This window comes from Dermacentor variabilis, chromosome 1 (genome assembly GCF_050947875.1).
Source record: "Dermacentor variabilis isolate Ectoservices chromosome 1, ASM5094787v1, whole genome shotgun sequence".
Classification (NCBI taxonomy): Eukaryota; Metazoa; Arthropoda; class Arachnida; order Ixodida; family Ixodidae; genus Dermacentor; species Dermacentor variabilis.
Genome location: NC_134568.1, coordinates 202,659,450 through 202,731,538, shown reverse-complemented (window position 1 = coordinate 202,731,538; position 72,089 = coordinate 202,659,450). Strand labels below are relative to the sequence as shown.

Here is a 72,089-nt window from a genome sequence, read left to right as displayed (position 1 = left end):
GTTGTGTTTAGAACAAATTTTGTCGCTACAATTTTATGAAGAAAGAGCTTAATAGAAACACTAATGCATTTTCGTGCAGTTTCTGAAAATAATGAGGAGAATTGAAAGCCTTTTCAAGCGTATAGCAAGCTACCAAAATTGCCAATATTCTCCGAAACCAGGAAAAGCGTGGATGTCTTGAAGTGTTGTAATCGTGAAGTGGACCCTAAACTTATATATAGGATTACGCGTACCAAGGCAGCCCTTGGACTATGCAAGTCATCGCAGCAACGAGGGGGGCGGATTAATTTTTGGCCACTAGCGCCTTTCCACTACGCCTCCACAGGAAGGAAATCGTAGCTGGAAATCAAACCCGCCACCTCGTGCTCAGAAACGGGACACTATAGTTACTGAGCTACCGCGACGAGTTCAGCGTAAGCTTTGTTTGTTTGTTTGTTTTTGTTGAAACTTGACAGTAAATAAAGGCAAGTACAGAGGAAATAACAGCGTGCTACCGATCATATTCGAACACTCGACATCCCTAGCTGCCAATAGCACCAACGTACGAAATCGTCAAACTTCATCACGACGTCAAACAGTAAGGCCAGGAAATTATTTTCCAATGGCTACCTGGCCATTGCGGGATCAGTGGAAATGATCAAGCAGACAAAGCTGCTCAAGAGTCGCATCAAGAACAACATAGCGTTCTCATTCCTCTTTCCAGGACTGACGCTGCAAGGCAGCTTCGTCACCTGGCACGCAAGCTCTCTTTACCAGAGTGGAACACCCCAAAATAAGGCGCACCAGGTTGCACGAACTGAACCCTTCGCTCCAACTCCGACCTCCACCCGGGCTTTACCGACGTGAGGCAACGCTTCTATACCGGCTGTGATTGGGAGTGGCTTTCACGAAGGCGTGCACTACTTTGATTGGAATGACCGACAGTTAAAATTAAATTATGGGGTTTTACGTGCCAAAACCACTTTCTGATTATGAGGCACGCCGTAGTGGAGGACTCCGGAAATTTCGACCACCTGGGGTTCTTTAACGTGCACCTAAATCTAAGCACACAGGTGTTTTCGCATTTCGCCCCCATCGAAATTGGAATGACCGACAGTGCTGCATGCAACGTCTGCGGCGTGGAAGAGAACATCGAACATTTATTGTGCCATTGTCATCGATTTCAGTGGGAAAGACAAACATTATCAATCGCATTGCGACGACTGGGCGAACGGCCGTTGTCTGTGCAGGTGCTACATGAAGACCGTCCCCATCGCTCGTCGGTCCACAAAGCTGTGAAGGCACTTTTGTCTTTCTTGAGGGCGACTGGCCTTTGACTCGCTCAGGCCCTCCACACGCGTGCGCGAGCTGACCGCGGCTCCCCTCCCCTCCATCTCTCTATCTTATCTTTCTATTCCGTCTTTCTCGTACCCTAGAGTATAAGGTAGGCAACCAGGCGCATTTCTGGTTAACATCCCTGCCTTCTCTCTTTATTTCCTCCTCCTCCTTCGGTCGGACTTCGGACTTGCCGATTAATTTGCTCTCGTCCACATGGGCGCTGCAGATCGCTGGGAGCTCGGCCGGGCTGATGTAATGACCTTATCGGGTGCGAAATGCACAAGCGCCTGTGTCTCAGGCATTGGGGGCACGCGAAAGATCCCCTGGTGGCCAAATTAATCCGGAGTCCCCCACTACGGCCTGTCTTGGTGCCTGTTTTTGGCATGTAAAACACCAGGATTCATTCAATGATTATCTCAATCTCTGTCCTTTTCGCGATTCGTCAGTCGTCCGTGAGGCGCTCCGGCTACGTTTCTATCAGAATCAGCCAATCGTGATCTGCGGATGATAAGAGAGAGATAAAATCGCGGTGAGAAGCAAGTGGCGTTTGGGCGTTTAGGTCATGCGGCTTCTGTGTCGTATTATAAAATGCAAATATTCACCGCCAGCGGCAGCCAGAAAACGCCCCTCGAATGCCATGCACAACAGAACCCAACACGCAGAGAAAACACGAACCATGGCGTGTCGTACGCCTTGACAAATTCGTGTGATCCATTATGCACATGAGCAAGGCCTCTTCGACTATGTCGGAAAAATTTCCTTTCATCCGTGAACAATAGGAAAAACACGTTCGCAACAACTTTTTTCCTTACGATGACTAAAGCCCTTGCAGAACTACGATGCCTTTGGTGGTCGTGAGAAAATGGCTTACACGCTCACACGCCGCTCTTAACGCAGCCTTCGTCAACACTGGCTCCACGTAGTGTCTGGTGAGCCACTTTCATCATCGACAATTGAAAAAGAAAGAATACAGAACTTGTTACGGCTGTTCGCACGCCAGTTTCTTTGTCACATTGCCTCACAGAATGCGCTCTAAACATAACAGCTCTGTGAAAACGCATGCACGTGAAACGTCGTTGTCTGTTCATAATGTTACTGCGCCTTTCTGTTGCAATAGTGAGCTGTCTGCATAGCGTAATCATGTTATCAATTAAGCTTTTTTTCACGTCAGAATGTCTCAATGAATGGAGGAATGAAAAAATAAAAGCCTTATTTTTCATGCTTAATGCCGGTGTGGGTCCGCCCCCCAGTTCAGGGGACCGCTAAAATTCCGGAAAATGTATAATCTGAGTGTGTATAGCTATTGACATAATTTATTACTTAGGTACCCAGGGCCTAGACAATACCGAAGGTAACGTAACTGACAAGAAGGTTAGTTAGTAATGTTTCATTATCAGTACGGCAACGCAAAACAAGGGAATGACTCAGCCTGTTGTCTTCATTGTCCCCGTCTTGTCTTGCGCTAATGTGCTCATATGAATTACAAGGTAGTGGCTTCTAAAATATACAAGTACAAAATAAAAGTAATTATGCGTGCTTATTTCTTTGTTTGTTGGTTTGGTTGGTTGTTTGTTTATGTACTTCTTTGTTTATTTGTTTGTTTGTTTGTTTGTTTGTTTGTTTGTTTGTTTGTTTGTTTGTTAAGTTGATCCTGACGTGTGAAACGATTGTATGCAATTGTTCAACTTTATGAAGGAAAGATGTCAACCAGAGCAAGTGCACTCCAGTCAGCAATAAAGGGCTAACATCGCCGAGGACAGCCGCTTGCGTGCGCAGCTTTACTTGCACACGTTTTCTTTCCAAGGGAGAGAAATGACGCTCGACGTTCAATATGGGCGTTGGCACTGGCGCCTAGCCACTAACCTTCAGAAAGTGACCGGAGTTTCCAGCGCTCGAAACTGTCGTTTACTTAATCTCCAGGCATGAGCTAACTAAGCCCGCAGAATTAAGAAAATAGCGCGTAACCCAAAGATGTCGACCAGCTTCCGCACAACTGGAGAAGACTAGAGGGAAAACATCGACTGCGGAACGTCGCTGCTGCAGGAAAATGCGTGCCACGCTAAAGGCGCCAGGCCCCGAGTTGGCGTGCCGTGCTGCGCGCCAGCAGGACACAGCGCCGTTGTTGTTACTGTTGTCAGCCTCAATGCCTCGGCATACCTGTGCGCGCGGTCGCAGGCACTAATTTTTTTACTGCCTCTCCTTCTTCGGCAACTATTGCGCAGTCTGGAGCAATCCCAGAATGAACAAAGACGAGTGTAGCAGTAAAAAATCTAAATAAAGTAACACAATTCTTTTTACGCAGTGCTTAGCCGAATGTGCTCACTTGATTTTTTTACGCGCGAACGCGGGCAGTTGCACTGCCGTATTTTTGGAGTACAGAGAGTCACCGTGAGCTCAAACAGCAGCGCATACGCAATCATTCACTTGGCGCACACGGCTGCCACGTGTTGGGTGGGTAAACGCATAAAAAAAGCCGATATGGTTGCAGGAAGTAAAGGGTTGGGGCTGGAAATGAACGAGACAAGAAAGCAGAATATGCTGACACGCCCTGCACCCTGCACGCAAAGAGTAACGCGAAGGAATAAGGCCAACGTGAGCGGGCTAAGTGGAGCTTCCGTCCGTCAAGGCGCGGCTAACTAGTAGCCGTATCATTTTTCAGCAGCCGGCTCCCACCGCGCAATAGCCTGCTACAAAGTAGCATTTTCCCATCATGGAAGAATGCAGCAAATTTAGTGGAATATACTGCAACAAATACATTGTGTGTGTGCATGTGTATGTGTGTATGTGTGTATGTATGTATGTATGTATGTATGTATGTATGTATGTATGTATGTATGTATGTATGTATGTATGTATGTATGTATGTATGTATGTATGTATGTATGTATGTATGTATGTATGTATGTATGTATGTATGTATGTATCATTTTATTTTGTGTTCTTCAGCGCTTTATAGAACGTAATCCGCGTAAGATTAGTCTCATTCTCGCGATTACGATAGCTAATGCGAAAAAGTGATTTTATTTTCTTTGTTCAGGAAGAAGGAAGCAAGTTTCTTTCTAAAATATCAACCTGGCAGACTAATTATACGCACTCATTCGTCGTGCAAAAAAACCTGTACCACGATAAAAGACAGAAGGGCTCAGAAAATGACAATACTAACAACAAGGGGTTTTACTGCAGTAGCAGTCACGGCCAAAAATGGCATGTTTCAGTGTTTGCAGCGTTACTCTTCCTCCTCCTGCTGCTGCTGCTGCTGCACGTGAGACATGCAAGGCACGTATTTCCTAATAGTGCGCGGCGTATAACCTGCTTCTCAACCATATCACCGTTCTCTATCTGCTCCACTTTGCCAATCTTTTATTGTTCTTGCCTCCAGGAGGTACACACGTAACCACGTTTGTTGACGTGAGTGAAAAGCAATTATTCGTGCGCGCTCGATGGAAAGTAATGGTCGCAGTGCTTGCGTGCATGTTCTTCCTTGCAAATTCTTTACATTACCAGATAATAAAAATATCATCTCTAAAATTAAATAAACGGAGCGGTGTGCCACGCTTGTGTTCGGCATCGTTCGTCCATTCTCCAAAACAATTAGATTTAGGGCTAATCTGAATTGGTGCAGAATGTTTCGGACAGAAAAGCTGGAATGTGTGTCATATTATAATTTACCATAGCCCAGAGATATTCATAGGCAATTAGTACATCTCGCGGCAATGAAATAAATTCAGCCGAGGTATTTCCTCAGATAAACGCAAAAACAGCGCGGAAGAAATATGCGTGCGTCGTATTATTTTTGCTTTTACCACAATATACAGCTTCGATCGTTTTCACCTAAACACAGGTGAAAACAACCGCTGCGTTGCGCTACACCAAGCCATCAGACGGTTGCGGAAATAAATCGAACTCAAAGGAGACATTCCACCCCGGGGTCATGCCAGTAGTACGTGTAAAGGTACAGGCGAACAAACCAGCTCCTGCTAGTTGCGCTCCGCGATCGCGTCGCTTTGCCTTCCTCCAGCCTACTAGTCCATGTGGCTGCACGGCTTCGTCATCTCTTACAAGTGCGTGTCACCCGCTTTACTCGGACTACCCTCTTTCTTGGAGTCCGAGCTGGTGGGAGAATGAAAGATCGAAACCCGTCAGCAGCGAGAAACGCGAGTACCGTTGAACTTTGTATGTCTGGGGCCAGTGCAAAGAAAGCGACTAACTTATGTGACTTAACATTCCAGGGCAATACATGGGCTACAGAGAAGGACTTCCGATTAACTTTGACCATCGCCAGTTCTTCTTACAACTTCAACATAAATCGAAGTACGCGAACCTCTTGTTCCGTACCTCCCTCATCGGAATGCGGCTGCACCAGCCGAGAACCCGACCAGCGACATCCTACTCACCTGTCGAACGCAGTAGACCTCTTGCATAATGCCGACAACCCTGTGCTCCATATTGAGTTCCCGCACCATCATGAAGGGTAGACGTGCAGGCGAACGCAGGACGCGCATAGGAAGTTTCTGGGCCGCTCAGGTTCTGCTACAGTACTCATCGCGTTTTTCGCCATGTTCTGACTTAACATAGTCTGTTCGCCTCATACTGCATGGCCCTGCGAACGCAAGCTTGGTTCCCTGCAACGAGATAGGCGGAATATCTTGGCATATGCTACAGCGCTTTTTCTTTTCGTTCATTCATTTTTATTTCGGTATTATGGTGCATGTATAGCATGCACAAAAATGCTGGGGGTACAGACTAAGAGCCACAGAAGGCTTGACGGAGTCTCTACCCGATAATCGTTATAAGATCGCACCGCGAAGGCGTCGTTGACTGCTACAAAACGAAAGCGGCGACAAGAAGAGGCCTTCACTGCAGCAGCTAAAACTTTGCCCTGTCTTACGTCATTGCTGATTCCATCAAAGTAAGTTACACGCAAAAGATAAAGCAAACAAATTGTAGCATGCTGTGATATCCTATGTGTCAGTGCAGCGACCCAGCGCGATCATCTAGAACGGCTGAAGTGACCTTGCAAGCTCTAGAATGTATGTATTACAAGAGCGAAGTTGGACCCAATCACACGATTGGGTCAACTTTTCGCGCACACCACTTCCCAGCATGAGCGAAGGTGGCCCTTCAATGTCAAAGGGCAGTTACGAGCAAAAAACTTTGCGCATTTAGGACTAGGTCCCCTGCCTTGAATAAATTAGACGAACATTGCTTTGAGTTCAAGGTCAACCGCACCTGAGGTTTCACAATAGCCGACCGGGCTCGGAGGCGTGCTGACGAAGCAGCTCAACTGACTTCATGTCTTCGGGGTGTTACGCATGCAGCAACGTCAAATCTGAAAAGGAGGGCCTGGCGTTCTCCCGTGCTTGGACGTTTTGAGAAAAATAATAGTAGGGGTGTGCCAAAATTCAACACTTTGGAATATTGTTCTATTCAGTTCGGTCCTCGAAAGGAATATTCACTCTTTGATTCGGTCATCGAGTGGAATAGTCACGAACTATTCTAAAGTTCGAATATTTTTCGAATAGTTTTTGAATAATTCACGTCTTTGGCTGTACACGATTAGACACGAAAGTGAAGCAAAAATAACTTTAATCTCATCCGCAGTGGACATAACGGACTAGAGCATGCTGCGTCGCCTCCGAGAGCCTCCGACGGTCACAGGTTAAGCACGATCACTAGCAATAAAATGCTGGTTTTGACATGACATTCGGCAGTACGTATTGTTTGATACTATATATTGATAGCTGCGACGCCTGTCTCCTTTCGTTAGATAAAATATGAGTACGTTTCACTGCAATATCATCATCATAATTAGCCTATTTTTCTGTCCACTGCAGAACGAAGGACTCTCCCGACAATCCCCAATTACCCCTGTCTTACGCTAGCTGATTGCAAGTTGTGCCTGCAAATTTCCCAATTTCATCACGCCCCCAAATTCTTTGTCGTCCTCGACTGCGCTTCCTTTCCCTGGCACCCATTCTGTAACTCTAATATAAAGCTGGTTATCTGTCCTACGCATTACACGACCTGCCCAGCTCAATTGCTTTCTTGTAACGTAAACTAGATATCGGCTACCCCCATTTGCTTTCTATTCCACACTGTTGTCTTCTTGCCTCTTAGTGTCATGCCTAACATTTTCCATTCCGTGGCTTGTTGTGCGGTCTTTAACTTCTTCAAGAAGTACTTTTTTGCAGCTTAATTGGTTCACACAGAATTCTGTAGTGTATTGGGCGAAATGTACACCGCAAGGTGCAGGAAAAACAGGGAGACATAAGAGGAAAAGGGCGCAGTTTTTTTTTTCTTCTGAACTTCTTCTCCACCTTCTCTGTTAGACTAAGTTTCTGCCCCTCATATGTTAGTACCATTAAATTGTGTAGTTTTCCTTTCGAGGGTAGCGGTAAGCTACCGATAATGATTTGGTAATGCCTGCCGTATACGCTCCAACCAGATTTGCGCCTAAAAAATTACATCTAATTACTTGTATTCTATTAAATTCATTAGTAATATTGTAATTTAACATTGAATTTGTTTACGCGGTCACGTACACCGTAATATGATTACTTTTTTTCGGTAGCCAATTACTTCTAACCACATACTTTATTGACGACACAAGCTGTAACAGGCGATGCAGCTTTGAGAACCGCAATCCGGCGGGAACTGCCGTACAACGCCCAAGATCGTGCCACGCAGCAGCTTCACGGATGCTCAGACAGGGAAACCCGGAAGCTCAGTATTTATTTTCTCATTTTAACACTCCGCCAGATGTTGGCCGACGAATTGAACCGGTGCTGGTATATCTTAATTAGCGACGACCACTTCCGACATGAATGCCAGGAAATGAAATACGGCCCTTTTTCTTTTATTTTTACTTTTCATTGGACCAAATCGAAGCGTCTTTTTCAAATATCAGCAGCAACGAAGCACGGCGTTTCATATAGGGCCCAGATGATCAGTAACCATATACGTTAGCAAGATCACTATATAGAGAGAGAAAGACAAACGGGATGGGAAACGTAGGGAGGTTAACCGGAAGATATTCTTATTTGCTGCCTTCCATAAGGGAAACTGAAAGGCGGAAAGAATAGTGGAGAGTAAAAGCAAAGGCACGGAAAAAATAGAGTAGGTTGAGAACATCCGTGAGAGTTATAGTCTCTCTCTGATGGGTCACTCGAACGCAATAATGTCCGTAGGACCCTAACCGACTTGTGGTGACACGACTGTATAGGCCAGAGTTCCAGGTCTGTCTGCTGCGAAAGCGGCCGGTCATTAAGACGGGCCAAAGCGGTCGCGAGTGACTGCCTGTGTGCACTGTCTCGGGGGCAACGGCAAAGAACATGTTCAATAGTTTTCTCGCGGCCGCAATAGTCACATGCAGCACTGTCTTCCCTTTTGATGCGGAAAGCAAATTATTTTGTAAAAGCGACGCCAAGCCACAGTGGGTAAAGTACCGTTGTTTCGGGTCGGGATACTCCAGGTGGAGGACGAAGTCGAAGACGGGGGTCCAGTCGATGCAGACGTGCGCGCTGGAAACTAAGTGTGTATACTACAACGATTGTGTGGCATCATTTGCAAGCACTTGCAGCTTCGCTGCTGCAACTGTTGACAACGGGATTGGTTGCTGCACGTTGTTTTCATGAGCAGATCGAGCCGCTTCATCGGCATATTCGTTGCCCATTGCGCCATAGTGACTAGGGAGTCACTGAATTGTGACGTCGTGTCCTTGCTAGACGAGGCAATGTAGGAGCTCTCGGATTTCTAGAATTAGTTGTTCGTAGGGTCCACGGCGTAAGGCGGAAAACAAGCAATTTAGAGCTGCCTTGGAGTGACTGAAAACACTCCATTTTTGAGGTGGTTCCTCATGAATTATGCTAAGTACGCTACGAAGAACAGCCAGCTTCGCGGTTGTCAATGCTGTCTGGCGTGATGTCTCGCAGTTCAAGGTGGTGACTTTCTCAGGAAAAATTACTCATCCTACAGAACCGTCCGCGGTGGTTGAACCATCTGTATACCGTATGAGCGTTGTATTTTTCGTACAGCAAGAGCAGCGAAAGTTGCTTGACAGCTGGTGATGAGAGTTGTGCCTTCGTTAGAATTTCTGGTACTGTACGTCAAACCTGTGACTTAGCCAAGCACCAAGGGGGAAACAAAAGTCTCGCTGCAGCTATGCAATCTGATGGAAGGTATACACAATAAGACAGCATCGTCTGACAAAAAGAGGGGCGATGTCGGTGTTCTGGCAATAAGGCTAGATAGTGGAAATGGGTGCGAGCAAGGTTCCTGAGGCGTGCCTTGAGCCCTTCCATAATAATGTGAATCTTGGCTTGGTAGTGAAGCGCAAATGAAATGGTTTGTCTTGTTCATGTACGTCGCCGTAACCTTAGACAAACCCTAAGCCCCTGGGCCTGGGCCCTTTGGATTGTACAGATGTTAGTTTTGCAAGTATTAGTCAGCACTACCAAGTTGTACTTCATACACCCGAGAAACAGCTTCCAATGCAGTTGCATCATCACATGTACTTAAGTACCTCAGGTTTTTCCTCCAAGAAGCTTGAAAAGGTGAAGGATGGCTGTCAGGGGCTTTTTTAGGTAGGTCACATGGGGACTCCAGCGGAGGTTACTGTCGCTGATTACCCCCTAAAAGTCTGTGCGCGCTGACATAAGACCTATTTTGTCTATCGATGGAGATGGCGTACGAAGTCATTGGTTTCCGGCTAAACGCGACAAATGCACATATTTCTGGGGAAATCCTTAGGGTACGTCATTATCAACGTCGAAGATGTTTTGAGCCTTGCACGCAGCTGAGGACCCCTCACACCAGATGTGCGGATGCAGAAGTCATCGGCATAGATTGACAACTTCACCGTACTTGGTAGGCGTTGTACGAGACCAATAAGCACAAGGCTGCAGAGTGTGGGGCTCAAGACCACCCTGCGGAAATCCACGATGTGTGTAGTGTTGAGTAGTTGGGCCATCTTCGGTATTCACAAAGAAAGCCCGCATAAGCAAATAACTGCGTCTCCAACGATAGAGTCGAATGCAGATCTTAGTCATTTCCAGAGCCTCAAATATAGCCTCATGAAGAACATTGCCATATGCCCCTTTGTTATCGAGGAACATAACGACAGATAATCGCTTATACTTCTTTTGATGTTCAACGTATGTAACTAAATCGATGACGCTGTTAATGGAGCATCGGGGACATTGAAAGCCAGCCATGGCGTCTAGGTAAACTTCGAAGCGTTCCCGATACCATTCAAGTCTGGCGAGGATCATTCGTTCCATCACCTTCCCAATGCAACTAGTCATCGCGATTGGGCGGTACGAAGTAATCTCTAGAGAAGACTTGCCAGGCTTGAAGAGTGGTAGCAGGTGGCTGGTCTTCTATTCTCGAGGAACATTTCCATCCAGCCAGGGCTCATTGAAGATGTGCAACAGTCCACATTGCACCTGTTCATGGAGGTGGCACAATATACGGTAAACTTTAACATCTGGGCCAGGTGATGACGACTAGTTACATAAGGCAAGTGCCGCGTCGAGCTTCTGAGCGGTGAACGGCAGATCCAAGCGTGACTCTCGTGTCTCTCGAACGTAGTTAAATGTAAGGGGACTTGTGCCCGTTGGCTGGCCTGCATTCATCGCACAGGAATCTTCCACTACATCGAGGTCTTGTCGACGTTGGAAGAGAGCTAGGGCCTTGAATGGGATGAGTTTTTCGGGAACAGAACGTAGGCCTCTCACAGTTCTCCATATTTGAGATAGTGGTTTACGGGGGTCAACGGACTAACAATATTTTGTCCATCGCTCGGATCCCAGTTTATCTATGCGACTTTGTATCTTCTTATGAGTGCGCCGGTTTGTCCTTAGATCGTGAATGTACTTCGTGCATCGGTATCTTCGTTAAGCGCGACCACGAATCGCACAAAGTCGCTCCGACTCCAGGTCGAACAGCGAGTACTTCGGTGAGCACATGAGCCTGCGCACAGAGGTCTGCGCCGCTTCCTTAATAGCTTCTTGCAGTCCAAACGAGAGACCTTTCTGACAAGCGTCCTCCACTAGGTTTTTAAATACAACCCAATCAATTCTTCGTAGTGTGTAAGGCGGATGGGTGTTAGACATCCCGTTGATATTAAGTTAAGTGGGGATGCGATCGCTCCCATGTGTCTCAATGTCCTAAAACCACTTAACACGTGTGGTAAAACGGCGTCCAGGCAGCCGCGGTACACTGAGCCTCGGAGAAATGTAGGACTAGCGTCATTCAACAGCAACATGCGATGAATGAAACAAAATGAAGCCAGTCTTCATCTCGCTCCGTTGACTTTTGAGGTTCTTCACATGGTGTGATGGGTGTTGAAGTCCCCGGTCATAATCCAATGACCAGGATATGCTTTTTATGTCTTCTAGTATTTTGATGTCACACGGGTTTGGTGGAGATAGGTACGCACCTACGAGTCTAAAGGATTGCTCTCTGCTTTTAGCGGTGAGGCAGACATTCTGATTGTTGTCATGAGGTTCCACAGGCTGGATGACGTAAACTCACAGCGAATAAAGACGACAACCTTCCTACTTTCGCTGTTGCTTGAGGACGTAATTAACTCGCAGCCAGATAGTCTCATTGGATATAATAATTTTGGTTCGCAGATAACGATGATTGGAAATTGGTCGTCATGTACAAAGTGGCGAAAACGAGCAATGCGAGATCTTAGACCTCTGGCGTTCCAGTGAATAATCGATGCTTCTCTGACCTCCTTACGAAATGACTGGTGATTGTCAGCCGTGGTTCACTCGAGGGTTTCTAGGACTGGGCTCAGCGAATCCAGCAGTTGTAGTCCCCTTCGAGCGGATGGAGTTTCGATTCTGATAAACATTATACTGATGACATCCATTATGGACTGTAGCATCGGAATGATTCGGCGTTCTAGTGTTGGCCCATCATCAACTGAAGTTTGCTTCGATGGAGGCATCAAGCGTGTAGGCTCCTGGGAAGGCTGGGGGCTCGGGAGCGGTGGCCAGTCTCCTACAGGGGAAGGATTTTTCATTTGAGGCCTCCTTGTGATCTCGGGTCTGCTTGTACTTGAAGCCGATCTCGCTTGCACAATCCGTACATGAACTGCACCCTGCGTTTTACGCTTCCGTCGATGACAACGTCAAAGCCGGAACAATACAGAAGCTTCGCTATGAGATGAGCTGTCTTTAACCATTCGTTTCAGAAAAGCAAATTGTTTTTTTTTGGTTTTGAGGAAGTCTTTAGATGATGTGGCCTCATGAGAGCCATTACAGTTGCCGCACCCAATATTTGTTGGGCCGCAGACGTCTGCAGTGTGCGACTCCACGCACCGGGGGAACACTGTAGATTTTGCACAGGCGGACTTGACATGTCCGATACTGAAACACTAGTGGCACTGAAGCGACTTGGGGACAAACGGTCGAACGACAAGTTGGAAGGGAACGACTTTGACATGCGAAGGGACGGAGACGCCCTTCAACATTATCTTTACGCAGCAGCTGTTTCCGAGGCGGCATACATCCGTTATGACCACTCCTTCATACGCCAGTTTAATCAGAATGGGCAGGTCTGAGCTCGTAACTGACACGTCGATGCCGTAGATTAAGCCAGCGGTGAAGGTTCCTTCTATTGGTATAACAGGTCGCACTTCGATATTTACCATTTCTGTCATCGGAACTTGTCTAGCGCATTTCCATGGGTCGTGTTGAAAGCAAGACATTCTTTCGCGTGTTTAGTCAGGCCTCCTACTTTCATTTGGCGTTATTCCCTCAATAAAAACGGAGAGAGCTTGCCTGTTTAATCATCGAAGGCTGATGGGATAATCCATACTTGTGAAGAGGGTGGTGTGTGACCAGCACTCGCGTTTTGCCTAACGTGTTCTTGTACTCCCAGCTGATTACGTCTTGACGAGTCGCCTTTTGGCCTTTCGGTTCCTCACCGACACAAAGCTATCAAACGATGAGTCATTGCCTGTGACTTAGTAAACCTCAGTGTCTTCGCTGGTGCTGGACCAAATGCCTCGCTTCCTGGAGGAGCTTGTCAAAGTAAACCTCTGGCCTGGCGGGATGGCAGGCTCCGCGTCCATGGTCCAGAGCATGAGCCGAGGAGTCTTCACTGCTGCTGGACTAGGTGCTCTGAGTCACTGGAGAGCTTGCCATAGCCTTGGCCTTGTGGGCCTACTGGAATCTCCGCGTCCACAGCCAGAAATCGTGGAAAGTTTGACGAATTACAGCAAGAGTTCAGTATACGTTACAACACCACCGTATGCCCAAGCGGGCACTTCGAAGGAGCTTTCACTGTCGCCGCTGATGCCTTCAGAATGAAAACTAGTGAGTATGGCTGACTAAATTTTTGAAAGGCAATTGTTAGTAAATATAAGGAATGTGTGAACAGCAGCAGAGGACGCAATGAAAGTGCAAAGACGGCTAGTTGTATTTACTGTATCTATGCAGTGTTAATAAAGGTTTGGAGGAAAGTAACGTAAAAATAATCAATTATTTTGAGTAATTCCTTAGTTACTTTCGTAGGGCAGTAATTGGTGACTGTTATCAATTACATATTAGAATGAAGTAATTTTGTAATTGCAATTGGTTAGGTTTTTTTCCGCAATGTGCACAAGTCTGGCTCCGACTCATTTTTATTCTTCTTTAAGCATCGTTTTCATGGTCAGAGTCTCCTGTGAGTAATTGACCTAAATGAATGTACTCATGCGCGGATTCTAGAGGCTGACTGCCGATCACGAATCCTTGTGCTCTTGTCAGACTATTGAACATTGCCTTTGTATTCTGCATATTAATCTTCAACCCCACTCTTATGCTCCTTCTGTTAAGGTGCTCAATCATTTGTTGTAACTCGTCCCCATGTAGCGCTGCTGACAGCACAATGTAATCTGCGAGCCGCAGGCTGCTGAGATATTCGTCATTGATCCTTACTCATAATCCTTCCCAGCCTAAATGCTTGAATACTTCTAAGCTTGCAGTGGGGATTGCAATGGAGACATTATGTCTCCTTAAATGATACCTTTCCCGATAGGTATTTTTCCGCTTTCCTTGTGAAGAATTAAGATAGGTGAGGAGTCTTTATAGATATTTGCTAAGATAATCACATATGCTTTCTGTACTCCTTTATTACGAAATGGCTTCATGGTTGCTGGTATCTCTACTGAACCAAATGACTTTTCACAATCTATTAAATCTATATACAGAGGTTGTTTGTGCTCCACAGATTTCCTAATTACCTTGTTGTGGGCATATAGATGTGATCCATTGTAGAATACCCTTTCTGAAAGCCAGTCTGTTCACTTGGTTGATTGAAGTCAGGTGTTGCCCTGATTGTATTATAAATTACCTTAGTAAATATTTTATACAATATTGAAAGAAAGCTAATGGGCCTATAATTATTCAGTTCTTTAACGTCTCTCTTCTTAAGGATTAGTATAGTGTTGGCATTCTTCCAAATATCTCGTGCACTTGAAGTTGTTAGGCATTGCGTTTAAGGGGTTGCCAGGTTTTCAGGTATAATTTCCTTTCCATCTTTGGTCAAATTGACTCTTATTCCATCTTCGCCGGTCATTTTTCTCCGGTAAGCCCTTCTTACTTTATCGCTAGTTACACATAGAGCTTCTGCATCCTCTTCGTCACTGCTGATGTCACTACTTACAATCAAGGTTGCGTGGCTTCTCTAGGTACTGCACAGATCAGTATAGAAGTCCTCTCCTGCCTTTACTGTATCATCGAATTGCTGATGACATTGCCTTGCTTATCTTTCACTTCATACATCTTGCGCTTTCCTATATTCCAAGTTTCCTTTTCATTGATTTCACATACTGTCCCCAATTTTTACTGCTCCTTCAATCTTTTCGACGTTATAATTTGTAATATCACTTATTGTGTATCAGCTTTGATAGTGCGGCGAATTTTGACTGATCTTTCATACACTTTCATACTTTGTCGTTTCTTTATTAGGTCATTTGTTACTTGGGAGAGTTTATCTACGGGCTGCCTTGGTGCCTGAACTCCTACTTCAATTGGTGCTTTCTGAAATCACTGTAACATATCTGATACAATATTTGCACTATCTGCTGCGTCCATTAGAACAACAGAAAAAGTGCACGCATTACCGATTCAGTCGTGCAAGTATATAGCGATATTATTTAGCTAACAAGGCTGTCTTTCTAATGTATACGTGATATTCAAGACCACGTATGTTCCTAAGAGACCTGATTTTGCGAACAAACTGCTTGTTTGTTCTTAACGCTACTTTTATGATTTTAATAAAATATGCATTATAATGTATAGTGTCATGATAGAAACATTCTGTTGTGAATACCAGTTTGCAAACATACTTTGATAGGCACGGCGCTAAACAGGGACACAACCCCAGACCTAACCTTTACCAAGAATATGGAAAAGGCGACGTGGCACAACACACTGGAAGATTTGGGTAGTGACCATCGCATATTGGAGTTACACGTCAGACAAGGACCGAATAGAGCCAAGAAATGACAGATCAGATTAGTAGGCTGGGAACTATTTCGTAGAACACGAGAGACGACACAGCAACCATCAATCGCAGACATAGAACAACGGTCTAAGGATCTCAGTGATGACGTGAAAGCTGCCACAAAAATAGAACCATCTGAATCTAACTTGGATAAATGCGACAGCAGACTTCTCCACATGTGGGAAGCTAAGCAGTCGCTTCAGAATAGACTTGGCGGTCAGAAGCATAAGAGAAAGTTAAGAAAGTGCATAGCGCTCCTCAACAAAAAAAAATAGAAGAACATGCTAAGCAATTGACCAAACAACAATGGGACGAGATATGTAGTTCCATGGACGGACAATTAAGCACCGGCAAAACCTGGCGCATGCTCAGGTTGCTGCTTGACCATGACAATAACAAGAAAAATCACATACAAGCCATTAATAAGTTAATACACGCTTATGAAGGCACAGAAGAGGAATTTCTCAATGAATTACAGCAGAAATACTTAACACAGGAACCCCCTTGCAACTATCCTAGCTACAACGGGAATACAAACGCAAAATCAGACGAGGAACTCACGGAGGCAGAAATCCGCGCGACCCTACAAAAGTTAAACACCAAATCCGCCCCAGGCCCGGACGGTATAACCAACAAGACTCTCAGGAACCTCGATGATGAATCGATAGCCAAACTAACAGAATACATAAACGAGTGTTGGGTAAAGGGAGAAGTGCCAGCTCAATGGAAGAAAGCGACGATAACGCTCATTCCAAAACCTGGTAAGAAGCTTGAGATTGACAACCTCAGACCGATCTCCCTAACATACTGCGTCGGAAAATTAATGGAACATGTAATTTTAAACAGTGTAGATAACTTCTTAGAGGATTATAACATATACCCAGATACAATGATAGGATTTCGCAAAAACCTTTCGACACAAAATGCGATGCTTCAACTTAAGCATCAGATAATCGATTATAAAACGCGCTCTACAAGGGCCATCTTGGACCTTGATCTTAAAAAGGCTTTCGATAATGCCAACCACGCAACCATATTGGAAAACATCGAACGAATAGGACTAGGGCAACGGACGTATAACTACATCAAGAGCTTCCTATCAGATAGGAAAGCAGTCATCTACGTCGGAGGGCTCAAGTCGCCCGAGATCGACATAGGGGTGGCCGGCACGCCACAAGGCGCTGTCATCTCGCCCATGCTATTTAATCTTGTCTTGATGGAACTCCCCGAAAAATTAAATCACATAGAGTCCCTGAATCACACAATCTACGCGGACGATATTACTATCTGGACCTGTGATGACAGCGACGGATCAATAGAACAACGACTCCAGACTGCAATTAACACAGTAGAGGAGGGAGAGAGAGAGAGATGCAAATGAGAGGAAGGCAGGGAGATTAACCAGACTTAAAACGTCCGGTTTGCTACCCTGCACTAGGGGAAGGGAAAGGGGAAGTAAAGACGGAAAGAAGAGCGTGACAAAAATAAAAGCGAAAAAATATGAGAAGGGACGAAATGAGGTCATTATAGTCTTTCTAATAGGCCACTGTCACGTAGAAAAGTCAACAGAGCCTTGACCGACTTTTGCTGCGACGACAGTTCACGTCGGCATTCCAAAACTGACTGTTCTGAAAGTGGCGTGTCGTGAAGGCGTGCCAACACGGTCGCTAGTGACAGCCGGTGCGCGCTGTATCGAGCACAGTGGCAAAGCACGTGCTCGATAGTTTCTTCGCCGCCGCAGTGTCTCCAAGCCGCGCTGTCGTCCATACCGACTCGGAAGGCGAAGGATCTTGTGCAGGCGACACCAAGCCGCAGTCGGCAAAGTACTGCTGTTTCGAGTCGAGAGAGTCCAGGTGGGGGTCGAAGTCGAAGGGATGGGTCCAGTCGGTGTAGACGTGTATGCTTTAAGCTGGGTGTGTTCCATAAAGTTTTGATGGCTTCATTTGCGAGCACACGAATTTTTGTTGCAGCGTCTGTTCTTGAGAATGGAATGGAGTCTTGCAAGAACTCCTCGTGTGCAGATCGTGTTGCTGCGTCGGCATGTTCATTGCCCATTATGCCACAGTGGCTTGGAATCCACTGCAACGTGATGTCGTGTCCTTGCTCGACGAGGTGGTGAAGCAGCAGTGTGATTTCTATAACTAGTTGTTCGTGGGGTCCGCGGCGTAAGGCAGAAACCAAACAATGAAGAGCAGCCTTGGAGTCAGTGAACACGCTCCATTTCTTGGGTAGTTCTTCAGAAATTACACGAAGTGCACAACGAATAGCAGCAAGCTCCGCGGCAGTCGATGTAGTCTGGTGAGACAGTCGAATTTTTATGGTGGAAGGTTTTGCAGGAAAGATCACCGATCCTGCAGACCCATTCACCGTGGTTGAAGCGTCAGTATAAAGATGATGATGCTCGTTGTACGTCTCGTACAGCAAGAGCAGTGAAAGCTGCTTGAGTGCTGGAGACGAGAGTTGGGCTTTTGTTCGTATTCCTGGTACCATTAGTCGAACATTTGCTTGAGCCAAGCACCATGGTGGAAACGGAACTTTCGCTGGAGCTGTATAACCTGATGGAAGGTATGCACGATAAGGCAGGACTGTTTCACAAAAGGAAGCACGTGGACGATCCTCTGGCAGTGAGGCTAGATGATGGGCAGGGGCTCGAGCAAGGTGTCTTACGTGTGCTCTGAGCGCTTCCATGACTATATGGGTCTTGGCTGGGAAATCCTGTGCAATGGAAATTGTTTCAGCCGTTGACGAACACTGCGGCAATCCAAGACACACTCTAAGTGCCTGTGCCTGGACGCTTTCGAGTGTACGGATATTACTTCTGCAGGTGTTGGTCAGCACAGGCAAGCTGTATCGCAAATACCCAAGAAAGAGCGTCCTGTACAGTTGCATCATTGCATGTACTGACGTACCCCAGACATTTCCTTCAAGAAACTTAAACACATTAGAGATATCCGTCAGGCGCTTCTTTAGGTAGGCCACATGAGGACTCCAGCAGAGGTCACGATCAATTATTACGCCTAAGAATCGGTGTGTCCTGACATAAGGTATGCTTTGACCGTCGATAGAGACATCGTATGATCTCATTGGCTTTTGGCTAAACGCGACCAATGCGCATTTTTCTGGCGAGATCTTGAGGCCTTGTTCATTTAAGTACGCCGATGTTGACGTGGCAGCTTTTTGAAGCCTGGCGCGTACTTGCGGCCGTGTCACACCAGATGCCCAGACGCAGATGTCATCGGCATACATTGACATTTTAACTGTGTTCGGAAGTCGTTCCACGAGACCAATGAGTACAAGGTTGAAAAGTGTGGGACTCAAGACACCGCCTTGTGGAACTCCATGGTGCGTATAGTATTGCGAGGTTGGGCCAGCTTCCGTGTTAAGAAAGAGAGACAGCCTATGTAAATAACTGCGAGTCCAACGATATAATGGACCGCCTAGGCCCACCGATTCCAATGCTTCAAGTATGGCGTCATGGAGAACGTTGTCGTAGGCTCCCTTTATGTCTAAGAACATTGCGACAGATAACCTCTTACACGTCTTTTGGTGTTGAACATAGGTTACCAGATCGATAACGTTGTCGATAGAACATCGGTGACGTCGAAAACCAGCCATGGCGTGCGGGTAGATTTCGTAATGTTCAAGGTACCACTCAAGTCTGGCGAGAATCATTCGCTCTATTACCTTCCCAACGCAACTTGCCAGCGCAATTGGTCGGTATGAAGTAATCCCTAAGGGAGACTTGCCAGGCTTAAGAAGCGGTACCAGGCGGCTGATCTTCCAATCTTGGGGAACTTTGCCCTCCTGCCAGGACTCGTCATAGATATTAAGGAGTGCTCTTCGTGCCCGTTCACCAAGGTGACATAGCATGCGGTGAGATATGCCATCCGGACCAGGCGACGACGACCGATTACATAGGGCGAGCGCCGCGTCAAGCTCTTAAGTCGTGAAAAGCAGATCCATGCGTGAATCTCGTGAATCTGGAATACGGTTCAATGTAAGCGAACCTTTACGAGTTGGTTGGCCCGCAATCATAGCACAGAAATCTTCCGCCACATCAATGTCTTGTCGGCGCTGGAATAGTGCTAGGGCCTTAAACGGGAAATGCTGTTCCGGAACAGAACGTAGACCTCGCACAGTTCTCCATATTTGAGATAGCGGTTTGCGGGGATCTAGCGACGCACAAAATTTCGACCACCTCGGAGCCTCTAGTTTGTCCATGCGGCGTTGTATCTTCTTTTGCATTCGCCTGGCTGTTCTTAGATCCTGAATTGACTTAGTGCGTCGATATCTTATTTCGGCACGACGGCGAATCGCACGAAGCCGCTCCAATTCCAGGTCGAATTCAGAATACCTTGGAGAACACGTGAGTGTGCGCGTGACTGTCTGTGCCGTTTCCTTGATAGCTTGTTGAAGTCCACAAGAGATGCCTTTGTGACAAGCGTCCTCAATGTGGGATTTAAAGACAGTCCAATCTATTCTTCGTATCGTGGTGGACGTATACGTGTTAGACATTCCCTTGATCTTGAGGTAAGTGGGGATGTGCTCACTTCCGCGCGTTTCAATGTCCAAAAACCACTTAACATGTGCGGCGAGGCGGTGGGACACGAAAGTCAAATCGAGGCAGCTGCTGTACGTTATTCCTCGCAGAAATGTTGGACTCGCGTCATTCAGCAGGTAGAGACCATTGTTGGAAACTAATGAAGCTAGTCGTCTTCCCGTCGCGTTAACCTTAGAGCTTCCCCAAATGGTATGGTGTGCGTTGAAGTCCCCGGTGATAATCCATGGACCAGGATGTGTTTTTAAGATGTCTTCGAGCCTTTTGGTGTCAAATCGTCTTGATGGAGACAGATACACCCCCAAGAGTGCAAAGGTGACTTTCTTATTTTTAACAGTCATGCACACATACTGATTGTCGTCATGAGGTTGCACCGGTTGGACGACGTAAGTAAGTTCACGGCGAATAAACACGACGACCTTGCTACTTTTGATGTCGCTTGATGAGATTATTGTCTCGTAGCCGGATAGTCTTATTGGATGGGATAATCTTGGTTCACAGATGACAATGATTGGAAATCGGTTAGTGAGAACAAATTGAAGAAAATCGGCGATGCGAGATCTTAGACCTCTCGCGTTCCACTGAAGGATCGACGCTTCTCTGACCTCCTTACGAAATGAATGGTGATTGTCAGTCATGGCTTCACTCAAGGCTTGTTAGGACGGGGCTCAGCGCGTCGAGCACTTGTAGTCCACTTCGAGCAGATGGAGTGTCAATGCTTGTCAGCATGGCCCTGATGACATTGACAAGTAGAGGAACACCTCATAGGAACACATGCTCTGCAGAGAAATCTGAACTTCTTTTGTACCACCCCACACTTAGGGGCAGGCCTCCCAAAAGATACGACAGAAACAAGGCTCATGAGGAAATCAAGCTACACACCAAAAACGGGCGGAATATCCCAATAGTCAACCAGCTCAAGGTGCTGGGTCTAGTAATCGAGAACAAAGGCAGAAATCGGGAAACCATAAAGAAGTTAGACACAAAAGTAACAAACACCATGAGATTAATTAAACGAATTACTAACAAGCACCACGGTATGAAGGAAGAAAGTATCATACGGCTGATACAATCATTCGTAATCAGTCAGATCACATACATAGCAGCCTTCCACAATTTGTTTGCAGCTGAAAAGACTAAAGTTAACAACCTGATAAAAAAGGCATACAAACTAGCACTAGGGATTCCCAGCAGTGCGAGCACGGATCTCTTGCTAAAGTTCGGACTCCACAACACACTGGACGAACTCATAGAAGCACAACAATCTCAAGCAGAACGACTAATGAAAACCAAAACGGGACGGCATATACTAAGCAAACTAGGAATGAATTACCACAGTCTATACGGGGCAAAGAGGATGATAACGAGAGAAATTCATGACAAACTCCTAGTACCAAATATACCCAAGAACATGCATCCAGGTTACAACGACGGCAGACGCAAGAGTAGAGCAGAGAAAATTACCCGAAGCTTTGGGTCAGACGACAGAGCTATCTGCGTAGACGCGGCTGAATACCCACACAGAAATGGCTACGTAGCAGTAATCGTAGATCCGACCCAAAAACCCCTTACAAGCGTATCAGTTAATGCCAAACATTCCGAGACAGCAGAGGAGGTAGCCATTGCACTAGCATTGGTCTCAACGAATGCTCAGTACATCAATAGCGATTCTCAAGCGGCCATTAGAAATTATGCAAAAGGTAGGATCTCTCCTGAGGCATGGCACATCATCAGAGTCAATGAAGCAAAATTCTCCAATACAGAAAAGAACGGCAGGCAATTACTCTGGTTCCCAGCGCATACGACTCCAGACATTCCCGCAGTCAACCTCAATGAGGTAGCACACCGCGAAGCTCGAGGTCTTACTCGCCGAGCTGAGCAAAGAGTGACTTCCATCGGTCAGGAGAACGCGGAGGAGGAAATCTGGAGAGAAAAAGATAGATTAACAAGATTTAGCGATATTACCAAATTCTATCAATATCGGAGGCGAGTATTACCACCGCCTCACACTAAGCTGAACAGAGCTGAGTCCGTTACTTGGAGGCGACTACAAACAAAAACTTATACAAGTCCCGTGCAACTAAAAACTTTCTACCCCGATATATACGAAAGCGATATGTGCAAGCTATGCAAGTCTGTTAGAGCCACCCTTCAACACATGTTGTGGGGATGTGAAATATACCAAAATAAAATGGCAGTCTCCCCAGAAAATATACGGGCGCGGTGGTCGGCCGTGCTGCTCAGCTCAGAACTCCAAGACCAACTTTGGGCCGTCCAGCGAGTCAAGGAAGCCGCACGGGAGCAGCAGCTCCCAGTGGCCATCTAGGCGGCCCCAGGCCCGGGCCTCCCAATCGCCGGATTCCAAATAAAGTTATCACATCATTTGATTCTATTTGCTTCTGGCATTATTCTATTCGTATTTCATTCGACGCGCACCCGCCGTAGTTGCTCAGTGGCTATGGTGTTGGGCTGCTCAGCACGAGGTCGCGGGATCGAATCCCAGCCATGGCGGCCGCGTTTCGATGGGGAGGAAAACACCCGTGTACTTAGATTCAGGTGCACGTTAAGGAACCCCAGGTGGTCGAAATTTCCGGAGTCCTCCACTACGGCGTGCCTCATAATCAGAAAGTGGTTTTGGCACATAAAACCCCATAATTTTTTTATTCAACGCGCTTCTGGCACTATTCGATTCCTATTCGATTCGGTCAAAAAACTACTATTCGCACACCCCTAAAACAATTTACCCCATCATTGATCAATCCCCCAGGATGGGCATGTACCGCTCTATCAAAAGAGGTATAGAAGTCTTAAGTTTGTTTAGTTGTGTCTCAAAACTGGTACTAGTCCTAGAATTTATGATAAATGGGCCCGAATTCATCGCTGCTGTCTGTCGATTCCGTAAAGACGCCCTAAACAATGAACTGTACGCCTGTCCTGTCCGTGTCTTCCTTTGGTGGTCCTGCGAATGGCGCTTTCTGTCTTCATAAAGCAATTGAAAAAAAAATAGACGTCGACTTTTCCTATAGAATTTCGATTTCTTGTGGGGGTAATGGCCTCCAGATATGCCACATGATGAGACGGAGTAGTGCTTTCTCTTAGAAGAAAAAGAGAAAGGAAAATTTTGGCCAAATTTATCTTCGATGACGAGCCATGTATGTGAATAGCCGAAACACGTCATCTAATACCCATGTTGTGCCACCGGGCTGCTCTCTCCCGCTGCCCCCTGAATACGCTGCGCCATCTAGCGGCGTTCTGGCGAAATCCGGGCGTGGCCTCCGAGACGCATAGGTGGACCTATGCGCGCTGAATAAATACCTCCCTACTGTAGACGTTCGTGGCGCCGCGCGCTCCTGCGTGGGGCAGCTGTGCTGCAGGAACCGGTGTGGCGCGAATTCGATTCCGGAGAAATTTTATTCTTATCTTTTCACTGAAAAGCGCTGTGACCGAGATTAGGACCATATTTTTGTACGGTACTACCTTCGCGATCAGACCACATATTTAGATAGCACCACCTCCGCGATCGGCCCGCATCTTTAGACTACATCAGCTTCGGGATCGGTCCATATTTCTGTTTGAATAGTTAGGTAGCCGGAAAGAAAACTGGCCGTACAATGATAAGAATGGTATTCACATTTTAAAAAAAGGGAGGCTGCCCTACAACGCAACTTTTGGTGATATATTGGGAGGGGGGTCGTACTACCAGGTGAGGTTAAGGAAAGCTTGTTGCAAGTTATTCAATCTAGCTCAGAACATTTCGCCATAAATTTAGCTGAGAAACATCTAGTATCGAACTCTCGTAAAGTAGTTGATGTCTCATGTAGGCACCACACAGGGCTCAAAGTAGGCGTGACGGGTGCTACTGTGTCCCACCTTGAGGTTCCCTCATTGAATTCCCCCCGGCAGACCCAAAAGTGAACCCTTCTGCGATGGTGAGGTAACTTGGCCATCACTTTTGCGTAGTCCATCATCACTTTGAAGTCAATTAGGCTGTTATTTGCAAAGTCTTTAGCGCGCAAGAAAGATTCGCTAAAACGATAGCCAGTCTCTCATAATAGCGAATGACGACGACATGAGTCCCGCCGATCAGAAACAGCACTTACAAAAGAAGCGGTCGGCGAATTCTGCCGCTGGAACCCTACGTTAGTGATCTTATTTTCACAAAATCGACAAGTCAGAACATAAACACAGCGTTCCAGGCTTTATAGGCTGGTGTATTTGTTTGTGGCCGCCAAAGATTGCTTTCTAACCACACAAATATCGCCCTACTACGTACACGTTGTAACGTATGCTTCCAGTTCGAACTGTATATGAGGTTGGAAAACATTTCTCCTTGTGATTATAGCCAACGTCATAGCGGCACCCAAAAGGTTCGAGTAAAAGTGCAATCAAATTGAAGACACGGATTACTACTACCTTGAAAAGATAAAGTTCCAATACGGAATATAGAGAATTAGGGCATGACACAGAGATCTCAAAGCGTCTTCATAGTTACCTAAAACCTTGTCCAAAAGGTCACCAGTAAGAGCTTTTTCTTTCTCTTCTCGCACGTTTCCAGCGCAAGTCATGCACGAGACCAGAACCCAATCAAAGCAGCAACGCCGAACGAACAACCGAGTGAAACCGGCTTCGGAGAGCAGGTAACTGAATGGCGGCGTGTACGGCATGGACACTTGTAACGCGTGTGTGTGAGCCCTAAGACACGAAATGCAGCATTCCAGGGAAATAGCCGCCAGCCTAGGGAGACTCTATTGGGAGGCCGAACGACTGCCAATATGGGAGAGTTTGGCCGAGACTTATAAAACCAGGCGGTCCGTAGCCGCTCGAAGTCAGTTGCAAGAGCTCCTAGACGTTGGAAACATGCTCAGTCAGGTAACCATGCTTCTGAAGCGCTATAGTTCGATTTACTCGGAGATTTGTATCACTGCACAAATGGTCGTGACTGCAACGTCTAGCTCTTTTTGTGATATATTTGGGGTATTTAACCGTCTTCCTATATCTTTATGTTAGTGTGCACGAGGTCGCTAAAGAAGATCCTAAGTCTTTTGCCAAAAGTGACGCCCTCTCCTGTCTGCTCAGACGTTTTGTCCTTTTCATCAGAGGGACAAGGCACGGTGGTTATAGAATCCAAGCAGCACATTGGGGGGGGCCGTGCTTCTTTCAGTTGTGCTACTTTGTTTTTACAGAGAACACCATGTTTTGCTAATGAGTGTTGTTTTTGTGTGATGCTCGTGAACGTGTGAATAGTCTATGCGGTTATTCCATAATTATCAGTAGTTAATCGGCGACAGAGCCAAAGTGGTGCGCTGTTAATTAATTTTGATCCGGGGTCAGCGTAGCTTTTTATCGTTTACTCTTTTATTGTAAACGATCCCATCTGCTATATGCGTCAAGCTCAATTTCCAGTCCATTTTTGTAAACACCCAGAACATGTACCCGCCAGGTGAGTTTAGTGTAACCGCTAGTCTAATGTCCATACGGTCGCCAGTTGCAGTCATAAGTCAGGAGTCAAACACTGTTTAAACGGTAAAAGCTTATTACGTTTGACGTGAAGTTCTCGTCAGCAAAGCTTCACGTGCGCTGCCCTGGTTTAATGTTAAGTAAGCGCGGACACTTGCAATATGACAAACCCCCTTCAAAAATTTGAAATGCGGCATGGTGCGACGAATGCAGATGAGAATGCAAAAGAAAAAAAAATGCTGAGCAAGCTTTTGTCGCCTGACAAATGCAACATTTTTGGGCTGCTGATGACTGTTAAGATGAAATTGGCTAGAAACTAATTGCGATCAAAACTGCAGCTCATTACTTACAGTGCATATCTTTTCTTTACGCTGCTCGTTGAACGACTTATGTGATTTCGGTTTCCATACAAGCTACCATGACCTGCGCGCATAATTCGTTCGTTCACGCAATGACGTTGCGTCGCAGAGTTGCATATACGTATACAGGGCGTTTCCCGTATCTTTAGCCATAGAATAAAAATATGTAAATGCCACTTATCTAGACCAAACCAAGGTAATATTGTTTGCCGTCGCTTGGAGATACTTAGATTATTTTTGCGTTCCGCCTAATTACATAATTAGTCCTAATTAATTCATCAACCTCTCAATTATTATAGCTAGATGAAAAGTGTCAATGAGAAAATTGTAGAGCAACATGAAAAATTCCCGATACAGCTCTCTGTTCCTCAATACGTACTACATAATAGTGTATTGCCGAGCGTGAAACAAGCCGCGAATACACGCAAAAATGCCGCGCGACTTGCTGCTCAATGCATTTTGCGTTTATTCGCAGGCTTCTTTCACGCTTGGAAAAACCCTTTTAAGTAGCACGTATTGAGCAAAAGAAAGCTGTATCGGGCGTTTTTCGTGTTGGTCTACAATTTCCTCATTGACACTTCTTTTTCTAGGTATAATAATTGAGAAGTTGACTAATTAATTGTGACTCAGTCTGAGTATCTCCAAGCGACGACAAACAACATTACCTTGGCTCTGTCCAGCTACGTAGCATTTGCATATTTGTAAAGCTTGGCTCAAGTTAAGCGAAACACTCTGTATAGACGTGTGCTCTGCGAATCATCGCGAGTGATCGAATTCAATATTTGACCGACGTCGCGTTTATTTGTGAAAACGGAAGCACTCATCGGCATGGAGGCACAGTTTCCGCCTTGTAATTATGGGTCTTCCGTGCTGTAGATCGTGGCGCTCCTCGTTTCGTAAACACCTTTAAACAGTCCACACGCGTGTCTGCCGGCGCGCTCCGGCGGAAAGTGATTGTGCTTGCATGGTGACAAACCTTGGTGATGGTGCTTATTTTTGGGGCTTCCAGGTAGTCGTCTTCCTAGGCGTCACAGCCGTCGCTTTTGGGGGCTACGCTGGAGGACACCATGGCGGATCGAGCAGAACATACAGAAAACAAGATGTAAGTGCGGCGACCATGGCAGCGCTTCATGTTACGGTAGATGAGTCGAAAATTTCGCTCACATAAACGTCTTATTGGCGCTTATATCGTTTCTGATATTTGCATGATATTTGATACTGCGTGATAATTGTCGACGTGAAGGCACATTTCCTGTGTGCTACATCTGTACACATTTAGGCTACACTTCCAAATTAGTAAATATTCCAGTTTCTTGCATACGCAAACCACGGGCGCTATAAAAATTCAATACCTTTTTTAGTCCAATCTCCTGACGTCAAATTTGCGTAACCGCCGAAGCAAGCACCGGGCGGTCACCTGCAGGTTGTCTGAAGAGACCATTCAAACGCACTCCTCGTTCATAGGCGGTCACTTTTGTTTGCTTCAAAAACGAATAACATTGCCTACGCTGAGCGACTTGTCTTATTTAATTGGCTGACAACAGGCGAGGAGCACGCTCAAGTGGAGAGGGATTCTATGGGGCCGAGCCACTGCACTGAAAATCGATAACCGGATGAAGAGGGTGGTGCCGGCGTCTTCGATTGGTCCATTTTCCTTCACTTAGATTGCAGTGGCTGGTCGAAAATTGCGGCGGCATGCAACGCAAGCTTAAGAATGACGCTAGAACTATGCTCAGCAAAGAAGAGTTGGCAGAACGAGGTCGTAAACGGGCCGAAAGTGCTCGAAAATGTTACACGGCCACGCAGAATGTTTTATTACACGCAAATAAGCCCAAGCTCTTCGACAGGTGCGAGTAGCCAGTGCCTGAGCGATTGGCAGCAGCCATCTATTATTCCTTACGGATCGGGACGGCCTGCGGCTATTCAAGAGAAAATTCAGTTTTGTTCGGCATATTAATGCATCTTTAACTCGTACACGTCACATTGATGCGGTAAGTTTTTTCGGTTTTGTGACGTCGCGTGACAGATAGGTGAAGGGATTGAAGCCCGAAAACTTTTGACCAATAGCCGAGGGCTAATGGCGAAAGGGCGTTGCATCAGAAATAATTTTTCGTTTGCTCGGTCAACTCATGCGTAATCAGTGTGTACACGTCATATCAGATGAGGAGCTATCGCGGTTTTCGTGACGTCGCGTGGCAGACAGGTGAAGGGGGGGGGGGATCCAAAAAAGTTGTTGACCAATCGCGGAGGGCTGATTTCAGAATTGGAATAGAAAAGATTGGAATGGGGGGGGGGGGGTACGTTATAGCGCCCGACAAGCGTGAGTGTTTTGCTTATTTAGGAAAGTTAAACAAAAAGAAAACAATCTGACAGACTGGTGCGCTTGAAGGCCCGTGCATAAGGCTTTTTGACAAGCAGCAGCAGTAAGGCTAGCTGTTCGAGCACTGAATAATTTAGTTTTAGAGGTTGTTTTATAGCCTGGAAGCCATTAAGTTTCGTGTATTCGGCATTTATTTCGTTGACGTTGATGGCTGGCTTCGCAGTGAGTTGTTGAGAACAGTCGTCAGCTTTTGCACCTTCTCGTCCACTCTATCGAAATATTAAGCACTGACACAAAACAGACGCCCGGTGGAACAGGAGCGCTTGGCACGTTTTTTGTTTCGTCCCTGTTCTCTGCGTCTATCTTGCACAAGTATTATTTTTAAGAATAATGTCCAATGAGAAGACTTTCATCTTTGTATCCTTGGCGCATATTTGCCTTTAAAATCTTTCCCACCAGGACTACGGGCACTACCGGTTCGGCTACGACATCGTCAACGGCTACGGCGCCGTCAACGGCCGCCACGAAGCAGGGCACGCGTACGGCCCCGTGCACGGTTCCTACTACCTCGGCGACATCGACGGCCGCCATCGGCAGGTGCACTACGTGGCCGACAAGCTCGGGTTCCGCGCCGTCGTCAAGACCAACGAGCCTGGAACTAAGACCAGCCTCCCCGCCGCTGCGCCCTACTTGAGTGCCCACGGCAAAAGTGTTCCGGCCTACGGGCACGGTGGATACGGTGGATACGGATACGGCGGTCACGGCTACGGCGGTTATGGATATGGTGGCTATGGATACGGCGGACACGGTTACTACGGATAAGCCCGTTACCTGGAAAACATCGCAATCGCAAGCGAAGAACTTGCACCTTTTCAACAATTCCCTGCATGCTACTGTCCCTACTTTGGAAAGTTTATGTGCCACGCAAAGTAAAATAAACGGTTTTAATAGCGAGTTTGTGTTGAAATTGCAAGAATACAAACTCCTATGCGTGTGGCGAGATAGAGGCCAGTGTTGTGCCGTGTAAACAGTTTGCGGTGAGCATAGCGAACGTTTTTATTGTTATTGTTAATCACGTAAATAATGCAAGCATCACAAACAGAAAAAGTGGGCTAGCAGTTGCCTCCTAAAAGGGTCACCAGGCCCACCAGCTTGCAGCGGAAGAAAAAGAGATACAGAGAACAAGGGGATAGGAAGAAATAAAGAGCGAGGAATAAACAAGCACTCCCCACAGTCACACGCAGAGAACCAGCGTTACAGACGAGAGCCTAGATTCGTGGTTGACAAGAATTCCAGCACTAGTTATGCGAGCCTTATACCTAGTTGAGGACCAACCTTTCGGAAACAAGATATTATTAAGCACAGTTCGTGCAAGATGTAGCTGTTGAAAGGGGCAATAAAGAGAAAAATGGTTTCTTGTGTATTAGTAAACCACCCTTCCACAAGGCCACAGACACCACTCTCGCCGCGATAAAACGCTTGGTAGGCCAGAAAAAAGGTAAAAACGAAAGACGGATGGCAAATCCGCCTTAAAGTTCACGCCCCACCCCACCATGACGTCATGGATTTTAACGGTATCTATTAGGGTCGAGGTAATTATACAGCGGTAAAGGTCAACTACATTGTGTTCTAAAAGAGCCAAAAAGGCTGAATGTGGCAAGTTTCTGGATTTTTTACTCAGTTAACGCTGCCAAAATGAGATAAATTACTTTGAAATCCGTGACGTCACACTGAAGTGCCGGTGTGCGGGTTTTGTAAGCTTAATTTAAAAAAATATGAAACTTTGACCTTCATTTTCTCTTCTAATGACCATGCTGTCATTGAAAAATTACCGACAAGAGACTATTCAAGCCCATTTTAACCAGTCTTGGCTGATTTGTTGTTTCGCTTTAGTTCCCTTGAAACTTGCTCGGCAGCACACCATGGCATCTGCGGAAAGTTGAACATTTTAACACCAAGTGCTCAAGCATTTCTTTAGAGTGTCCGAAAGCAATTGAGCAGCCACAATTCCCTAACCAAATTGCATGGGGATTTTACGCCGCTTAAAATACGTGCATAAAGAATGAAACGCGTAAATGGAACTAACAAAGGTAAGCACATTTGACTCAATACGACCTTGAGCGTCGAATGCCGTTGACTCGAGGTGGCTTGGGATTTATCTTTGCGCCACAACTTTGACGTCATTAGATTGTTTTTCAGTATTCGCAATAAGTCTGGCCAAAGAACAAGAAAAAGGGCCCCACATCAACCTGTTGTTTGGCCGCTATCTTTCCCATGATGCCACAGTACTAGCGGATTTTAAAAAAAGGTGTTCTAAGGTTACGTTTCAATAAGTTTTGACCTCGTTCGTCAGAACTTATTAACGTATACTTTTGACCTCTTACGTCAAAACTTGCGCTAGTTAGGACAGCTGCGCGTTGAAATTTGCAACTCGATGTAGTATAACGGAATACTGTTTTCATTTACGCAAATAAAGGCGTTTTTACTATTACAACAAAATAGAAAAGATGCCGTTGCTTTCATTCAGAAAATTCAGTTTACTTCTGCGACCTAAACATTACATCAACTGCATCGCGTCCACCAGTCTTGCAGTACATCCAGTATCTTGGGGCTAAATAAAAATAAACTGATACCAATACCTCGGCCCGCACCATACAAACAGCATGCTGTTTAAGTATGCAACACGGATCAGCGATTTAGCAATGTCACTATGTGTAATGCGAGGGCTAAAAAAATGCGCATATAAGAATGCTGAAAACTAGAACAGCCGCTCAAGTTGTTTTCACTTCACTGCGCCCAGACAAGCGTCGCACACCCCGCTGCTGAGAACGCCACGGTCCACTGCACCACTCGCCGACTGCTCGTAACGCTGGAGCGCGCGGCGCCCGCACTGCCCCCCCCCCCCCCTCCTTCCACGGTCGTTCTTGTCACCGCTTGGGCCGCGAAAGAATCGACGCGCACTGTGCGTAAACCTTGCATCATTATGTGGAAGCAGCAGATAGTGCTCTTAATCGGGGCTGTACTGGAGCGCACCGTTCTTCTCATATAACAAGGATATGGCGTCAACAGCTATTTCGTGGTATGTCCAATACGAAATAATAAACCGCCGCTCGCACAACAGACGCCAGTTTTCAGAAACTCTGGAGGCTCATGCCTCCTACCGAGAAGCTCGGACAGAGGCCTTAGTTCCTTTGGGACGAATAACTGTTATTTCTCTCTGGGTTCGTGACTGACAAAAAGTCGCGTTTTCATAGTTAGTCCAGTGTGAATTGCAATAACTTCTTGCAGCGAATAGCACTCGCTATGCTCGGAAAGGCAGCATTAGCGCTACACGTTTGCCACATTTGACTAACGACCATTTATCTCGCTGGCCATGCCATGCCTTGTGGCATGTTATCCTAACCACTTTTGTGACGGGAAATTGTGATGAAACGTGGCGGCCTGTCGCAGCAACATACGACACATGGTGCACTTGAAGGCGGCTCTTGTTTTGGTCCTAACGTTATCTAACATGTAATTCAGCAAAGTGCGATGTTGAGCAAGTTCGTTCATGCTTGCAAAGGAATACCAGCGCAAGGATAACTAAGCGGAAAGAGAGAACAGCCTATCGATGAAAAATGGAACAGGGTCGCACTTGCCCTTCCATTGTGCTTCGTGCGGCTGGGTGCCGCAGTTTGGAGACAGGAGTCTACTATATATAATAGCCGTGATTCTTCATCAGCCTATTTTTATGTACACTGCAGGACGAAGGCTTCTCGTTGCCATCTCTAATTACCTCTGTCCAGCGCCAGCTGATTCCAACTTGCGGCTGTGAATTTCCTAATTTCATAACCCACCGAGTTTTCTGCCGCCCTCGACTGCGCTTCCCTTCTCTTGGCACACATTCTGTAACTATAATCATCTATCAGTTATTCATCCTCCGCATTACATGGCCTGCCCAGCTCCATCTTTTTTCTCTTGATGTCAAGTAGAATATCGGCTATCCCCGTTTGCTGTCTGAACCACGTCGCTCTATTCCTGTCTCTTAACGTTACGCCTAACATTCTTCGCTCCATCGCTCTTTGCGCGGTCCTTAACTTGTCCTCCAGCTTCTGTGTCAACCTCCAAGTTTCTGACTCATGTGTTCACACCGGTTGAATGCAATGATTGTGCAACTTTCTTTTAAATGATACTGGTAAGCTTCTAGTCAGGATCTGACAATGTCTGCCGTATGCGCTCCAACCAATTTTTATTCTTCTGTAAATTTTGTTCTTATGATCAGGGTCCCCTATAAGTATTTGACCTATATAAACGTACTCCTTCACAGACTCTTGAGGCTGACTGGCGATCCTGAACTCTTGTTCCCTTGCCAGACTATTGATCATTATCTGTGTCTTCTGCGTATTAATCTTCAACCCCACTTTAAAATTTTCTCTGTTAAGGTCCTCAATCATTTGTTGTAGTTCATCCCCAGTGCTGCTGAACAGAACAATGTCATCCGCAAACCGAAGGTTGCCGACATATTTGCCGTTGATCCTTACTACTAAGCCTTCCTAGTTTAACAGCTTAAATACTTCTTCCAAGCACGCAGTGAATAGCATTGGAGAGATAGTGTCTCCTTGCCCTGACCCCTCTCTTTATAGGTAACTTTCTAATTTACTTGTGGAGAACCAAGGTAGCTGTGGAATCTTTGTAGATATTTCCCAAGATATTCACGTATGCCTCCTGTATTGCTTGATTACGTAATGCGTCTATGACTGCTGGTATCCCGACTGAATCAAATGCTTTTTCATAATCTATGAATGCCATATACAGAAGTTGATTGTACTCTGCAGATTTCTCGATTATCTAATTGATGACATCCGTTATAGAGTACCCCTTCCTGAAGCCAGTCTGTTCTCTTGGTTAATTGAAATCAAGGGTTGCCCTTATTCTATTGGAAATTATCTTGGTGAATATAATACCGAAAGTAAGCTGATGGCCCTGCATTTTTTTTTCAATTCTTTAATGTCTCCCTTTTTGTGTATTAGTATAATGTTGGCATTCTCTCAGTTCTCTGGAACACTTCAAGTCGTCAGGCATTGCGCATAAAGGGCCGATAGTCTTTCAAGCATATCCCCATCTTTGATTAACTCGACTGTTATTCCATCTTCTCCTGCCGCTCTTCCTGGATTCATGTCTTGCAAGGCCCTTCAGACTCCATTGCTAGTTATAGGAGGAGTTTCTGTTTCTAATGGAGGTATCCTGACTCCTCTGGGTATTGTACAGGTGAGTATAGAATTCTTCCGCTCCTTTTACTATACTTTCTAAATTGATGATATTACCCTGCTTATCTTGCTGTAAATACATTTTGGCTTGCCTTATGCCAAGTTTGCTTCTCACTGATTTCATGCTGCATCCATATTTTGCAGCTTCCTCAGCCTTTCTCACGTTGTAATATTGAATATCCCTTACTTTATTATTATTGATGAGTTTCGACAGCTCCGCGAATTCCATCTGATCTCTTGAGTTGGACACTTTCATGCTTTGTCGCTACTTTATTAGGTTCTTTGTTACTTGGGAGAGCTTGCCTACTGGTTGTCTTGGTGTCTTACCTCCCACTTCAATTGCTGCTTCCGAAGCCAGCCTAGATGCGGTTCCATTCATTAATTCTGTCACCTCCATCTTTCTTTTCTAAAGCTGCATATTTGTTTGCCTTAATTGGTCTTAATTCCTCTGCTTTAATTGGCCTGCTTTCACGTAACTGCGTCTAGGTTGGCCTGTTTCTCCTTGACTAATTTTACACTTTCATTCTTCATATTGTGGGAAACTATAGTCCTCACTAACCTATGAGCACTGCACTTTACCCCCCCCCCCCTCCTAACGCTTCTACATCGCGCAGTATGCTGAGATCGGCAGAGAGTATGAAATCTATTTCATTTCCTGTTTCTGCATTAGGGCTTTTCCAGGTCCACTTTCTATTGCTAGGCTTCCTGAAGAAGATATTCATTATTCAGAGTCTAATCCTTGCCGCGAATTCTGCTAGCGTCTTTACTCTAGTGCTGCTAGAATCGATACCATAGTTGCGAATTGCTTACTCACCTGCCTGCTTTCCCCCCACTTTTGCATTGAAGTGGACCATGACTCCAGTATACTGAGTTTGCACTTTTTTCATCGCTAATTGAAGATCTTCATAAAACTGTTCTATTTCTTCATCATCGTGACTGGAGGTCGGAACGTAGGCTTGTGCTACCTTTATCCTATACCTCCTAATCAATTTTATTACGACTACTGCTACCCTCTCATTAATGCTGTAGAATTCGTCGATGTTGCCCTCTCTGCCTTGTGGATTAACAATCCTACCGCGTGTTGTCTCTTATCTGGAAGTTCTCTGTAGCAGAGGATGCGGCCGTTAGTCAGCACTGTATAAGCCTCCCGAGTTCTAACCTCGCTAAGGCCAATAATATCCCAGACAGTACCTGATAATTTCTCAAAGAGACCCGCTAAGCTGACTTCACTCGACAGGGTTCGTGTGTTGAACGTTGACAGGTTCAGTTTAACAGCCGCCTGTCCGGGTCCAGAGATTCTTAGAACCCTCTGCCGGGTAGCAGGTCTGACCTGGGACGCGGCGCTTCCGCACCTGTGTCCCATTTGTGGGTATATGACAGGTGGTGGAGCGGAGCAGCAATTGAACATTGGGCTTCTAATCTGAAGGTCGCAAGTTATCTTCCAGACACTACATCTCCAAGCTTGTAGTGGCGCCTGACACCAGTAAAAAATGTAGAGAGCAAGTGGGGCTGTACTAGTCCAGGTGCAATAAACCCACTTGGGTCCGGTGCTCCGCAGCCTCAGGGGACTGAGGGCCATGGGTTAATTGTAGGCGTCATAATGGAGGTAGGGGGCAAAAACTGCACAATGGAGCCCAATTCCTGTTCTGGTCACGGAGTGTCCTTGTTGAAACTTAGCGGGCCGTCCTAATTTGGTTACACCTGGACTAGTATAGCCCCACTTGCTGTCGGCATTTTTTTTTTTTTGACGGTGTCAGGCGCCACTCCAAGCTTGCAGAAATAGTGTCTGGAGGAGAACTTACGGCCTTCATATTAGAAGCGCGATGTTCTATGTCACGTAGTTACAAATGGAACACTTGCTACACATAGCTATAATGAAAAGAAAAAGGATTTGAACTTGTGACTACATATCAACCAAGCATCCGAGATAGCTCGATCTGATAACCCTATAGGCGGCGAGGTCGCATTAAGACGCATAAGATCAGCCCAGAGGATCCTTTATGCTTAAAAAATCATTTAAATTATCCGCGATAGGTAGGACGATATTATTAATTAGGCTCAGAAGCGAGTGCCAATCCACTGTCTCTCAGAAGAGAGAAAAAAATGCCAAAAACATTATAAATGGTTCTAAGAACGCGGTTCTGAACCGCACGCGTGCAGACGACTGTGAAGGTGGCCAGGCACAGATAGTTTCGACAAGGTTGGCATTTGCACCTTAGACTTCTGTCAACCAAAGGACCAGGCAGTATTCTGTAAAGGCTGCTCAACAATAGACCATATTCACACTATCAATCAGGTGATAGAGAAATGTGAGGAATATAACCAACCCTTATATACAGCTTTCATTGATTACGAGAAAGCGTTTGATTCAGTCGAAACCTCTGCAGTCATGGATACATTACGAAATCAGGGTGTAGACTAGCCGTATGTGAAAATACTCAAAGATATCTATAGCGGTTCCACAGCCACCGTAGTTCTTCATAAAGAAAGCAACAAAATCCCAATAAAGAAAGGCGTCAGGCAGGGAGATACGATCTCTCCAATGCTATTCACAGCGTGTGTACAGGTGGTATTCAGAGACCTGGATTGGGAAGAATTTGGGATAAGAGTTAATGGAGAATACCTTAGTAACTTGCGATTCGCTGATGATATTGCCTTGCTTAATAACTCAGGGGACCAACTGCAATGCATGCTCACTGACCTGGAGAGACAAAGCCGAAGGGTGGGTCTAAAAATTAATGTGCAGAAAACTAAAGTAATGTTTAACAGTCTCGGAAGAGAACAGCAGTTTACGATAGGTAGCGAGGCACTGGAAGTGGTAAGGGAATACATCTACTTAGGGCAGGTAGTGACGGCGGATCCGGATCATGAGACGGAAATAATCAGAAGAATAAGAATGGGCTGGGATGCGTTTGACAGGCATTCTCAGATCATGAACAGCAGGTTGCGATTATCCTCAAGATAAAAGTGTATAATAGCTGTGTCTTACCAGTACCCACGTACGGGGCAGAAACCTGGAGGCTTACGAAAAGGGTTCTACTTAAATTGAGGACGACGCAACGAGCTATGGAAAGAAGAATGATGGGTGTAACGTCAACGGACAACAAAAGAGCAGATTGGGTGAGGGAACAAACGCGAGTTAATGACATCTTAGTTGAAATCAAGAAAAAGAAATGGCGGCATGGGCAGGACATGTAATGAGGAGGGAAGATAACCGATGGTCATTAAGGGTTACGGACTGGATTCCAACGGAAGGGAAGCGTAGCAGGGGGCGGCAGAAAGTTAAGTGGGCGAATGAGGTCAAGAAGTTTGCAGGGACGACATGGCCACAATTTATACATGACCGGGGTACTTGGAGAAGTATGGGAGAGGTCTTTGCCCTGCAGTGGGCGTAACTATGATGATGATGATGATGATGATGACGGCGACGACGACGACGATGATGATCATGATGATGATGATGATGATGATGACATTTGTAGCAGAAAACCCCCCTCATCATCATCATCAGCGTAGTTACGCCCACTGCAGGGCAAAGGCCTCTCCCATACTTCTCCAACTACCCCGGTCATGTACTAATTGTGGCCATGTTGTCCCTGCAAACGTCTTAATTTCATCCGACCACCTAACTTTCTGCCGCCCCCTGCTACGGTTCCCTTCCCTTGGAATCCAGTCCGTAACCCTTAATGACCATCGGTTATCTTCCCTCCTCATTACATGTCCTGCCCATGCCCATTTCTTTTTCTTGATTTCAACTAAGATGTCGTTTACCCGCGTTTGTTGCCTCACCCAATCTGCTCTTTTCTTATCCCTTAACGTTACACCCATCATTCTTCTTTCCATAGCTCGTTGCGTCGTCCTCAATTTCAGCAGAACCCTTTTCGTAAGCCTCCAGGTTTCTGCCCCATATGTGAGTACTGGTAACACACAGCTGTTATACACTTTCCTTTTAAGGGATAGTGGCAACCTGCTGGTCATGATTTGAGAATGCCTGCCAAACGCACCCCAGCCCATTCTTATTCTTCTGGTTATTTCAGTCTCATGATCCGGATCCGTGGTCACTACCTGCCCTAAGTAGATGTATTCCCTTACCACTTCCAGTGCTTCGCTACCTATCGTAAACTGCTGTTCTCTTCCGCTAAGAAAACCCCCCTAAAAGCGCTCAAATGCAAACAGACAAATTTCTTAAGAGGAAGCTTTAGCTCGGGCCCAACTCCGACGTGGCCTATTCAAATACATGTAAAACGCAAAAACGTTTTTCTGAGATAACCCCTGGACAGATTTTAATCAAATTTCTTGAATTTGAGAGAAAAAGTTATGTTCTAGTGACTGTTGGAAGCGGAATTTCGATTTAGGGCGTGGATTTTGTTAAAAAGATTTTCAAATATTCGACCATTTGAGAAAAATAGAAGCACGAAGTTTACAAATTCATAGCTCAGCATCAAGAAGAGATATCGCAGTTCTGTAAACGGCATCCATGAGATAATTCAAAGCGGACAAATTCAGTATGTCAACCATGTGTAACATATCAATTTTGTCCGCTTTAGATGTACTATTAGATGCAATTCACAGAATTGTATTACCCTCTTTCGTTGTTGAGTTACAGAGTTGTAAATGTGATAGTTTCGTTTTTTTTTTGAAAATTATCAATTTTTGCCAATATTTAATATAACATTGACGGCCTACCTCAAAAATTCGAAAGCAACAGTCACTAGATTTTAAGTTTTTCTTTTAAATGCAACAAACGTCGTCAAATTTGGTGCAGTGGTTGCCGAGAAAAACGAATTCTCCTTTTACATGTATTTAGATAGGAGCACTCGAGCTAAAGCTTCTTCTTAATTGACATTCTTAATGCCAGACAAAGATTATTCCTCTGCGCTCAGTACCGTGGTAGCTAGACAAACTAGTTGACCAGTTTAAAATTTACCAGACGAGGAAAAAAAAGGAATCGAACATAGCGGAACGGGGGTGGTATTCTGTAAGAGTCCACCTAGTGGACGTCCATTTCGGCCGCTGCTGATTGGATGCAGCTGTACGAGCGAGGAGGAGACGAACGGCCCTAGCCAATCAGGAACAGCCGAAATGGACAGTCCACTAGGTGGACTCTTACAGAATACCTCCCCGGGGCTTCGCGCTCACTCGAGGAGCACGAGCCAGGCACGCACAGGGGCACACCTAGCAGCTTACAGTCGCATCCTGCTGCAACAGGCACCGAAGAAGCTTTTTTCAGCTGGCGAGATGTGCCCGACCAGCGCGCCACACGTGGCCGTTGGAACGTGAATTGCTGGAAGCTTCGTATATAAAGAAATATGGTGTTTCTATCAGTGTCCCCGTCTCACTGCACAATAACGAATACCAATGTTTAGATTCTCCATGATGATTTTTATTCCTGGAGATATGTCTTATCGGTCCACACGGAGATAGCATTGTTTTTTTACATGTTTAGTGCACTTGATGAGTTTGCGCATGTCAATCCTGTTTGAATAACTTATGGGTGCTTCAATTTAACAAATTCAGTTGCCAATTGGTGCTTTTTCTCTCCCTTCTTCTTTCCGCTTAGATTTCCTTGCGCCACAACCACATTTAATGTTATCTGACATCTATCAGACATGCATTGTCGAGCAGAATTGCGCTGGTGACATCTGCGTACGACAGGTTGTGCAAGTTCCCAGGCAGTCGTGCCACTCTTGATAGGTTCATCGTAACTATAACGGCAGCAGGCTGCCGGGCTGAATATTGCTCTCATTTTGTGGGGAACGAGCCGCATGTGCTGGAAGGCTACATGAGATTGCGGAATTCCAATACACAGTTGAGGAATATGCACACACATGTCACAAACACACGGACATAATAAGTCTAAAAAATAATTGGAAACTATCAAAAAGAAGTAACACAAGGAAAAGCGACCCATAAGCATAACCATATGCACCCGCGTTAAGTAAGAGTTCATGCACACTGTGCAATAAAATCACCACTAGACATATAATACATGAATGTCATTTTTCAGATTGTCCTGGCATCAAAGACGTGATTCAATATAGTTCATAAAAGTCTTCAGTTCAAATCATATTAATCAGATTGCTGTCTACAAGAAAATCCCTTAGGGCTGTCAAGGCACATTTCTGTTATGTAGGGCACCACCATGGACCAAGTATTTTCGTAATGAAAAAGAGAGAGAGAGAGAGATAAGTCATAAGGGAAAGGCAGGGAGGTTAACCAGGCTGAGCCTGGTAGCCTACCCTGCACTGGAAAATCGGGAAAGGGGATTGAAAGAGGAGAAGGCGGTCATACAGGCTGATGCATTTCAAGAAGCGCACCAGCGCCTTTGTCGCCTTGCACATAGCAGACGCACGAAGCCACGGGCCCAAGACCTCCTCCTCTGTGAAAGGACGGTCGTCTAAGTGCCCCAAAGCTGTTCGAAAGGCACTCCTATCGTCTTCGTATGTAGGGCAGTCACACAGAAGATGTTTGGTCGTTTCTTCGACACCACATCGGTTGCAATTGGGACTGTCCGCCATTCCAATTAGGAATGAGCAGGCGTTTTTGAAAGAAACTCCTACTGGCAAGCGGCCCAGTAGCGTTTCTTCCCATCGGTTATACCCAGTAAAATTTGCAACGTCATATGCGGGTCAATAACATATAGGCGCTGGTTGGTGAACTCCGGTGTGTTCCATTTCCTTACAGTAATAACATGGGCAAGACCGCTGAACTGCCGCGCTGCATCCGTTCTCGACAATGGTATCGGGGTGCTTTCACACACATCATAAGCCTCACGGGCAGCTTTGTTGGCACTTTCATTGCCAGTAATTTTGCAGTGCCCGGATAGCCACTAAAATACAATGTCGTGGCCTCCGTCCACCACTTAATGGTAGAGTAATCGTACCTCTGCTACCAATTGTTCTTGAGGGCTGTAACGCAGAGCTGATTTGGCGGTTGTTACTGCACATATAACACTGCTCTACGGAGAGCGGAAAGTTCGGATCCTGTCGATGTTGCGACATGGCTGATCTTGAACTTCTTGCAGATTGACATCGACGGAAAGACTACAGCACCAGTAGAGCTGGTGGTGTCTCCGGCAGCCACAAGTGCGGCTTTCCATTCCAGGAGTTGGAAAGAAGTCCGACTTGCCCACTTGTGCCCTGAATCAAGCTGCTATACATCTACTGCATGATTCATACTCCAATCGAGTTCACGTTTATACAGATGGCTCTCCGTAATAAAATATTCACGTCTGTCCAAGTAGCTCAACTGTACAAAAATGGACTCCCTGTTGATCATATTGTAGGCAGTATATGAGCAAGTGCTCCACAGAAGTGTCTGGAGTGTCACAGTATGTAGGTGCAGTTGTAGGTTGTCTTCTTTCTTATTCGATGCAAAAAGCGAGGCTTATAGGTCACGTCTGGTCATAAACGGTGCAGAAGGGTATCTAATGTATGGTCAATATTTATGTTCCCAGAAAATCGTAGGGTAGCGTCGACTCGATACCGCATTGACGTCTCAACTATGCGTACTCTGCTGTATGACGACAAGTCAAGTCGCTAACCTAACCTGGCCACAAGAGGTCTGCGAGATGTCCGCACAGACATTTAGACTAAAGACTCGCCGTGTTCCAGCAGCCGAACACCATAGCCACTAAGCAACCATAGGAGGGTATGGCGAAAGTGTCACAAGAAAATCGTAGTGCCGCGCAAAACAAGCTCTGCAGCGACGACCGCTGCGAGATGGCGCCAGAACAGCGCGCCGTCGTCTGTTCACCGATGGCATGCAGCGAGCGCGTTCACTGATACCACATATGGAAACAAAGCGCTGCGTGAGCGGCGGCTGCTGTTAATCGGTCGCTGTTAATGCGCCGACTGCTGTGAATCGTGCCCACGCGTCATCCACGTGCTGCCTCTCGCGATCTCCCGATTAGCGAGGCAGTCGCGACACACTGCGCTCCGTTTCCAATGTGCCGCACGAAACATTGTCCGCGCCAGTCAATAGAGAGCTTTAGAATAGGGGCCCCAAACGTTTTGGGGCCCCAAAGAAATAGCGTCGAAGCCACTGCGCATGCGCGAGACGCGAACTGCGTTTGGGTTTTGCGTTGGGAACGCTATTTCACCGATTTAGCGGGAGCCCAAATAGCGGCCGCAAAAGCTTTGCGTCAGCAAACATGGCGGCACCCATCGAAGCCACGGCTCTAACCTAGCACCAAACTGGGTTCGATTCGTGCTAATGCGTGAAGTTCGCAAGCTAGGAGAAGTAACTGCGGTTATCGCTTTCTCTCAACTAGCGTGTGTTATGAAGATTGATTCATTAGACGCCGCTGCTTCCGAATTCGATTGTGGATTTTATGGCTCGTAGGCCTAACACGGCTAAGCTTGGCTGGTAAAGGCACGTAAAGTTGGTTTGCTCGAAACTAAGCGCAACTAATTGTTTGCTGCTTACAGAATAACCTCTAAATTGTAATTCAACGTGAATACACGGAAGTCAAAATTACTATTCCTATCTTAAAATGGTATAGTTGATTTAATTATTTGTAATAGCTTTTCTTTGACGCCGTAGTGGCGCTGTCAGCGCAAGACGCTATCCGCAAACGCAAAACCCTATTCTAAAACTCTTCACTCCTGCGTGCCCCAACGATAACACCCGCAAAGCTCTTTGGGGCCCCAAACTATTGGGGCCCATATTCTAAAACTCTGTAATATATCGCGAAAGGAAAACCCGTATAGAGCTGCGCTCAAATTTTGCATTAGGGAGTATCACTATCGTCGAATAATTTTCCTTTTACTTTCCCTGCTTGTTGCTCAAATAACTGTGTGCCTTCACTTTCCCCACTACGGGCGAATGGCGAAAAAGCCAGTGGTTGTACAATGGTTGACTAGGGCATTGCCCGTCGAATAATGTAATAATGGAAAGTGAAAAATTATAAAAAAGTAAATATTTGAAATTATATTTAACAGATAATTATAAATCATGCGATATTAAAGAAATAAATGTTTGTTTAGATAAAAAATATCGTTACTTCACCTTATTGGTAGTGTACGCAACATCCTCTCGGTATGATATAGTACTGCATGTTGTGGTGTACGAAATGTATGCACAGACTTCCGCACTTTCAGACTCCCCAATTTTAAGTAGACACGATTTATTGAGTTTGTATGTATAGCTTCATAAAACCTTATGCTTGCTTTTGTTTGCACAAAGCATTATTAAATTTTTCGAAAATGTTTCATTGACATAGTCTTGCTGTACCGTGTTCACTTTCGCTTATCCCTACCTCTCCCGCTTCGTTTCTCTCTCTCATGTTAAGGTTACTTTGTGGTAAGTGTGATAACTTGCGATAAGCTGTGTAAACCAGTTAGATCTTGTTTCAGTCATTATAAAGGCAACAGCCAAGCAACGAGCTATCCTAATTGTCAACAGCGTGGCATTTGAAATGACCTTAAAATGTAAAGTTCCTGTACGTCTTTTTTAAAATTTAGTGTGCTTGCGTAGTAGCATAAACTTTATCCCTCTAAGGGCTTTTGGGCGGTGGGTGGGTCGATCAGTCAGCGCTCCACTATACTCTGCGACTCTCTAGGATTGATCGATAGGAGCTCTCTGGCTCTCTAGTAAATTAATGTCATAGTCGTGGGTGATGAAGCAGTTGCTGCGTCGAAGATTTCTCTTTTTTCGGGCTCGATGAGGCGTTCTGAACCGCGGCCGCAGTGTCCCCATTTAGACGAGGATAGAATGCAAAGCTGCTCGTGTACTGTACTTTAGGTTCACGGTAAAGAACCTCGGGTAGTAAAAATTAATCCGGAACACTCCAATACGACGGTGTCATAATAAAATCAGCTGCGCAGTTTGAGAGGCTGAACCTAACGAGATAAAATTGATTTTCGTCACTGCAAGCGTCGCTCACTGCACGCCTATGAACTTGTGCGAACGCCCACAATAAAACCATAATTGCTGAATTACAGAAACTACAAATTATTTTTTTTGCTTGAGCAGCGTTCTAAATGTAAATACAGAAGCTTCTTTTTTTTCAAAAAAATTTTTGTTTATGTGGGACGACTAGCATTATGGATATATTGACTGTTGTAATTGTAGGAAGCTCTGTTAACTTGACACGAGTTAACAATATGAGGAGCTCTCTGTCGCATATTTAAGTTGATTCTGCATAAAAGAATGTACGCGCACATTAGTTCATATCAAAATATTTTTGAGGTTATGCTATAGCGTCTTCAATGCGGCGTTGTCCAATTTTTATTATACATGGGTGTTTTTTCCTATTCTTTTAACATGGTGTACGGCATGAAAACTAGCGCTTCGTTGGTTTGGGATTTCCATGCGATAAGGTAAATTTGGATCTCGTAGCGAGCGCACAAGAGTTTCCGGTAGTTTCGTTTAACCAAAGCTAAAAAGTAAAAAAAAAAAGCCATTATCCTGAGTATGTACTCATATAGGAATCATATGACCAACTGACATACTAGGCACTGTTTTACTTGACCGAAATCTCGGTTAATCTCGATTCCAATGTAAACAGAGGAACTACTGTCTCCCGCTGTTCAGAACCCAATGCGGAACCCTCATTAAGAAAAACTGACTCGCCATCCCGCCCCTGCAAAAGTGGATATCCAGCGAAGCTGCTGACAAACCAACACTACAACTGTTGGGGAAGCTATGCTATGCATTAATGATGGTTCGGATACTTGTTTCGAGCTTGTTTTTTATTGAAACGTACACTTCTGTACGTTGTATGCGTGACTCCAATAAATGCATGCACTGTTCTTTTCACTTTGCTGTGTGCTCATGGCCTGTGCTTTACGAAGGGAATGAGCCATTGCATTATTGCTTGCTTAGGGGGATAGAAGCCATCGCTGACAATGATAATTTTTGTACACAGACGGACACGAAAAATGCCGACCACCGAGAGGCCAACAGCTTCACTGTAAAACTATATCGATACCAGTACCACAGGATATTTTTTGCATGCCACGCCGAATTATTTCTCGTTCACTTGAAGTACTTGACCTCTGTTATGGCAGCAAGCGTCACCGCATTGTTTTGTTTTCTGTATAATAAAAAAACAAAATTATCCGCTTAATTGGTATTTAAATGTCATTGGAGTCTGTTTGCATAATAAAGTTACGTTTTTACTTCGACGTAACTCGCACTTTACGGGACTGACTATTTCGACTTGCCCGTAAAGAGTACCCGCGTGAGCCTTGAAGGATTACCCTTCGACAATGCTGGGATGCTCGCTGATGAATATTGATACCGCCAAAGCCTGTCGTACAACGTCGAACCACGCTTTTCACATATTCACAGATGTGCCGCGTAAACATCGCGATCAGCAGAGACCACTTACGCGGTGCTTGGACCGACTGGCCACACTGCTCTAGTCAGTCGGGAACCAAACATCGCCTACTGCGCCGAAACGACGGAATTTACAGGAGCCCTGAATCTAGATCATGATGGCCATAGGGCCATTCATGTCTACGCAGAGTGCATTTACTCACCGCGTTGACGAAGTAGTGTAGGTTACACAGCTGTCTACATCCTCCTGTACTGAGGAGAATTCGCACAAGATTTATTTATTTATTTATTTATTTATTTATTTATTTATTTATTTATTTATTTATTTATTTATTTATTTATTCATTTATACTGCAGCGTCAATGTGGCTATCGCAGGAGTGGGATGAACACTAAACATTGTCCATCGTTTAGCTTGGGTTTCGTAGAATGAGCTTACCGACTCTGCTGAGGCTGATCTTGTCGTCCATGGTATCTTGCTCCTTCTGAAATCTCCCATTATTTTGTTCGTTCCCGTTTCCTTAGGATTATGAAACAGCAGTGGTACGACGAACACTCTAGTACTGACCTATATAATTAATTCCAGAATTCATACTACTGCAAATAAATTTCCTCCAGCCACGCAGGCATGAGGAGACGCTGTAGAGTCAAGGTTTCATAGAAAAGCACAATAAAATTCGTCCTCGCTTTCCGACATCATCTCTCAGTTTTCTTGTAAGTATTTACAGGAAAAGAATGCGCATGGATCTATATACCGAAGAAAATCCGCTGAGTCTTTTACCTGGAGGTTTCTGTCCGGTCTATGTAGAACATACATTAGCCCCGTGCGATAAGAGTGATCGCAAGGTTCACTGGCACCCTCAGGGAAGGCCGGGCTAAAGCTGGCCCTCAACCTTGCAAGTAAAAGGTGGAACGAAGGTCGAATTTACTGCTCACGGTTGCGCAAATGGAGTGGTGCTTTGTAACGATTTTGCTCGCGTGTTTCTTTTGCGTTAAATATTTTCGGAGAAAGAATGCTGAAAAAAAAAGAGGGCAAAAAGACGGCACGAAGGCAGCATGTGACCGAGGCGCGCAGTGAGCACGTGGCACAAAGTCCACCAAAGCGCGAACGAAACTCTGGTGGGTAATAAGGCCGCACCCCGGTCGCAAATTGCCCGCAAAACACGCTGGAAAGGCGAAGCGAACCTATTCCACTCCATACTTCGTTGTTCAGCGACATAACCTGTCTCCCGGTTATGGTCGCTCAAATTTGACTCAACGATGCCGCGCGTCATGCAAAGGTGGCGCGGAGCTGGCGATTCTGGGGCGAAAAAGCTAGCGCCCGCCCCCGCCCCTGCTTATGTCTAAGGTCATTGGAAACAAAGAAAAAAGGATGTCCGCAGAGTTACCGGCCGTGTTGCCCAAGTATATAAGGCCAGCGCGAGCAAACAGCGTGTCACTTGGGAATAACAGCACCTACGAAGAGACATGATCGCAAAGGTAAGCCCGTTGTCCTTCTGTGATTTGCAGAGACAATGCGCTGTTGCGCTTTGTGAAGGAGAGACAATCGCGTAGTCTAGATTCCTGTTTATGGTGCTTTGAACGTTTACAGGATTAAGGGATTTCATTTGCTCGTTATCACGATGGAAGCCTTTAGCCACTGTATCCAAACACGAAACGCATGCGCGGAGTAAAGACAGTGTAGATAGCTTGGCTGTTGGTGCCAATATAGAGCCGAAGATCCGAGGATAGCACCATCACAGTGCTTACTTCTAGCCCGTGTGTTGAAGCATTCAAAAAGCTTGAAGCACTGTAATGGCACTGACAGATAGAACTAAATTCTGGCGCTACTTCAAAATTGAATCGAGCGACATCATATCGGTTCTTCTCCATAGTAGCATCTTGGTAATTTTTCAAGTTTTCAAAAAAAAATGCAACACCTTTGCTGAAGGCTCTGCTGTTGTTCCCCTCTATGACCTCAACGACTCAATGGAACTGAAGCGAAGCCTAAGCGGGTGAAGCTCGCTTTCTTAGAGTGATAAGTGAATCTGATTATTATGGTATCACACAGTGCTTTGTGGTTTATTTCACATGCGTCGTGCTCAGTATGAAGAATGAAGTTGTTGAGCGTTTAAAACGTTTTTTCAACCATCCGTGACGAGCACTAATGTTTGTTGACCACGAACAGAAGGTAAAAATCTGAAACATAATTTGAGGGGGTTTTTTTTCTTTACCAATTTAATGGGAAATGAAACGCAAAAGTGTGCGCATATTCTGCAAGATATGCGCACAAATCACGATCGTGTTAGTACTCACAAACGCATAAGAGAAATCGTGAGTTAATTCCAGTGCCCTGACTCTTGTACCTCGGTCATACTGAGGCTAATATATGATATCCAGGCACTAGACTGACGAAATACTCAAGCTGTGGTGTATCTTCAAGCAGTGGTGTGCCGTGCATAATCTCGGAAGCAGTTGAGCGAAGATATCAGAAAGTAGCGATACAATCGCAAACAACATGCTGGCTAAGACAGAAAATTAAAGAACAAAATTGGTGGAATTTAGCCGTCATAGTGTCCTGGTTACGTGTCTGCGCGAGTAAAACGGAAAGAAGGTTTGCGAACTTCTTTGGGAAGTACATTCAACAAATAACCACATGAAGCCAACAGACAATGAACTAAAGAAAGTCTGTTGGCTTCATGCGATCGTCGCTTCAAAAATATATTTCATCGGGCCTCTCGGTTTCCCTCATTCGTTCAGAACGTAAGGCATACCAGCAAATCCTACGAGCGCTGCTGTACTTGCCCTACTGAATTAAACTATGGACCAAAGATATAGAATCTGGTGGTTCTTGAAAAATAGATCTATTTTAAACGACCGTCCAGTTATGTAGCTAAACTTTCCGCATCTACGATTTTTTTTTTCGTAGTCGACAATGCCAACTATTTTCAACCGCGTAAGAATAATCTGCATGCCTGTTCTCAGTGCGACGCTTTCAGAGACGGGGCCGTCAGTCTCAGACCTATGGATGCAAAAGCATCGGTAAGACATGCTGTAGGGAAAATTTATTACCGCGACGGCTGGTCAGCTCGAAGAACAATGACTAGACATGCTGTCATCACATGCTTTCGCAATATCAGATATCATAAAGCCAGCTTATGTAGCCCCTGTTTTGTTGGCATACATTTAACGAACATGGCGTTGTTAAGAACGAAATATAGACTGTGCGGTCAGAAACACTTCAGTGCCTGTTGTAATTCATTCATTCGTTCATTCCTTGATTGATTTAAAACTTCCCAAAGAAACACAATGGTTATCCAGGGTTCCGGCCTAATTACGACCACGAAGGTTTTTTTTTCTTTAATGTGCGTCGAAAGCTTCATACCAGCCCTATCGGAATGCGGCGAGGAAGCCGCGGCGTGGCGCTCAGCAGTGGCCCTCCACAGCCACTGAACCACAGAGACGACGATAGCGTTCGTTTTCCGCTCTGTATCATCAAACGTTTTCCCGAGTTCAGTGTTCTAGTATTAAATAATTTGGGTTGTCCAAAAACAGCAGTCTAAACAGTGAATATACTGGCCAGAAATGTTAAATATTAGCGCGCGCGGTTAACGTGCAAGCAACGCGGCCACGGCTATTTCCCAGAATGAATATTAGTTACATTTCATTGTAGTACGAAAGCGAGGCTTCGTTCAAGCTAAGCGCTAATAGGGCAGAAATAATCGATTTGTAATGGAATATGAATGAAATCCAGAACGGTGGCGTAGTGGCTTTGGTGTTGCGTTGCCAAGCCCGAGGGCGTGGAATCAAATCCTGGCCGCCGCGGCCACATTTCGGTGGGGGCGAAATGGAAACGCGCCTGTGTACTATGCATTGGGTTATACGTTAAAGAACCCCAGTTAGACAAAATTATTTGAGTCCCCCACTACGGTGTGCCTCAGAATCATATCATGGATTTGGTATGTAAAACCGCAGAACCTACTTTAATTAATAAAATCGCTCCATGCCAGGACTGCATTGCAAAGAATAGAACGAGTGTTGCCTGCTTGTGTGTGTACGTGCGAGCCGAAACGAGGGCCCTGAAACGCATAACGTCAGACTTGCATCTTTTTGTCGCTCATATCCTGTCTCAAAGGAGAGTACTCGCTGCTGTGTCACAGCGGCGCGTACTGCGCACAAGCAAAGCCAGTCAGTCATGTGTGACAGATGTGCAAACAATATTTATCTCCCGTATTCGCGATGGCGCGTTGATGGCCTCTCAGTGATGCTTGCACCTTCAATGGATGAGCAATGTGCCGAGACCTGGCAATGCCGAAATCGCTATCCATCAGTCCGCGCTAGTTGACTTAAGAAACAAACATAATTTCCGAAGAACGAACCGCGCATAGAGACGTATTATTGGCATTTTGTCCTCTCTGAAGTGCTACGTCGTTTACAGATGGACCACTGATAATTAGAGACGTTGATGGTTTAACAAATTTAGGTTCTTTTGTTAGCCGACAAACAGTTACATAGCCACATCCCAAGGTTATTTACTGTCTGACCCATTACTGTTGGCTGAGCTATCATCGTCATAAAGCGCGTAATGTGAGGACTGGCTAAATGGGTTGATATTTTGCACCAATACTTCCTGCAGGTGGCAACCATCCTGAGCCTAGCAGCAATGGCTGCAGCCGGAGCCATAGCCCCACACGGAGGTTTTAGTACAACACATCGGAAGCAAGATGTAAGCTCACGTCCACGGCGTCTTTATAAACAATCTCTCGCGACAATACCTAATGGTTAAATAAGTATCATGAACGCAACCCGAGGTACATGTAGTGGTATATGGAAGGTAGGACTTGTGCATGAAATATCTGGGGACTAAGGCGGGAAAGCTTCAGGCCGGGTTTGTATACCGCATTTCCTATGTTCTCTCGCATTTTCTCTACAATTTAAAGAGGTTACTTGAGAAAAAAAGTAGTGCTCATAGCCTATGTAGAGCGGCAGCTCGCAACTGTGCAATACCCACAGAACTATTGTGCCTGCTCTTACCTTCACTGCTATAGTCAACGTTCCCTAATGCGAAATGGGACATGGTGTAAAAAGAGGTATATATCCACATAAGAACGAAAGGCAAGGAGGTTAGCCAAGGTCACTGCCGGTTGTCTGTTCTACACGTGGGGAAAGGGCAAACAAAAGATAAGAAAGGAGAAGGAGAGTGACTTTGCGCACACCTACAGATGAGTGTTCACTTACGTATACAGTTACAAGGGCTCGTCTGGTCTTGTTGCCCCAAGAAGCGCCTTAGCGCATTGGTGGCCTTGTGCATACTAGAGGGTCTGCAGCCAAGGTCCCAATATCTTAGTTCCCGAGGACGGTCTGTCGTCTAAGCGGCTAAGGCTCATGCGCAGAACATGTCGTTCGAAGTCGTAAGTTTGTCAGTGGCACAGAATGCGCTGCGGGGTCTCATGCCGTCCCCAAGAGTGGCATGCGGCGCTGTTGGCTATTTCGATTAGGAATGAGTAATTGTTCGGGAATGCGACGCCCAACCACAACTAGACTCTAAAGTTGTTTCACAACTTTAGAGCCATTTCATATGCCAGGCCAAGTCGAATCAGGGTCGAGTAAATACAATCGCGAGTCAACAAAATCTTGCGAATTCCAGTCCAGAAGTGTAACGTTATATGAGCAAGTGAATAAAGCTTCAGCGCTGCATCGGTTCTCGACGACAGCATTTGTACGCACTAATATCGCTGGTGATCCAAGCGAGCTTCACCTGACCTGTCGTTGCCGGTAATTCCTCAGTGGCCCGGTAGTCACTGAAATATAATGGCATGAGCTTTCTCGAAAGCTTGGTGATACCTGTTTTATACTGCCGACCTCTCTCAGTGCACCAAACTTCTTATTCTAAAAAGATATATCTATGCTTTATTCTAAGAATTCATCCTTTCACTTTAGTGGCCCGCAAAGATTCTCTTCCGCAAGTAACACGCTATTAGAGTAACAATAGCAATTAATATGCTAGTATTGTGGTTTACCGTAAGCTTTTTTCTTTTTCGCCTCTTCTTCGCTAGGTTCGTTCACAGATCGACATCTGCGACGTCAAACTCAAGGTGTAGCTGTGTCAGTAGGCCTCTTAATATGAGAAGTATCTTGGCTGTCCTGAGTGCCGTACGTGCATAGATTTTGAAAACTAGAGTTGCATACAAAATTCACAGCAATCCCAGGTACTCCTGTGCACGCATTGCTTCTTTAGTGGCAATACTGCGATTCTAGGTGAGCGCATGAATGCTTATCACTAAAGTCATAAATCTGTAGGTTGAAGTTCCCACGATTCCAACTTTTGTGCTTCGTTTTGAATACTACAGGAATATAAGAGTGGGTTAAGTTGGATAATTACCGTTTTGATTTCTTCTAATTTCACTCATATATTGCTCAATTGTTTTATTAAAGGAAAGTAATCCTGTCATAGAGCTTAGAGCTAATGGGGTATTTTATACAGCCGAATGACGTTTACGGCCAGTTTGCGTGGGGAGAACTTATTACGAGAATAATTGTAAACACACCGTCTAAAACGAGTGAAAATGTCCTTGCAGCACACATATAATACACACCAAACGTTATGCTTTAAGGCAAGCCTTCATCGCAATAAATAATAATGGTAATAAATCGGCCCACACCTTCGCAAACTGCATGACGCCGCATGATCCGCTCTGAAGGTTATGCAAAGCATTGTTAGCGTGGCGAGGACGCGAGCGACTACTACTGCAGAGAGGCTAACGTGTGACCACGCGCATGTGATCGCAGGACTTCGGGCGCTACAGCTTCGGCTACAACGTGGTGAACGGCCTGGGCGCCAGGAATAGCCGCTACGAGACCGGCGCGGCATATGGACCCGTAGTGGGCAGCTACAGCCTCGCCGACATCGATGGCCGCGCCCGTCGCGTCGATTACGTGGCCGACAAACTCGGCTTCCGCGCCGTGGTGCGCACCAATGAGCCCGGCACCAAGACAAGCCTGCCCGCCGCCGCGCCCTACGTGTCCGCCAAGGGACCCGTAGTGCCTTCGGCTGGATTCGGAGGAGGATACTTCCCGTTTGCTGGTGGCTACGGAGGCTACGGAGGCTATGGCGGCTTCTACGGCTGAGTCGCTTGCCTGAATCGTCTACACACATTTCATCTACGCTTGCGCTAGTGCGTATCCATGTACGTAACTGAAATGTACAGCACGCGTGTGGCGCTGAAAGTTAAGAAAACTAACAAAAGACACTACGCCAATGAACGTTATTGTAGCGGTACGGTAGGTTTCCTTTTAGGGTAACGTTGGGGGTTGGGGGCGGGGGGTGCTGGAAGGTTGTTCTGGGAGGCTTTTATAAATCGCTGCTCTAACGTGTCTTGCTCGGATAATCTCGAGGGAACACAAATTATGCACTTCTCGTGGCATACCAGCACACGGTAAAGAAATAACTTATAGGTGGCGTGTGTGCATGAACATTTTGTGGGATGGGAAGCTCACTGCAGCGATAAGGCATGCCAAATAGTTTGTGCCATCCAGAAAGCTCATTCCTTGACCAGTAATCAAACTGTGCCGTCTGGCACGCAGTCTTTTTCTTCTTCTATTTTAGGACGTTCTACTACAACTGACAGGCTCGAGTTGGATGAGCAAATCACAAGAGGTATAAAAGCACATTTATTGCCTCTGACTTAGACCCTTGCTAAAAGCAAGAAACATTTCGGCGAACGCTCTTGGCTGTCGGTGGTCTACATATATAGACACGCTGAAAGTGTATTTTCTAGTATGCTAGACGTGACGCAAAGTAAAGAATTTTTTTCCAGCTGAGTGAAATAAAATTACAACGAACAATTAATAGAGCATTTTGCTTCTTTGAAGCGTGGGTAAGACAGCACGATGTTTCATGATCCAGTTCTAACGGAGCCGCCCTTTATTTCCTCTGCTTTTTTCTACTGATGCAGAGTTCTGCCGAGTCTGCTCTTTCAAGCTGACTTCTCTCCGTACCTGCTGTGCATCGTGATTGTACGTCATCTTCCGTGACTCCCGTTGCTGATCGCTGCTGAGGCTCTTCTTCGTCCCCGTGTTGTCTCTAGTCTTGTTGCTGCTTGCATTGATGCTTACTTTCAACGTCTCGTTTTCTTTAATGGTGCCAGTCTCGGCCATTTTATTATGGCGATGTGTATTCGTTCCTAAATATTAACTGCGCATAACATCTCTTGGTACGACGAAACTTTTATTGACAATCCCCCGAAAGCTTTTGTTCCTTTATTCCTGTGATTAACGCTATGTGTAAATAAATGTTCCTTCTATATGCGAACTCTCTTTCATTATTTTTCTTCAAGGAATTTGAAAATGCAATGCTACGGCTGATAATTTGTGTTTAAGAATGGTCCTAGCAATCTAACGTATTTCTTTCTTTTCTTTTTAATATAAGCAGAAGAGATCGAGAGAGAAAGTAAGAATACGAAGTGCAGGGACGTTAACCAGACGAGCGTCCGGTTTGCTGTGAGGGAACGGTTGCCGGTAAAGGAACGGCTGAATATAAAGAGGAAAAGAGGGAGAGTAAGCAGCTAGACCACAATCGAGCTTACCCATTTGCTAGAAGTTATTTGCCTAGCGCCATTATCGAGAAATACGCCTCGAAATTTGCGTCAAGATGCATACCTGTTCCCTTTACCACTAACCACATCTGCAGGAAAAAAAGTGCGCCCGTGTAGTGGGGCAGAGTGAGGGAGGGGCACGTGAGGACCGCAATTAATTGCCACCAATAATGTGCTGTATTCTCTAGTAGGTTAGTTAGTGTTATTATTAACCCACATCTTGATATATCGGTTGTTCCAGCTAACGTTAGCCCCCCCCCCCCCCCCCAAAGCTGTTGTGATACCAAAAAAATTAAGAAAAATACACGATACAAGACGCGATCATAATATGTACGATGTTCGTTCTTCACTGTTCAGATGACCGAACACCGTAACTCTTCACCCGTATCTTGTACCGTGTTAATTTCTTCCTTTTTTTCTCACAACAGCTTGGCTAACGTTAGATGGGATACCATTCATTCATGCTGACAGAAAACTGTGGTGCATCAGCCTGAACAACTTTTTCGGACCTTCGGCCATAGACGATAAAAGCTTGCAGGTTTACGCAACCTTTACCTTTCTTCCTGATTCCTACATGATGCTCTCCTATAGCGCCTTATTCAACGCGAGCTCCAAGGCCATACCAAGAAAGGAGCCTCACCCTAATGGTAAATTGGCTGGCGAGGACGGTGCTCAGCACGCACTTGAAAAGTCGCTCTACTGAAGTCGCAGGGGCATTAAATAAGAGCGCTTGCCGACAATAGACTTCCACCAGGAAACAACGTTCAGCGGATAACTTTCGGCACTCACAATTAACTGCTGAGCAATGGTGCAATCATACGCGCTGAAGCCGGAGTACTGAATTAGAAACACATCCCACGGTGAAAACTTTTGATTCCCACTGTTATTACAGCGCGCGCTGGCTCACTAACAACTCCGTAGAACTCTGCCATTCAGCTTAGCAAAAACAATAGAAATAGGAAAATTGACCGTGCCGGAAGGCTGCTAGACACATGCACCTATATATATATATATATATATATATATATATATATATATATATATATATATATATATATATATATATATATATATATATATATATATATATATATATATATATATATATAGGTGAGTGTGCATGTGTGTGTACAGAACTGAGGGAATATTGCGTTGTGTCGGAGGAGGAAGAAAAGACACTACGGTTGGCGTTATTACAGAACACGAAGAATATGTTACATGAACCGTGCAAACACACAAATAAGATGCACGATGAAGGCAAAGCATCATAATAAAAAAAATACGACATCGTTGCCCGAGCCATGCACGCTGCTTCTCACTTAAATCAAAGGAGGAGGAGATAAAGGGGAGGAAAGACAGGGAGGTTAGAACTTAAATCAAGAACCGCGCTATGCCTCTATGCGCATTACAGGCAAGAAAGGTATGATCTCTTTTGTAGGTAGAGTTCAGGTTAACTTTGATACACAGCATTAAAGTAAATTTTTTAAACGATGCTCGAGTGATTAACCAAAGCAGCAAGAAACGCAGAAGCAAATTCACGGTGCAAAAGTGGGGTCTTAAGCGCCATCCCATCGTTATTGCGGTGTATGATCGCTTCTAAATATGTAACTGAGTCCAAATTTTGACCAAGTAGTTTGACCAATAACGCGTGCCAGTGGGTACGCGTTGCCTTGAATAGGTGTTTTCAAAACAAACATAACAATGTTGACGGACAAACAATATGGAGAACCTACACTCACAGCACCGATATCATTTCTTATTGTTTGTCGTGTTCAACGAGCGGCATTTTTTTTTTGTTTCTGCATGAGTAATTAACTTGCCCAACTTCGAGTGCCAACGCGTAATTCGAACGTGCTATATACGAAGATGTAGCAAAAATCGCCCGTCCAAATCTGTGGTATATTTCAAAGCGGTGCATTTTACACGGATTTCGTCAACTTTAGAGAATATCTCAATAGCTACAATTTACAGAATTGTGATGTCATTTTTTTTTTAATTTTGTGCTCTACAGTTGTAAACCTTATCTATTCTTCTTTTCTTTAATTTGGCGTTTATCACCAACTAGAAAAAAACATCAATGTCCTAAATCAGGAATGGGCTCCCTGCCACTTGTATATCATAGCTTTTTTTTTTTTTTTAATGCAACGATCACAAGCAAATTCGGTGCAATAGATGCTGTGTAAAAAGGCTTCTCAGCTCCCGGGGTGAGCATCGACAGTGTCGAAGAAGGCTCATGTTAGTGCACTGAGTTTAGAAGCTCCTTCCTGAGAGCTGCGGGAGCGTGCCGTCGGAACGAGGGCGCTGTGTTGCTCTCTTTTTCGTCTGCTTCACCTCCGGCGGTAACAAGGCGGCTGGACACCGCCCGCCATGGACGGGTTTAATTCACGCAAAATGCCTTCGACGAATCAGAACGCTCGGTCGCATTGAGCGCAGCAAAAACACACGGCTATCCATGCTGTTTCAGGGTTCTTTATTGGGGAGCAGCTGAGGTAATGATGACCTCGGCCTCTCCAAGCTATGGTCACTATACTGAAGACCTTCAGGAAAGGCACTCGGCCGAAATTCACGAGGTTTCTAAGCACGTATTCACGAAAATCTGTTACACTAAAATTGTTCGTAAGAGCGAATTCCAGCCAATCCTAACGTTCGACATATACCTAGTTAAGACGGCCGGCCAAGGGCAGGAGCACTTACGAATGAAAAGCTCTATGAATTCGTATGCTTGTTCGTAAGTGCTCGTTGGAATTGGCCGGCGCCTTCGGTAATAATATGTCTGGCGCCTGGGTTCACTGAAATTCGGACTTGCGAAAACATTGCGGCAGGACCACTCTTACGATGGACATCGACGTGAAATCGATTAGCAATTGAAGCACTGTAGCGACACACCGTACTGAAAACGCCGAAACACGTCGTGTATGAGGTGTGTATGCTGCCGGGCTCCTCTATCGCACTTCCCACTGGATACACTGTGTCATATAGCGGCGCCGTCGAGATGTCCGCGCAGGGTGCGTTTTTGAATATATATTCAGACAAGATTGCCTAAGTATATATGAAGCGGGTTCGATTCCGCCCAGCACTGGAGACATCGTAAATGATATTTTCTGTAACTGAAGAGCTTCCCATACGCGGTGACACATGGCCAGTGACTCAAGCTGGCGTGAAAGGGCTTCATTGAAGAGCGGCACATAGCTAGTGGGCCAAGTTAGTCCGACGGTTGGTTTCGAACTCAATTCCCTCAGCGCAGCAGCCCGATGCGCTACCCTATAGACCATGGGCTATCCAGTGGCCCGAGCTGGTTGGGAAAGAGTTGGAGACACAGGTAAGTAGTTGGTAGGTAGGTACGTACGTATGTATGTACGTACGTAGGCAGGCAGCCGGCGCAAAGTCCGTGAAGTATCCGTATTATGATAATCGTATTAAAATTCTAGTGCAATGGCTTCTTGCGGATACGTGAGCACGTTACTTCGAGTAATATGCTACTAACATATACAAAAATAACGCGAAGTAAAATGAAGGATAACCATCCCCGCTACGACCGCTATTGGGAGAGCGCTCGTCCCCTTCAGAGGCTAGAGGTTTCAATCCGACCGATGGCTTGTCGTCTTTACGGTTCCTTTCCCTTTAACTATAACTGTAACAAAACCTGTGAACTGGCGTCCACCTACAACTAAAGCAAACTTCAAGTTGACTGTACTCCCTTTGATTTCACTGAAAACCAGCTGCTCTGGTGGCTGCCATCGGCCACTATTGTTTTCAGCTGACGTTTGCTCTCGGCTAATTCTGCGGACATTTTCGGCAATCCTAATGCGTCACCGCTGGGAGCTGCCAACCTCTGCTGTAAGCTAAGTGAGTTGTGACCACTTCATGAGGGCTCTATAGGAATAGCATGTATACGCAACTGAAGAGACTGGCGCTTGTAGGCGAGGTGGCGTCGGTATGTCACAACACTATGACGCTCTGAGGTTACTATATTCAGCTGGAGACAATGGAGCGAAACATGTTTTTGTATGTTCGCGAGCTATCTGTCCTTTATATAGCGGCCGGGACGAATTTGGCGAGCACTTTACGACCGCCGACTTGAGTCATTCTTAGGTAGTCGTTTCCGCATTCGACCCTCGCTTCAACGTAGTGAGCTAAACTGAGCGGTAAGTGAAGCGTGGAACGTAACACTGTCCTTCCAGCGAAGCGTTTCTTCTTGGGGGACGTTTATTTAAGACCGGGGCCTTTAATCTTCAGCTCACGAGTCCTCAGGAAGTCAACAAACGAGCACCTCCGTTTCTGTGGTGTAACATCTAGTGGTGTTTTTTATTTGTGCTTTTTGTTGCTGGTTACCGTTGTCCTTACCACTCTTATCCCCTTCCACCTCTCTCAGGCAAAGCATTGTTCGCCGGTGAGTATAGGAAATTCTGGCTATAAAAAAAACAAATAAAGAAAGAAAAGCAGGGGTTGGGGGGGGGGGCGTAGCGGAGTAGATGGACGGCCTGCACCGCCGAGCAAGAGTAGAAGTACTAACTATGGATTCAAAGATAGGAAGATCCAAGGCACAAGATTCAGGACGCCTTGACGCCTCTTTGCCAGGCGGGTCCGCGGAGGTTCCCGCTTTCCCGGGTTGATGCCGTGCAAAGAGATGGAGTGATGCTCCCGTTAGTGCACTTAATCATGCCCGGAATGGACGCCAGTGATGACACTTTCCCTGGAAATTCCCTACAATAAGACCTGCCGTTGGCTCTCATTGCGCATGCTCGCTCAACGGGACGAATTTCAGCTACGTCTAAGTGCATGCGCTGTGGTTTTTTGTCTTTTATTATACTTTTAGCACAATCAGTGTCATAGGAAATATCGGGCAATACTGTGCATCTTCTGAATAGCTGAAAAGCATAAGCGATTGATAGCAAGGGCATAATTGGGCAAATAATTTTTTCTATAGGAATGCCGGAAATACTGGTTTCCTTGCATATTTAAAGCAAAGAGAGAGAGAGAGAGAGAGAGAGAAACAGAATAGAGGAAAGGCAGGGAGGCTAACCCGACGCACGTCTGGTTTGCTACGCCGCACTGAGGGAAAGGGATATAGGAATGAAAAGATAGAAAGAGGAGAGAGTTAGAGCGCAGTTTCGTGCACATCTTAAAGCGATAAAGACATATAACGCACCTCCTGGCATGCACATTACAATTTAGGACACTTGCTGGCTAGCTTATGTACATCAGACAATCTTTTTGTTTGTTTCTTTGTTGGTTGGTTTGTTGGTGTTCATTCTTGTCGGTGACGACTCTTGAATAATTCGTCAGGCCTATAGCTTCAGAAACCTGGAAAAAAAACTCATTTGCTGACTGCCTATGTGAGAACTGATCGGGCTCTCCGGCCAACTTAGGATTAACGCTTTTGCAAGGCAAGGCGTTATACAGGCAGCTTTAACACTTCATGCGCGTTTGTCCGTGGAGCATACGGAAAGGAGCATTTGGGCTACATCGCGTGGTCCGCGGCATTGGCCATTTCAAGCTACACCAACATATGCGCTCTAACAATTAACAATCCGCCGAGTCCCCACGACAACACTTCTACGCACTAAAATCATTCAGTGCAAACATTGCGCTGCTTTCCCCATATTATGTCGTCCAACCATCGGTTACCTTAGTTGAGGAGCCATCATCGCGGTGATTACCGTCATTCTAGTGCCTCTGAATCTAATAGGAAATTCCTTGCCTCCTGAAACTTGATCCTCGTCCTCCTTGTGGTCTCTATATTCTTCTACAGCGTTAATAACACGTTCTTTATGAAAACAATCTCTGCGCTAAACATACAGGTTGTATTGTGCCCTTTGTGACCTTGAGCTAAGCAACTTTCCTGTCTTTTGATTCCCGTCATCACCAAGTGAGTATGCCTACACCGCACTCGTTTGCTACACCTTTTGTATAAAACAGTGGGGGCGAAAAATTGCAAAAGCTTTGTGTGTGGGGAAGCCCGTATACGTAAAAAGGAAGAACGCATACGCTGTAGCCATCTACGGAAAATATGCAGTGCTAAATATTTTAAGGTGAAGGCGTTGACACCATCAACGGCCATATTGAATATGAAGTGCTGTGATAGGTGGGGATGACTTTGTCACTGATTACAGCGGAACTGAGAAATACAGCCGCGATAGGTGATCACAGAAAATGGAAAGCACACCCGATTGGCGCAGTAAGTGAAGACGGAAGCAGCCACCTTGTATTTCGTCGTAGCGAGAAAAACGACGCTGATCACATCTACCGTGTACGAGTATACTATAGTCTCGGGAAACTATAGGGACCTCGGGCAACGACGAGGTTAAGCCTCAGCCCGCAAACCTTTTATCCACGTTGTGGCAGGAGCGTGTGCAGGACCGTAGAAAATTTCCTGTACTGCATTTGTGACAGTCAAGTCAGCCAAGAAAAATGAAGTATTTTGTCGCATAGTGTACTGTAGACACACATTCTTGATGTGTTCAGATATAAAGAACGTGCGACATGTGTCGAGCTCATGTATGGACTTTTTTGTTTTACTTAACAATAAGATTCACTTGTCGAGCAATCCAACTCTACAGCAGAACGTGTGACAGCTGGAAGGTTCTACAAATTCACACTTAGGCTATTCTAACTTGCGTTATTCAAGAGGGCTTAACCGAAAGCATTCCGGGAACTCTGTAAGCATAAAGGAGGCGAGGCGGTCCCTTTGGAACGTCAGCCGCTGTTGCGAGCAGCTTTTACGGCAGTCTACATGCACGTCAGAACGTCGCCGCCCGCGAAATCAATGTGAGCCTCGAAAAACGTACCGCTACGCCGTAGATTGTTTTCATCGAAACTACAAGGCCGCACCAGCATATATTGCCCACAGTGCGTGGGCCTAATTCAGAAGATGTTGAGACTAAGAGACACGTTGAATGACTGCGATGCGTAAATAAGCATTTTATAATAGGCCTCCACTACCGGACACGGAATAGACGCAATCAGATTCAGTAAATAACGTACTGAGTACATCCACCTCCGTACTGCTGACCTTCACGTCTCTAAAAACTTTAAAACGAACAACAACAAAAAAGTCATCTTCAAAACGAATAGTAGCGCATGAAGAAGGGACAAAGGAAAGGATCAACGCACGAGCGCTTCTGTTTGGCCTTTTCCTCGTGCCGGCTTCACGCGCTGCTAGTTCTAAGATATTCAAATAACGACGCCCAATTCGCACGTTGTCACTAGAATTGAACAATTTGTAGTAGACGATCTTTTCGATTCTGAGTACTTTGCATGGGGCGCGGAATGCAAAAGTCTCGTATACTCAGATTTAGGTGCCCGTCAAAGCACCCCAGGATGTCAAACTAAATCCGGAGTCCCCCACTACGGCGTGGCTCATAATCAGACCTTGCTACTGGCCCGTAAAGGTCAAGAAAGTGTGTGTGTGCGTGTGCGTGTGCGTGTGTGTGTGTGTGTGTGTTTGTGTGTGCGCGCGCACTTACACACACACACACACACACACACATAACCTGCAACACTTCCGGAGAATAAAGGGAAACGGCCCCGCACCACGCACGTGAGACATATCGGCTTATTGTTCACTGATTCGAGTGCATGCACCGGGATTGCTCTGAAGGTCAGGCGATGACGTGCGTTTATAGCACAAAGAGATCTGGGCCGGGATAATGTAACAACTTTATTCCAATGTCATTCCTTGTCGCACTTCGTCAGTGGTCAGAGCGACGCAACGGCCGTGTTAATTATCAACAGGATCAGCCGGCCGTGAACAGTGGATGATAAGAGTGGCGTAGAAGGTAACCGCAGGAACCGCTATGTTATACCGGCCCTCGGGCAGCCGCTTTCTGCCTCTATCAGAAAAGCTGTCCCGCCGCGGGGGCGAAATGCAAAAACGTTCGTCGAAGAACCTCAAGTGGTGAAAAATTAATCGGAGAATCCTCCACTATACAGCGTGCCTCATAATCATATATTGGTTTTGTTACGTAAAACCCCAGAATTTACTTTTAACAGCGGAGCTGTTTATTATTATTATTTTTATTTATTAATACTGTCAACCCTCATAGAGGGTCATAACAGAAAGGACAATACAATTACATACATCAGGTATGGACAATGTCAATGTACGTAATGTTGTTTAACATTTGCCAATTCACAGTGAATAAGATGTTCACTTGAATGCCGTTCAGCACACTTCTAACATTTATCAATATACGTACAATGAACATCAAGTCGCACATATCACTTGGCACTTCAAACTAAGTTGAAAACTCCCGTAAATACGCCTCAGCAGCATTTTCCAAGTCGGTGACATCTTTTAGGCTAACAATAGCGTTTGGCAATTGTTCCACATTTCTATCGCATCCAGGAAAAATGAGTATCGAAATGTGTCACTTTGGTGCGGTACAGCTTTACAACGTAGCCGTGGTTAGTTCGCGGGTTTCTTTTGCCTGGACCGTGTAGATATTTGAGTTCATCATTTTAAGTTGATCCTGCATTATTTGATAAAGCACCTTCAGCCCATATTTCTTTCTGCGTACCTCAAGAAGATCCAAGTTGCAACGCTGTAACATAAGCGTGACCGATTCCTTCCTTCGGTACGTCGAACAAATAAAAAGCGCCGCCAGTCTCTGTATCCTTTCCAACTCCCTCTTAAGCGTCACTTGATGGGGACTCCAAACAACGGCTGAATATTCTAGTATCGTCCTAATGAAGGTGGTGTATACAATAAGTACAATTAATACTACAATTAATTGTATCGCGTAATTGCGTAATTGTGTTAATAATACAATTACGCGATGCATGTTCCAGTTTTTCTTTCTCAGAAAGTATAACTTTTTATAGGCAGTCATGCAGACGTTATCTATATGTTGGTTCCATGTCAAATTTCGTGTTATTGTTACCCCTAGATACTTGAACTGGTGCGCATCCTCCAATAAATGCCCTCCAATGCTGTAAAAAAGGCATAGATAGTTTTCTTTTGCTGATGTGTGTATATGTAGATTTGGGATAATTTATTTCCATTTTCCTTTTCCTACACCACTCATGTAAATTTTGCAAACATTTCTGAATTTTAAGCTGGGCATCTAGGTTAGTAATTGTGGTGTAAATTAAGCAGTCGTCTGCGAAGAGCTTAACCTGAATAGCCTCTTCTGCCACGCTACTGATGTCATTGATATAAAGGAGAAACAATAGTGGTCCCAATACTGAGCCTTCGGGAACTCCTGAGAGTACAGCTAATGAATCTGATACATAACCATCCAGTTTAACTACCTGCGTATGGTTTGTTAAGTATGCTTCAATGCATTTTATCATAAATTCATTTATTCCTGCATTACGTAATTTGAAGATTAATTGTACATGAGGTACTTTATCAAAAGCTTTCGCGAAATCCACGCAAACCACATCAACCTGTCGTCTTATATCTACTACACCTGCAAAGTCATGAATTGTTGCTATTAACTCTATAACAGTTCATAATGCGGTCCTAAAGCGATGTTGATAAGGATATAGGAAACTGTCCTGATCTAGAAACCTGAGTATGTGTTTTGCTATTATAGGTTCGAAGACGTTGCAAGTAACTGAAGTAAGTGACACTAGATGGTAATTTGTTGCCTGTCTTCGATTACCTCCTTTAAATACAGGTATCACAAATGCGGTGCGCCAGTCTTGCGGCAGTGAGCGAGTTGTATAAGATTTTCGAAAGATGATAGTTAGATAATGTGACATCCATTCTGCGTATCGTTTGAGGAATACTGCAGGTATATTATCGGGTACACTCAATTTTTTGTATCTAAATTGAGTAGTTGCTGAAATATTCCTTGCTGTGTGATTTCCAAGTGTTTCCATTGGAACAGTAGGGTGAATATGTAAGGCTTCTTCTAAACTCACGGTAGTTTCTAGGACTTTAAATACAGATTGGAAGCTATAACTGTACAAGATCGAAAGCCATAACTGTATAAGATCGAAAGCTATATAGAACTGTATATTCCTATACACTTTTCTGTATAGACATTCTGCAGACATTTGTCTACAGACGTGAATTTTCACAGTTTATAGAGTGTCTATAGACTCACACATATTTAGACTAGTCTACAAAATGTGTAAGGTCATAAGTCCATAGATTCTCTGCAGACAATTCCTGCAGATCAGTCTATAGCTAATGCATAGACTTTAGCCTGACATAAATTCAGTGAAGCTGTTCAACGAAGAATAATGTAAAAAGAGACGGTGAAGTAAGATCCGAATTTAAAACTTATGGTTCAAAGATCTGACCTGTAGGTCTTTTTATGATAGTATATCTTGCCCCGTGTTCTATTTAAATCTTGTATTTCCATTGCGCAGATTGGCTAAAAAAGCCTGGATCAACACCCTATATACTAGCTATATAAATAATACATTTTGCCAAATACGTTTCGATTATATATAAGCGCTCACTGCTGGGGTTTTGACGAGCAGTCTATTGGAAATATCTATAAATATGTACTGCATCCAGCAGGCATATGGGAACATACCTAGGGAACTGTACATAGAAAATAATGCATGCGGATGGAAGCAGAAGAAAAATCTCAAATGCATGTAGCCGTGAACTTTATGCAAGACTGCATGAGTATTTCTGTACGAGAATATTTAATAAATATTGCAGTTGCATGCAATGCATCCGGTTGAACGAAATCTGCTAGCTATCTGCTATATACAAGTTAGTTTACATTTCTGTTTACATATGGGGGCAAAAAATTTTTGAATGTATATTGTGTATGTTCACGGGTTGCTTCTGATCTGCACTTATGTATTAATGTCGATAGCTTAATAATGCTACCGAACCAGCTGCATTCTCATATTTTGCGTGAACCGAAAAAAAATTGAAGCAATTCCACTAGTGCTCAATCATGTAATGCAGGAAAGAAAAAAGTGCATCGGCATTGGATTAACTCTTTTTATTGTGCGATATACTAATTTTCTTAAAATGCAGGTCTTACGCAATGATCGAAAGAGACTATTTACAGATTTACACACTACATCCCCTTGGCAAGCAAGGCCACCAGGCTGGCCTTGGCCTTCGTGTCATATGTTCCAAAGATGCGGCAAGTGTATGCTGCAAATAAGTAGATGCAACAATGTGAAGCAAAAATAACAATTGTGTATTCTTTGTATATTCATTAATCATTCGCTCAAACCATTTAAGTCAATACTCAATGCGGTTTAAGTATGAGTAATGGCTGCTTGTGAATACAAATCAGTACTATTATGCAATATTTCATTTTATGGCATGATGAACAATTGCACAGTCCCAACTGCTGCTGGTGCTACAGCAACATTATGTTGCTTTTAAGACAAGTTCATATATTACACATCATTGTAATTATCGGAAATGATCTCTATATCAACTGCTGAAACAAGGTTACCGAGATGGACTGCCGTACATTGTTGGGCTGGTAATTAAATATGGCCGCGCACAGGAATATGCTCCGAAGAGTGACTGGAGTATTCACAGTATCATGCCAAATATTGTCATTTATTTTTCTTAATGCACATTTAAATGTATTTCTCGTACTCTTAAATAAATCGGTCATTGGCCATGCCTTCAACAGAATGCAGATCGATTGATTGTATTGATACAGTAACTTAGTTCTTAGAGGTAATGATGCCTCTTGGGCATGCTAATACATTTGCAAGTTAAGCATACCACATGAGCACCCGAAATACCACGCGAGCACTTTGTGTCTTGGCACGACAGATACGCACCTCTTAGGAAACAAAACTGAATCTATAGTTCGAATGCATGCTATCACAGTAAATTATTTAAGGTGCTCTCAAAGACGAAAAATTGTTATAGGGTTTCGAGGTTCAGGACTTTTATAGCGTCCTCGATCACCCGTACCGGTGCGCACTGGGGCGCCTTGGTGCGCACTTTCATCCTCGACCAACCGCACCGGTACGCACCGACCATCCTCGATCACCGGAAGCGCACCCTGTTGGAGCGGTTTTCCATTGCCCCGTCTCGCACCGAGAAAATCGGCGGTGCGCCGGGGTGCAATCCCAACAAGCACTGCGGGACGCGCGCGCGCACTGCCGACTGCACAACCGTGGATGCTCTGGCCCGATAGCTGCGGTTGCAACGGAGTTGACGGAGTTGGCCAGTGGAGATGTCGGCAATGAGAAAGGAAGCGCTGCTAATTGCCGCAATCGATGAGTTTTTTTCAAGTTCGTCTGACAGCGAAGACGGCATGCTTATCGACCTCTTCCAAAAACAATGTGGTGAAGAGCGGCCGAAAGTGGACAGGTTCGTTGAAAGGGTCGTCAGGAATGGCTCGTCAGGATTAATTATAAGATCCATTGGTGTTTGCTTGCAACCAGGTATGTCGGAGCACGCAGTTTGACAAGGTTCGAGCGCTTGCCGCAGATGCTCAGCACCTGCAAACAACAAAATGTGCGCGCGCGCGTGTTCGCGCACGTCTTGAGCGCCAGGGGCAAAGTAGCGCTGCATGCAAGCACCCTGCAATGGGTGCAGTTTTGTCCTCGATGTTGACCCTCCGCAGTGCGCCACCACGGCGGTGCAAGGCGCACCATTCTGGTTTCGGGGCAACCCCGGGGCAAGGTGATCGAGGACGCTATTAGTTAACGCAAAAAAAAAAAACAAATTGAGTAAGAAATGCCATGTCAGTATGCTTGACCTTTATTTTTTTTAAATAAATAGGAACAATTTGCCTCAGCTTTTTATAAGGCGAAACGTTTAAAAAAAAAAGCTACACACGCCTCGTTCAACACGACCGCTTTCGTCACTCCAGATGGCCTCTAACAATTCAAGGTTACGCCGTTCGGTTTATGCAATGCCCCCACCACATTCGAACGGATGATCGACACTCTGCTTCAAGGTTTCAAATAGTCAACTTGCCTTTATTACCTCGGCGACGTCCTCGACGGCTCAAGGCGCGTCGGAGACGCGTCTTGAGCGCGTCGCAGCTATCCTTGGCGTCTTCCGCAAGGCTCGGCTCCCATTAAACTCATCGAAGTGCCACATCGGACGCCGACAGACTACAGTGCTAGGCCATCTCGTCGGTGCTTCCGGAGTACAACCCGACCCGGAGAAGGTTCGAGCACTAACGGCTTTTCTGTACCTCAGTCTGTCAAAGACGTCCGGAGTTTGGTGGGGCTCTGTTCTTATTTCCGATAATTCGTGAAAGATTTCACAACAATCGCTCGACCACTCACTGAACTTCTGAAGAAAGACGTGCCTTTTACGTGGGGTGCCTCTCAGGCTGCCGCATTTTCACGTCTTATCCCGATTCTCAGCAATCCACCGGTCTTGGCCCACTTTGACCCGTCGGCACCTACAGAGGTCCAAACCCATGCCAGTGGTTATGGGATCGGCGCCGTCTTATCGCAACGCCAACACGGACACGACCGCGTTATAGCCTACGCTAGCCGGCTCCTGACAACTGCAAAGTGCAACTATTCGATTACCGAGCGCGAATGTCTTGCTCTCGTCTGGGCTGTTTCAAAGTTCCGCCCGTATTTATATGGCAAGCCCTTCTCAGTAATCACAGACCATCATGCGCTCTGTTGGCTTTCGTCGCTCAAGGATCCTACTGGCCGGCTCGGTCGTTGGGCCCTCCGACTACAAGAATATCCCTACACAGTGACTTACAAGTCGGGACACCAACACCAGGACGCAGGTTGCCTCTCTCGCTACCCAGACGATGACGCGACTTCTACGTCTGATACTCACACCAACGGCTGCGTTCTCTCTGTTTTTCCACTGCTCCATGCCGCCGGCGAGCAGCGCCGTGACCCGTCCTTGCGTATCATCATTGACCGCCTAGAATCGTCGCTTGCCGACAGTTCCCTTCGCTTATTCACACTTCAAGACGGCGTACTCTACCGCCACAACGTTCACCCCGACGGCCCTGCTTTACTCCTTGTTATCCTTAAACACCTTCGCTCGGCTGTTCTCCACGAACTTCACGACCTCCAAACTGCCGGTCACCTGGGTGTGTCCCGTACCTACGACCGGATCCGCCGACGCTTGCTCGCTCCGTTCGAAGATACGTAGCTGCATGTGAGAAATGCCAGCGACGCAAGACACCATCGACGCTCCCTGCCGGGTACCTTCAACCACTCGACATTCCCGCGGAACCATTCTTTCGGGTTGGTTTGGACTTACTTGGCCCTTTTCCTCTTTCTACCTCTGGGAACAGGTGGATCGCTGTGGCCACGGATTACGCCACGCGCTACGCAATCACCCCAGCGCTTCCCACAAGCTGCGCCCCAGATGTCGCCGATTTTCTTCTACGCGACGTGATTTTATTGCATAAAGCTCCACGACAACCTCTCGCAGACCGTGGCCGGACATTCCTATCAAAAGTTATCGCGGACATCCTGCAGTCCTGTGCCACGAGGCACAAGCTATCCACGTCATACCATCCGCAAAAAAATGGCTTCACGGAGCGTCTCAATCGCACTCTCACAGACATGCTCGCGAAATGTGTGTCTTCAGACCACACTAACCGGGACTTCGCTCTACACGCGCCTTACTGACTTGTCCTTCGCGTAACAATATATTTAACAGAGAGACTCTCTGAAAACTTTGTATGATATATAAAAAGACAGCATACCTATGTTGTCATTTTAAAATTCCTCAATCTTTTTCCAAGCCTTCCCTGGCTGTTTTCATGAAAATTCCCTGGCAATCTATGACACCCGCAGCTTAAGTGCAATAAAAGAAATATTGTGGTTTAATGCTTGCCAAGTACTGCCAGTCCATAATATTTAGATAAAACGAATAACACGTCCGTCACTTGACATGCAGTATTATATTCAACTGAATTGAATCCCTTGTTTAATAAAGCTGACAAGGGCTTGGGCAAGTTCGTAATTGATGGGCACACGAGCACAGCACGGAAGACAAGGACATAGAGACACACACGTAAAGCAAATGCAACAATGTGAGGGAAAACTATTCAATAAGTTACTTTTACGGTTCAATAGTAGTTTTATATATAATTTGCTCTCATCACTTATATCTCTAGTTAACTTGGTTTACCTCTGACGAAAGACTACATGGCAATATTAATCAGTACCATTATAATGTTTCGTTATATTACAGTATGATAAGCATTTAGACAACCGTAATGGTCGCCGGTGGCAGCAACGGTACGTTTCGTTTCAAGACAGGTTCATGTGACCCACAGTGTACTTATAAAAATAAAAGAAAAGCGAGAATCCCAAACGATTCCTATAATAATAATTGTTGAAACAAAGATACCCGGCTGGACTGTGCACATTTTTCAGGGAATTTTGGTAAACGAGGGGGAAGACAACGAAGTGTCTTCTTGGCAGAACACTTGTTTCTGTGCTCTGTGAATTTTTGGTAAAATCTTCGCCTTTCGAGGTGCCTCGCCTCCCCGTCTTGCGGCCATGGACGCGGAGCATGCCAGAGGCCCGCCTGGCCAGAAGTCATCACGGCCGTCAACCGCAAGGAAGCGAGTTGGCTCCCCCAGTGACACCGAAGACACCGAGCTGTACTCTATGTCGGAAGACGACTCATCCGACGACGGCTTCATACCCCTCCGGAGTAAGAGGGCGAGGAGAGAAATCTTCAACACAGCGCCGCCAACTCCTGCGAGCACAACGACTATGAAGTCAACGCCTGCGCGCTGGCCACACGTCATCATCTTTATGCCGGAAGAACCGACAAGCAACCTACGATTGCTGAACAGGCAAGCCCTATCCATTTTTCTAGAAGGTGCGGTGCCGGATGAAATTAAAGACATAAGAATAAATCCACGCAAGAATATATTCGCCATAGACGTGTACAACGCGAGTGCGCTTGGAAAACTTCAAGAAATCACGGAGCTAGGCGGAATGAAAATGCTCCCCTTTATCCTGATCGACGACACATCCATAGCCGATGTGATTTATGACATTGACATTGCCATTCCCAATGACGACTTACGCAAGTGCGCCGCCTTGGGAATACGCGCTGCGTAAAAGTAATATTCAAGGGGAATTGTATCCCATCTCACGTTAAAGTCGGACATTTCCGACATCCGGTTCGACGTTTCATCCAGAAGCCGCTTAAATGCCATCAGTGTTTCAGGCTAGGACACGTCAACGGCGTGTGTCCCAACTCGCTACTGCGTCCCCGTTGCGCTGAACCTCAGGCAGAACAGACCTGCGGTGCCACGGTCCTGAATTGCGCCAACTGTAGCGGCCCTCACGCGGCCTCGTCGAAAGACTGTCCCCGCATCAAGAGGGAGCGCGCGGTTTTCAAGCAAATGGCCAGCGACAATTCGGCCCACAGGGAGGCAGCCGAAGTAGTCCGGCGTCGGCTTCGACGTCGGCACCATCGTACGTCTTCGAAGAAGGCGCATGTGCGAAGTGACGGTACCCACTCCACTGCGGTGCCAGTTAGTCGCGCCGCGAAAAGGCCCACCACTTCCACGAAGGAAGCAGAAAAGACTATCTTTAGAGGAATGGCCTACGCTACCAAGCCGCTCCCTTGCGAAGGAATCTCAGAAGGTCGGGGTCCCACCTGATCGTTCTCCGGCCATGGATGATTCACCTAAAACAGACCGTCAAGTCATCTCGGTGCTACGTTCTCTCATGGAGGCCATTCGAGCGCTTTTAGTGGACATGGGGACACTGTCTGCTCGAAGCGCACTTAAAGTGCTGGACGCCTTAAGCCCAGTGCTTGCATCCCTCAACTAGAAAGATGGCTACCCATACACTATCCTTCCAGAAAGAAGTCAAGGCAGCGTCCGTCATCCTATGGAACGCCAGAGGGCTAAAATCACGAATTTCGGATTTTCGTCAGTTTGTTTACACCAATGTGTCTCCACTCATCGTCATTTGTGAGCCCAACTTGTCGAAACCAATAAGACTGTCAGGATACGAATTTATCATGTTATCAACAAATGGTGCATGCAGCGAAATCGTCGTTTTTGTTCGTCGTGAACTCACCTATATTTTGCAACCAATTGCGCCCCACGACGACAATTAATATATATGCATCACAGTTAAAAAGAACAAACTGTTCTTTGCTCTCATAGGCGTGTATATATCGCCTTCCAGCAATATCGATATCAAAAGATTTGCGGATATCTTGAGTGTTTGTCCCGCCCCATGGGTCATCATAGGAGATTGCAATGCACACCATCCAGCATGGGGAAGTACAAGGACAAATGCAAGAGGACGAAGATTAGCAAGCATCGCCCACAACTATGGCCTTACTCTCCTGAAAGATGGTAGCCCCACCTTTCTTCGAGGCGTGACATACGGCAGCTGCCTCGACCTTGCTTTCGTCTCCAACTCTGTCGCCAGATGTGTGAAGAAGTGGTTTACAAACATTGAGACACATGGGAGTGACCACATTCCCACCTATCTGAACATCAAAGGCTTGTCTAGATCAGGCCCACGGAATACCATTCGGACGATTCAATCGGCCAACTTCAAATCTTAGATGGAAGATGCCTGCCGCGAGGGCCTACCCTCTGGGTTAGAGCAAACGGTTAAAATTACGATGCAAAACGCCACCCGCATGATGACGATCTCTTCCATGCGAAATTACTTCTACATAGAATTAGAGCGACTTCGAGCGCTTCGTCGCCGGGCGGAACGTCGATGTCGGCGTACAAAATCAATCCATGACCTTAGGGCAGCCAGGAGGATGCAAAAGAAGATTCAGCGTCGTATGGATAGATCAGCGTCAGAACGTTGGGCAACGTTTTGCCAGACACTCTACCCCCGCAAGCCACTGTCTCACATTTGGAAAACGGTGCAAGGTCTGCGTTGCCTTCCGGAACGGCGTTTTCCATTCAAGGCGCTAGCGCTTTTCCAAGGGCGGCAAGACATCGATGTCGCAGAAGACTTTTGTGCGTGGATCGCAGACTAAGCGACTCGTCCAGATCCTCCAGCCCAAGCTGACGTCCCCCCTTCCCGTGATTGCCGCATGGACCTTCCTTTTACAATGGAGGAGCTCGAAGCGGCACTGGCTCTCTGCAGGCGCTCATCATCTCAGGGTCCAGATGGTATATCATACTGGGCCTTGTGCTATCTCGGAGAGTCCGCACGGATAGAATTGTTGAGCCTTTACAACTCCTCATGGCAGGAGGGAAACGTTCCTGACGAATGGAAAGTAAGCCGCCTGGTGCCACTCTTAAAGCAGGGCAAATCCCCATTAGAACTCACCTCTTACCGCCCAATAGCGCTGGCCAGCTGTGTAGGAAAGATAATGGAACGGATGGATCCTTGGCCGCCTGGAATGGTACCTTGAATACTACAAGATTTATACGATTTCCATGGCTGGTTTCCGACGTGACCGCTCTTCCATCGACAATGTAGTTGATCTCGTTTCATATGTCCAGCACGAAAGGTCCCGTAAGCGTTTATCTGCAGCTTTATTCTTAGATGTGAAAGGAGCATACGATAACGTATTACATGAGGCCATTCTCGACGCTCTTGCGACATTGGCCTAGGTGGTCGAGTTTTTTTGTGG

General features: G+C 45.7%; 2 protein-coding genes across 2 annotated transcripts; both read left to right on the top strand.

Moving 5' to 3' along the window:
• The first annotated feature begins 13,331 nt into the window (after positions 1–13,331).
• On the top strand, positions 13,332–29,335 carry LOC142558257 (uncharacterized). Its single transcript, XM_075670435.1, has 3 exons — positions 13,332–13,487; positions 27,203–27,295; positions 28,973–29,335. Exons 1-3 carry the CDS (start codon positions 13,332–13,334, stop codon positions 29,333–29,335), a joined length of 612 nt encoding a protein of 203 aa, XP_075526550.1.
• Positions 29,336–48,970: 19,635 nt separating this feature from the next.
• Positions 48,971–52,148, top strand: LOC142558170 (adult-specific rigid cuticular protein 15.7-like). The gene is made up of 3 exons (XM_075670359.1): positions 48,971–48,979; positions 49,657–49,746; positions 51,810–52,148. Exons 1-3 carry the CDS (start codon positions 48,971–48,973, stop codon positions 52,146–52,148), a joined length of 438 nt encoding a protein of 145 aa, XP_075526474.1.
• The last annotated feature ends 19,941 nt before the right edge of the window (positions 52,149–72,089 follow it).

Coding starts and splice junctions, on each gene's coding strand:
- LOC142558257 (XM_075670435.1), top strand. CDS start 13,332: ATGCCTCGCTTCCTGGAGGAGCTTGTCAAAGTAAACCTCTGGCCTGGC. Junction 13,488..27,202: donor CTTGCCATAGCCTTGGCCTT/GTGGGCCTACTG, acceptor TGGGGCTTCCAG/GTAGTCGTCTTCCTAGGCGT. Junction 27,296..28,972: donor GAACATACAGAAAACAAGAT/GTAAGTGCGGCG, acceptor CTTTCCCACCAG/GACTACGGGCACTACCGGTT.
- LOC142558170 (XM_075670359.1), top strand. Junction 49,747..51,809: donor CAACACATCGGAAGCAAGAT/GTAAGCTCACGT, acceptor ATGTGATCGCAG/GACTTCGGGCGCTACAGCTT.